This window comes from Podarcis raffonei, chromosome 5 (genome assembly GCF_027172205.1).
Source record: "Podarcis raffonei isolate rPodRaf1 chromosome 5, rPodRaf1.pri, whole genome shotgun sequence".
NCBI classification, from domain to species: Eukaryota; Metazoa; Chordata; class Lepidosauria; order Squamata; family Lacertidae; genus Podarcis; species Podarcis raffonei.
In genome coordinates, this window is record NC_070606.1 from 101,575,772 (window position 1) to 101,645,079 (window position 69,308).

The window sequence follows — 69,308 nt, forward strand, 5'->3', positions numbered from 1 at the left end:
TGGACTACTGTGTCCAATTCTGGGCACCACAGTTGAAGAAGATGTTCACCAGCTGGAGGCGGCCAAGGTGATCCTGGGTCTGGAAGCAGCAGGTGCTTGTGAATGTCAGTCTCCAGAAGACACAGGCGGGGAGGGAGCCCTCTGGGATTCCGCTTGGGAGTTTCCCATCATGGTTGACCACAGTGAGAACAGGAGACTGGACGAGATCCAGAGATCTCTTCTCAAGTTCTTATGTTCTCAAAGGAATGCAAGGCTTGGGAGTGACCTTCTCAGGCAGGCGGATGACTCTGGGGGGGGTAGGACTGGGGGGAAACCCGAGGCTGCTTCGAAGGACCAGATCCTTCCTCCAAGGCTCAAAATTTGCCAGGAGCCCCTATAAGCAGCCACAGGGGTCACAAAAACCCAAAAGAGAGGCAGCTCTACTCTAATCCTCAGGCCTTTACTCAGAAGTAAGTCCCATGGAATCCAGAGGGAAAGCTTCCTGTTTGTTTCCCTGTTTGCCTTAGCACCCTTTTTCTCCCCCAGAGACGCCATCACATCCAAACTGGGAACGGCCACAATCCCGTCATCTTCTCTGGCCCTGCTCCCGAGTAGACAAGAGAGACGCGCCGCGAGGTGGTTTGGCTCCAACCTGCCTGGGCATAAATTCCATTATTTGGATGTCAGATGAACAATTTGTTCCTGTAATGAGGTGCTTTAACCTGACTTCATATTCATTGTTCCGTCCCCCTTTGATTTTACTGTAAGTGGCTGAACGTGCTTCTGATGCCTTGCCAAGGGCCCCATAAATTCTGACACGCCAAAGGCAGAAGAATGTTCTCTGCGGCTCAAGCAGCGCACTGGAAGGCTGACAGCTGCCATTGCTTCGGCAAATGGTTGTGCTCTTTAATGTGCTTCCAGATTTCGGGGCAGGAACGCACTCGGCTGGATCGATAAGGGAGAGAGCGAGAGGCGCTTGCTTCCTTTGCCCAAGAAATATTTCCTGGAAGGAGGGATGGGGGTGGGGGGGGGCAGAGCTGCATATTTGGGGAGAAAGTGCAAAGAACTATTCTGGGGAGTCCCTGGGCTTCTTGTGCATGATGCATGTTTTCCACAATGTCACTGAGGACATTAAATTGCCGCCTCCCAACCCACACCCCACTTCAGAACTGGGTTTGGGGACCCAAACTGCTTGGATTGCACTGTGGGGTGGGGGGAGGGACTCTGCTCCTGGACTTGGCTTTGCTGCTTTTACACACCCACACACTTGTATAACACCTTTTTCTCCAAAAAGCTTAACATGGTGTACATGTTGGTTATTTCGCAGAAGGCATGCTGGGAGACCACACATTCAAGAAACGCAAAAGTGACTTTTGCTTGGTTTAATAACAAATAACAGAAACAAAAATTCCTTTTACACTAAATTACATTATATCAATAAGAGTGACCCATCCACCAAGGTCATGAGAGAGCTACATGCTGCTCTTTATATACTTTATATACAGTCATAAGGTAAAGAGACCCCTGACCATTAGGTCCAGTTGTGGACGACTCTGGGGTTGCGGCGCTCATCTCGCTTTATTGGCTGAGGGAGCCGGCGTACAGTTTCCAGGTCATGTGGCCAGCATGACTAAGCCGCTTCTGGCGAACCAGAGCAGCGCACGGAAACGCCGTTTACTTTCCCGCTGGAGCGGTACCTATTTATCTACTTGCACTTTGACGTGCTTTCGAACTGGTAGGTGGGCAGGAGCATGGAAGGCTGTTGGGGAGTGGAAAGAAAAGTCCCATTGCAGGAGTAGAAATTCATTCTCCTGCACAGACACTACTCAGTTTCACCCATACTTTGCACTTCTATCATGATACAGTCATTTCTGGAGGTTTTCAAATGTTTCTCACCAGGAATAATGGGAATAAATACAAAACTGGTCCCTCCTTTGCAAACTGGCAGCCTGGGAGCAGTTTGCACACCTGGCCTGAGCTTTGTATTGTCCTGGCTTTGCCCTTTTTAAAAACAGCAACAATAGCGCTACCTTCTTTTTCAGTCAGCCTGGGACAAAAGGGCCTGGGCAGAAATTGTCCCAGGTAAGAAGAGAAGGCGTGGAAGAAGGTCTCCTTTCAAGAATGGCCTCCATTGTTCCTGAAACTTTCTGGCCCTCTGGGCTTTGCCAGGGAAAGCTGGAGAGGGGAGGAGGCCCTTGAGCAGGTGAGGACTGAGAAAAGGGGATGGACCGACCCCTAGGAAGAAAGAGGGCAGCATTTGGGACTTACTAGTTTAGAGGAACCAACAAAGGTCCGTATAGTTCAAGCTCTGGTTTTCCCAGTAATGATGTACCATAAAGAAGGCCGATCGACGAAGAATGGATGCTTTTGAATTCTGGTGCTGGAGGAGACTCTTGAGAGTCCCATGGACTGCAAGAAGATCCAACCTCTCCATTCTTAAGGAAATCAGCCCTGAGTGCTCACTGGAAGGACAGATCCTGAAGCTGAGGCTCCAAGACTTTGGCCACCTCATGAGAAGAGAAGACTCCCTGGAAAAGACCCTGATGCTGGGAAAGATGGAGGGCACAAGGAGAAGGGGACGATGGAGGACGAGATGGTGGGATAGTGTTCTAAAGCTACAAACATGAGTCTGACCAAACTGCGGGAGGCAGTGGAAGACAGGAGGGCCTGGCGTGCTTTGGACCATGGGGTCACGAAGAGTCAGACACGACTAAACAACTAAACAACAACAACAAGTTTAGAGGAAAGGCAAAGATGAGGCGATGTGAGAGGAGTCTGCCTGGCGTGGGGAAAGTGGACGAAGGAACATTTTTCTCCCGCTTGCATAACACTGAAACTGGGGGAACATTGAAGGAAGCTGATTGTTGGAAGATTCAAGACTTTCTCAGGCAGTGCCGGGTTAAATTGTCAGGGATGGCCACCAGTTTGGAGGGCTTTGGAAGAGGATGGGACAAATTCATGGAGGAGAAAGAGAGGGATATCAGTGGGTCCTAGCCTAGCAAGGAAGGCAGCAGTGCTCCTGGGGACCAGCTGCCTGAAGCCATGGGAGGGGAGACTCCCTCTTGAGTTCAAATCCTGCTTGCTGGTTTCCCCTTGGGACATCTGGCTGGCCGCTTGGGAACCATCTGCTGGATTAGATGGGCCATGGGCCTGATCCTGCAGGTGCTCTTCTGGTGTTCCTGTGAAAGGGAGAAGTTTTTGGAAGGAAGAGACAGCCCCAACCAGAGAAGAACGGCAAATCAAGTTGATGGGACTATGCCGAAATGGCAAAATTAACTTGGAAGCTCAGGAATCAAGAAGGCATTTTTTTTAAAAAAAAGAATAGGAAATGTTTATAATGTATATGCAAAATCATCGTAAATAGGTCAAAACATTAGCAGGATTTTAAACACACTTGTAAGGTAATGGAAGGTATAGATAACTTAGGAAGATGAAAAATTGGAGAAGCACTGATATGCGGCTGAAAATAGAATTAAAAGGACCCCTGGAAGGGATGGGGGATGTCAGGAGATTTAGAGTCATCTCAATATTTGGATTTTGTACTGTTTTATGTTGTATAATTGAAAAACAACAAAAAGCATTATTTATAAAAGGGAGAAGTCTTTATCCCTCTCTCCTAACACTAGACCCTGTGGACATCCATTGGAGTTGAGTGTTGGAAGATTCCCTTTTCCCTCGCCTCTTTCACGAAACTAAAATGTCCCAACCTTTCTTCATGGGGGGGTCGCTCCACCTCCTTTTGGGGGTCAGGCCTTGACTCCCCTTCTCCCTCCCTGGGACCCAGCAGGGTTTGCTCTTCCTCTTGCTCTCTGCCCCCCCAGGCCACGGGCCACGCTCCTCCAGCAGCCTTTCTTGGCAGGCCTTGATGGAGCGCTGCGATAAATCCTTATGAAAATAAACATCGTCTGCTAGCCGGGCCGGTGCTGAGCCGGGCGCTCAGTCCGTCGTTCCCACAGTGATTAAGATCTGGGCGGGATCCGGAGCTGGGAGAGTGACAGCAGCCGGCCGTGGCAGCCGCAGCCTGCCTGGCTCCATGCCCATCTCCGCCCGGCCCTCAAGGCCAGAGGGAAGCCGGCCAAGGAGGAGAGATTCAGCCCGGCAGCTGGACCAGCGCCCAGGAGTCAGTGGAGGGCTGTTGGGCCTCTGCCTGCTGCACAAGGGCCAGGAGACGAAGGCAGGGCAGGGGCAGCCGGATGGTCATGGCTGGAGGGGGAGAAAGAGTCATAGAATCCCAGAACTGTAGGGCCAGAAGAGACACTCAAAGGTCATCCAGCCCACCCCCTGCAACACAGGAATCGCAACTAGAGCAGCCCTGACAGGTGACCATCCAAGTTCTTTTTAAAGATTTCCAATGAATCATCACATAATGCAAAGTATGGTCTGAAGCTCAACATCAAAAAAACGACGATCATGGCCACTGGTCCCATCACCTCCTGGCAAATAGAAGGGGAAGAAATGGAGGCAGTGAGAGATTTTACTTTCTTGGGCTCCATGATCACTGCAGATGGTGACAGCAGCCACGAAATTAAAAGACGCCTGCTTCTTGGGAGAAAGGCGATGGCAAACCTAGACAGCATCTTAAAAAGCAGAGACATCACCTTGCCAACAAAGGTCCGTATAGTTCAAGCTCTGGTTTTCCCAGTAGTGATGTATGGAAGTGAGAGCTGGACCATAAAGAAGGCTGATCGTCAAAGAATTGATGCTTTTGAATTCTGGTGCTGGAGGAGACTCTGGAGAGTCCCATGGACTGCAAGAAGATCAAACCTATCCATTCTGAAGGAAATCAGCCCTGAGTGCTCACTGGAAGGACAGATCCTGAAGCTGAGGCTCCAATACTTTGGCCACCTCAGGAGAAGAGAAGACTCCCTGGAAAAGACCCTGATGTTGGGAAAGATGGAGGGCGCAAGGAGAAGGGGACAACAGAGGACGAGATGGTTGGATAGTGTTCTGCAAGCTACCAGCATGAGTTTGACCAAACTGCAGGAGGCAGTGGAGGACAGAAATGCCTGGCGTGCTCTGGTCCATGGGGTCACGAAGAGTCGGACACGACTAAACGACTAAACAACAACAACAATTCTAGACTGCATTAACAGAAGTCGAGTGGCCAGATCAAGGGAAGTCCCACTCTCTTCTGCCTTGGTCAGACCACACCTGGAATACTTTTCTGGGTGCCACAATTTAAGAAGGATGTTGACGAGCTGGAAGGTGGGCAAAGGAGGGCAACCAAGATGGAAACTAAGCCTTATGAGGAATGGTTGAAGGAGCTGGGGAAGTTGAGCCTGGAAAAGAGGAGACTGAGAGGAGATAGGAGAGCCATCTCCAAATATCTCAAGGGCTGTCACACGGAAGAGGGAACAATTTTGTTTCCTCCTGCTCTGGAGGGGAGGACCCGATCCAATGGCTTCAAGTTACAAGAAAGGAGATTCTGATTAAACATCAGGAATAACTTTCTGTTTGGCAGTGGAATGGACTCCCTTGGAAGGTGGTGGACTCTCCTTCCTAGGAGGTTTTTAAACAGAGGTTAGAGGGCCATCTGTCAGGGATCTTGAGCTGTGATTCTGGCATTGTAGGAGGTTGAACTAAATGACTCTCGAGGGTCCCTTCCAACTCTACCATTCTGTGATGTCCATGTGGCTTCTATAAAGCCTTCACACCCAGGTCTTGCACAAGACTGACATTTAGCTCTGCTGACGTCCTGATAAAGAGGTCTTGTGCAAGATCTCTGTCACAAAAGCATTTAAAAACAATAATAATCCTGGCGTATGTACTGCGGTTACAGTCTCCAAGGTAATTAATCCCCAACCTGTATGGAGATCTGGAAAGAGTGACTCCTTGGAGCGGAGCTGTTGAAATTCCAGAGAGCCTCCCACACGGCTGCCCTTGGTGCTAAGAGGAAGAGCTGCTCCTCTTTGGCAATGAAACCGGCTGGGCTGGGCTGAGGAGGGAACGGCAGCAGGAGAGTGACATCGGAGGTCACCCACGGAAGCGTCACCACAAGCACAACAAACCGCTCACCCCCCAAATAGAACAAGAATGCGCTTAGCAGCTTCCATGCCAGCAACGGTGGAATATATTATGAATCAAAATCCTAGAACTGTAGAGTTAGAAGAGACTCCAAGTGTCAACAAGGGCAACCCACTGAGATGCGGGAATCGCAGCAAAAGTATCCTTGACAGACGGCCACCCAAATCGTGGGTGATTTCTGCGTAGCAGTTTTTCTGCTCTAAGAAGGAATCCTGATTTAATGTAGAACAAAAGAGAGCAAATGCTGGCATTGTGGTGGAGATGTCATCATGTGGATGCTGTATGGATGAGAAGCACCAACCAAGAACATAATAAGAGAGCCAGTGTGGTGTAGTGGTTAGAGCATCAAACTAGGATCTGGGAGATCCGGGTTCAAATCCCTACTCACCTATGGAAGAGCTTGGGGGACAGTCACTCTGTATATAACTTACTCTGCATTCTTGGGCACCTGAGGCCAGGAAAAGCCAGAATGCTTTGGTGTTCCTCCCAATGGAAAATGTAGTCTCTGAGGCCAACCCAAAAACTACTAAAGAGCTATTTCCACCACCCGAATAATCCTGAATTTACATTACAAAAGTTATGCCCGGTTCAGATCAGCTGAGCCCTTGTTTATCAGGGCTAAACTGGAGGTTGTGTATTCGGAGACAATGCAGTGAATCGCTGTCTATTCAAGAGTCACATCAGGAGGGAAGAATCCCAGACCCTCCAGGGGGCAGAGCTGAGCCACATCAAAACACAAGGGGCATCTTTTCAATGGCAAAGGGGGCTAAAGCAGAGGATTCAGTCAGGACCAGTTCTGAGGGCAGCAAGGGCACACATTTGAGAACACAGGAAGAGCCTGCTGGGTCAAGCCAATGGCCCATCTAGTCAGGGCAACATCCTCTTCTCTCAGGGGCCCAACAGTTGTTTTCTTCCAGGAGTTCAAATTATTCTATTTTTGTGATGTACAGAGTCTAAAAACCACCAAAGAACCTTTCATGCGTCCTTCCCAGCAGCTGGTGCACACACACCCCTTGGTGTTTTGGGTGCAGATGCCTGTGCTTGGACACAGTTTGACCAGGCCTTTGCTGAGAAGCTCCTGGAGCCTCAGGTCTCCAGCCTTCCAGAGACCACGGCTGGCGGGATGAGTTTGTCCTTTGGCACCTCCTTGCACAGCTTGCACTAAGTTGCTTTGTCAAACAGAACAAGGTGGTTCAGCTTGCCTCTTACTTTCCCTTTGGACCACTTCATCCTCTAGTCTTTGCCACTGGACTTGTTGACGGGGTCCTGGTCCTCTTGGCTGACTTGGCTGCATCCTCCTCCTCCTCATCATCATCATCCTCCTCCTTTGGTGACATGGTACAGTCGGAGCAGCTACCGCAGCTGCTTCTCCCTCAGCGATTTCCAGCCTGAGAGCCAGTGGCCCAGCAGTTGCCTGTGTGGAACCAGCAAGCAGGATTCGAACACAAGAGCAACACTTTCCCCTCCTGTGGTTTCCAGCAACTGGGATTCAGAAGCGTTGCTACCTCTGACCTTGAAGGCAGGGCAGAGCAGCCATCATGGCTGGTGGCCGCTGACATCCCTCTCCTCCTCCATGAATTTGTCTCCTCCTTGGTGGCCATCTCTTCCTCCTGCAGAAGGGAGTTCCACAGTTTAACTGCATGAAGAAGGATGCTATTGCGGTGACACTGAAGCAGCCAGGTGAAATCTGAGAGGCAAACCACAGGATGCAGGAAGCCAATAGGTCTTAATAGCTCCCTCTTTGTGGGACTCTGAACTGCCCTGCATTTACCTTCCTCCTCCTCCTCCTCCTCCTCCTCCAAAATGAACTTTTGTTTAAGACCAGTCCAACTGAGACACCAGTTCAGTTCTGGGCTTCTGAACGGAGAGTCCCTGGACCTGGAGGCCAGGCTTCTGAGCATCTTGGGGCTCATCATAGTTACTACAGAGTGGCTGGGGAAACCCAGCTAGATGGGCAGGGTATAAATAACAAAAATATTATTATTCCCCAGAAGCAATGGAAAGGCACTCTGCGCCAGGGGTCAGCAACCTTTTTCATCCGTGGGCCGGTCCACCATCCCTCAGACCATGTGGTGGGCCGGACTATATTGGGGGGGTGGGGGGGACTGAACAATTCCTATGCCCCACAAATAGCCCAGAGATGCATTTTAAATAAAAGGACACATTCTACGCATGTAAAAACACACTGATTCCTGAACTGTCTGCGGGCCGCATTGAGAAGGTGATTGGGCCGCATCTGGCCCCCGGGCCTTAGGTTGCCTACCCCTGCTCTGCACCTTCACCCAAACACTCTGTTTCCCCTGTGGTGCCCTGAAGAATTGCAGCCCTGCTTCTCCTTGGACCGAATGGTGCCTGTTTTGTGTTCCTGGTCTCAGCAAAGCCTTCCCTCTCTTTGTGCAAAGCTGCTGGATCCAGCCAGGCAGCCCCAGCAGATAAATATCCAGCAGATCAGGCTCTGTTTCAGCCACAGAGTGGGGCCAGGGAGGAGATAGGCTGTTCCTGAGCAGGGATATCAAATCCACATTGCTTCCAGGGAGTCATTGCAAGGGATATCTCTGTTTACAGCTGCCAGATCTGCAAAGAGGCCCAGCCGCTGCCACCTGCTTATCTCTCGGCCCAACTCCATGGCTGACTTTGTACCTTATCACTTCCACGGGGAAGGGGGGGGAGAAGGGGGGTCTTTGCTCTGGGTCTGCATCCTGCTGATGGAAGCGGCTGATAGAGGGCTCCTCCCTGGAAGCAGGGGTCCATCCATGCTTCCCTAGGGAACATCCACAAGGGCCTCCATCTCTGCTCCGAAAAGTCCCACGGCCACGTTGGGTAGAGAGGGCTTGGCAAAGGGAATAATAGATTTGGCAGCTGGCATCTTGTGGGGGTTTGGGGGAATGTGGGGGTTCCCTTGAAAGAGAGGGAGAGAGAAGGAGGATGGGCAAATGGCTTGGTCCTCTCTGCTCATCGCTACTCCTTGTAAGAGGAGCATCTCCTGGATCAGGCCCATGGCACACCTAGCTCAGCCTCTTGTTCTCCCTGTGACCAACCAGGTGTCCCCAAGGGAAACCGGCAAGCAATATTTGAGCACCAGAGCCCCCTCCCAGAAAATTGCTGTCTCTGACCACGCAGGTGGACCATAGCCATTGTGGCTAGTAGCCATCAATAGCCTTTTAAAGCCCTCTGAGTTGGTGGTCATACCTATTTCCTGTGGGAGTGAGTTCCAAAGGTTAACTAGGTGCATTAGGCACAGTTAGTAGTGCACGTTTGCCCAAGCTGCTAGGCCAGAAGGCCTTTACGAGATTTAAGAAAGGTCCGAGGTGTGGCTGCCACAGGGCCATGCTTTGTGCCACTGGAGTCTGCCCATGAACGGGAGCCAGGATGCGACCCTGCTGCTCCCTCACCTTCATCTGGGCCCTGATAAGGGAGGAAGCCCCACTTACCTGGTCCATGGGGAATGTTAATGGACTGGGAAGTGGGGGAGGCAGACTCCATAAACACAGGGAGATCGGAAAGAGGTGGAGTCAGGCAAAGCCCACCAGCCTCTTATCTCAGTGGAAGAAGCCGCAGGCCCCAGAGCATCAGAAGAGCACCTGCCGGATCAGGCCCATGGCCCATCTCCTCCAGAATCCTGTTCTCACAGGAGCCAACCAGATGCCCAGGTTGGGGAACCCGGGAGCAAATCCCTTTTCTCCACCATTCTCCCCTTTTGGTTTTGCAATGAGAGCCAAGGCTCTTCCCGAAATCCGTCACACACCTGTGTCGAAATGCGCACACTCAGCCCCCAGGCAGTCCTGCTTGGCGGCCCCTGAGCTCTGGCTCTTCGGCTGCCCCCCCCCCCCATCTTCCTTAAGCACACCCACAACAGCCAGTTTGGAAAGCTGCAGGTCATGTGAGTGGCAATTTCTATACTGGGAATAGCCGTGACTCCTGCATAGAAATCTACTGTTCAATGATTCCCAAATGCTCAGAGCTGACTGCAGAACTGCCTGAAGGTATTTGGCTGACTCCCTTTCCTTCTTTCTCCTAAATAGTCCCCCCCCCCCAATCCGCCAAAGGCAGCTCCTTTCCTGGACAGTTAAAGGAGGATTCCAGTCAACGTTGCCATGGGATGATTAATAGTCATGACTCATTTCAGTCCAGAGTGCTCCGAAATCGTCTCGCTCATGGCTGTATTCCTGCTCCCTTGCTGTTGGGAGTCCTCCTGCCCAGATTTGGGAGACCAGCCCACGCCTGGACCCTTGTTCACCATTCATGGAGCACCTGGGGCCACCAGGCAGGAGGCCCTGCCCTTGCAAGGGGTTGGACTGGATGAGCCTTCCAGCTCTAGGATTCTATGAATGAGAGCGGGGGGGAAGGGGGTGGAGGAGGCGTCCCTGGGAATTTAGAAAGAGCCCATGAAGGCCAGGCTCTGGGCATTCATAGGTGAGGACACTGGGAGGCGGGAGCAGGGGGAGTCTCCCTCGTGATGTGCTTTTCACATTGATTGATTACGTGTACACGGTACACCCCACTTTTCCTCCAGGGAGCTTAAGGTGGCCTGCGTGCTTCTCCTACCAATTTTATTCCCAAAACATCCCTGAGAGGTAGGTTAAGCTGAGAGGCGGTGACCAAGGTCGCCCAGTGGGCTCCACAGCCAAGTGAGGGATTTGAACCCGGGTCTCCCAGGTCCTATTCCAGAACTCTAACCACTAAATCACACTGGCTATTTTATTTTATTTTATTTTATTTTATTTTATTTTATTTTATTTTATTTTATTGGCACACTGGCTCTTATTACTGGAATCTGGACTGTAAGCCCTTTGGGGTGTCCGGGGCCAGCCCACCCCAAGGGACTTCTTTGCTTGCAGCTGAGCTCTCTGAACAAAGATTGGGGTCTCTGCCTTAAGTCGAATACTTTGGGGATTTTTAAAGTGGCAATTATTATTTTATATTTTATATAACATATTATATTTCCTTGAAGTGTGTCAGGGTGGTTTTCCTTTGGATTTTCTGCCTCTGCTGCTAAAGCACTTTGAACATAAAAACATTATTATTATTATTATTATTATTATTATTATTATTATTATTATTAATATTATTATTATTATCTGAATTTATATATTGCCCTATACCTGGGGGTCTCAGGGAGGTTCCCATAATAAAATCAAGCTATATTATTATTATTATTACAGTATTATTATTGCTATTTTTCTACAAAAAGAGGTGCCTGGACTCACCATGAACCCCCCTCTTGATCACTTATAACCGTATTCCAGCGAGTTCCAGCTAAAGAAAGGCCTGATTGTTATTATTATTTATTAAATTTATATACTGGCCTTCATCTAAAGATGTCAGGGCAGTTCACAAGATAAAGACATAAGTAGATTCCTTCTTGATGAGGCCAAAGGCCCATCTAGTCCAGCCTCCAACCCCCAAACAGAATCTGAGCACAAGAGCAACTCTCCCTCCCTGTGACTTCAGAAGCCTTGCTGCCTCATGAAGGAGGGCAGAGCCCAGACATCCTGGCTGGGAGCCATCAATAGCTCTCTCCTCCTCTACGAATGCACCTAATCCTCTTTTAAAACCATCCCAGTTGGTGGCCATCCCTGCCTCCTGTGGCAGGGAGTTCCAGAGTTTAACTCTGTGCCTTATGTTTAGTTATTTCCACATTCCTTCCCACAATTCCCAATATTTCTACACCAATCCAAAATTCCAAAATTCATTAACTAACAGACAATCCCACCACATATGACTGTATGTTCCCATCACTCCACATTTCCTCCAGCAATTCTTACTTCCAGATTTTGTAATATGATATAACCTTACCGGTGTATAATACCATTTTGTATCAGCTTCAACCCCTGTTCCTGGATTATCCGAGAGGTTCTTATTACCCTGAGTAGTACCGAGTTAAAAACAAAAGAGGAATGCAAATGGGTAAAATTGATGGTAATTGCAGCGAGACAGGTTATAGCGAGTAATTGGAAAAATGCAGAAGCTACAGGTGAACCAATGAAGGAAAAAACTGAATAATATTATAATTTTAGAATACCTAACTGTGAAGATACATAGAATGAAAGGGCTTAAGGTCAGCGAGAAAGAGAAGGATTGGTTTGAGAAGATACTGAATTATTTGGGTAGGTTTGAACAATTTGGGGCAATTAAAATGTTAAAAGTTAAATAAACCTTGTGGAGGGAGGAGTGTTAAGGTATAAAGAAGTGTACATATGGTTGATTTGAATATGTTATTGAGGAATATTATTGAATATGTATATTACTGAATATGTATATTACTGAATATTGTATATCCAATGTATCAGCCGCCTGCAGGGTTTCACTGTGTTTTGGTGGTTGGTAAAAAATAAAATAGGGATGCAGGTGGTGCTGTGGGTTAAACCACAGAGCCTATGACTTGCCGATCAGAAGGTCGGTGGTTCGAATCCCCTCGACGGGGTGAGCTCCCGTTGCTCAGTCCCTGGTCCTGCCAACCTAGCAGTTCGAAAGCACGTCAGAGTGCAAGTAGATAAATAGGTACCGCTCTGGCGGGAAGGTAATCGGCGTTTCCGTGCGCTGCTCTGGTTCACCAGAAGCGGCTTAGTCCTGCTGGCCACATGACCCGGAAGCTGTACGCCGGCTCCCTCGGCCAATAAAGCGAGATGAGCGCCGCAACCCCAGAGTCGGCCACGACTGGACCTAACGGTCAGGGGTCCCTTTACCTTTACCTAAAAAATAAAATATTTAAATAATAATAATAAAAAACCTCTGTGCCTTGTGAAGAAGACCTTCCTTTTCTCTGTCCTCCACCTTCCAGCATTCATCTTCACTGGGCGTCTACCAGCCTCCCCACTGGCGGAAGCATCTGCAGGCCTGACTTCCAGAGCGCCCTTGGGAGCGGCCGGCACCCATCCTGTCCAGGCTGCTCAGGGTGCTGGGCGCCAGCAGCCGCTCAGCTGGGAAGCCGAGTTTTGGAGCTGTGCTCCTTCCCTGAATGGGACCTGCCAGCTGCTTGCTGACCTCCCCGCTGGCTTCAGGCAAGCGTGCCGGGCAGCTCCTGGGACAAGTTCCTTGGCCGCCTTGAGACAGCAGGTGCCTCGAACCCGAGACGGGCCGTCGGGGGCTCAGGGCGGCCGTGGTCATCTCAGCAATTTGCTCGGTAAGCAGGGATCAGCGGCAAGACGATACCCTGGGCAGCGTCAAGGCAGACGGGATTAGCAGCTGAGGGCAAGGCATGCCCCAGGCAGGGTGTCGGTTTCTAGGGGGCCAGCCCCATGGGACGGGGACTCGAGCCTTTGGAGACCCCGGCATCTTGCACAGTCAGGGCCTCTGCTCCACGGAGGGTGCATGGAATCCTAGAAGTGTAGAGGTGGAAGGGAACCCGAGGGTCATCTAGCCCAACCCCTGCAATGCAGGAATCTCAGCATGTGTGAACCATTCCGGGGTGGGGGGGTGAGGAATGGGGGACAAATCTTCTCCCAAGTGCTGCTGGGTGGGTAATGAATTTGAGTGAAAATGAAAGGATTGTGTTTTTATAAGCCCCTTAGAAGTTTTCTGACAATCAAGCAGAGAAAGAAAGAAAGAAAGAAAGAAAGAAAGAAAGAAAGAAAGAAAGAAAGAAAGAAAGAAAGAAAGAAGGAAGGAAGGAAGGAAGGAAGGAAGGAAGGAAGGAAGGAAGGAAGGAAGGAAGGAAGGAAGGAAGGAAGATGCTGGGAGAATTAAATCTGGGGAAATGAAATTAATTTGACTTGATCTAGACATGAATTTTGGGTGGGGCGTAATGAATTAGGGGCACAGAAGGGGAATTGAATTGCTTTTGAGCAGGAGCTGCTGGGGATTTAGTCGGGGTCAAACAAATGGAAGAGGAACCAATATGATTTCTTTTTAAAAAAAGAATCACCTGTGGATAATTGGAGAGGGAAAGAGCTGCTTGGCCTTCCGTGACATTTGAAACCTACATTTGGATCTATGCATATACTTTAGCAAATGCAAATTGTATGCAAATGCATGCCTCAGTCCCCCCCCCCACGGACATTTGTCACTGTGACTGTTCAAAAAACAAAGCCTCTTGGGCCCTGATGGCTGCAGCAGAAGAGGCGGCTCCTCCGATCGTAGGGGAGTTTGCAGCCGCTTTATTCTGCAAAGGACCTGACGAGATGCGCCAAGGCACACCTAAGCACCGGGCAAAGGGCCTTTCCATGCCAGGGTCCTTCTCCCTGGCATCTTCACTTCCTTCCCACATCCAGAAAGCAGGGAGGAGGAGCTTTCACGGACGCCCCCCCTGCCCCCTGGATTCTGCAGCAATGCAGCTGCCCCACTCCAGTGACCTGGTGCAAAAGGGAAACCAGTCCAGGGTTGGGGCTCTGTGAGCAGAACACCCACACTGCAGGCGGACAGTGGCATAGCGTGGGGTGGGCCTCAGGGGTGGCTGCCCCAGGCACAAGATTCTCAGGGGCACAAAAATGTCAGGACCCAGGGCTGCCTCCATACAGCTGCACGTTTCCGTCGCCAGGCACCGTTGAAAACGACTTCTCCATGCGAACCAGGAAGCGACCTCTCCAGACAATGGAAAGACTCATCTTTTCTTATCTCTGTGGCTGCAATCTCCTGGGTGACCCAGACGCCATTAGACAGTTGAATGCTCATGCGCACTCATGTCTGTTTCCCCCCACCCCACCCACCTCCGCACGGCCCCGGGCGCTGGCAACCCATGCTACGCCACTGCATGCAGAAGGCTCCAGGCTGAATCTGGAGAGTTAGAAGGGACCCTGAGGGTCATCTAGACCAACCCCCTGCAATGCAGGACTCTTTTGCCCAACCCAGGTCTCTAACCCACAACCTTGAGATTGTGCCTCTTGTTCTGCTGACTGGGCCATCCCAGTGTCCCTGGCAGTGTCTCCAGATAAGACTGGGAATCTCTCCTTCCTGAAACCCCAAGTCTAGGCCAGTGGATTCCAAAGGGAGTGGCGCTTCTTCGGGGGGGGGGATTCCTTGGGGGTCAGGACAAGGCAAGGGGGCAGCAGGGGGTTGCTGGAGGTGCAAATGACTAGCAGACTTTGAAAAGCTGCATTGCTGGATCAATTCCATTTTGTGGAATTAATTAAACTAAGTCGTCTTCTTCCTGCCCTGCAGGGGTGTCAGGCTAGAGGACCCAATTCCACAATTCTGGGATTCTATGGATTTTTAATAAATGCGCAATTATTGTCACCGTTCTGAATCGGTGGGTCTTGCAAACCACTGTTCTGAATAATGCTTTTTGTAGGTGGGGGAGTTTATGGAACCCAAGGGTGCCCCCACAAAACCCTAGGCGGCCCAGGGCCCCGACTCAGAATAAGGCAAAAACCTCCTCTGCTCCTCCCCAGGCTTCCTGCCTCTTGCCTCCCATTTTGGCTGGAGGCTCTCGGAGGATGGAAGGAAGAGTCCCTCCTTCTGCCCCCTGGGGAGCTTTCATGGGTGTGGGGGGGGGGGAGAGGCAAGAGGGGAGCTCCTCTTCCCCCGCCCAGGAATGAATGTGCTGCCTCTGTAAGTGGGGCAGAAACCCGATAGGCGGGAAGGGAAGGCTTATAGCTTTCTCCCTGCCCCGAGTGGTGAGGAGGCCCTGCCAAGGCTGCTTGGTAAATACCAAAGGAGACTCCAGGGACAGAACGTGGGCCACGTGGGCACCCGCTCCTGCCGCTGCCGCATGGGGGACCTGGTGCAAGGCAGGCAGCTGCTCCAGGGTTCAAAATGCCATGCTTCTCCTCGCCACCCTCAAAAGCACTCGGGGCACGTTGGGCCGGAAAGGGAGCGTGCCGGGGGCAAGGGGGTGGCTGTCTGCCTCGGCCGCTGCCCACCAAGCCGTCTCCTGAGCGCAGCTGCAGGCCGCCACATCTCCCCAAATATAGGAAGGAAGTGTGTCTGAGAGCCAGCGCCACTGGGATGCACTTCGGCTGACACTAGCTTTGTGCCCAAAAAGTGCTGTTGAAGAACATGGGAAGAGGCCGCTGGATCAGGCCACAGGGGGCTCATCTAGTCCAGCCGCCTCTTCTCCCAGTGGCCGACCAGATGCCCCAGTGGGAAACCAGCAAACAAGATCTGAGCATGGAAGCAATTCTCTCTCCCTAGGGTTTCCAGCAACTGAGATTCAGAAGCATTGATGCCAAAGCCATCTTGGATGATGATGATGATGATAATAATAATAATAATAATAATAATAATAATAATAATAATAATTTTTTAAAATGCTCCAGGCCGCCATGTGCCAAACTCCACCCGGGATTGGGGCCTTCCTTAGCCAGAGCCCGGCATCAAGCATCCAAGGCCTTTTTGTCTCCTGGGAGTCTCCATCCCTGGCCTGGCTGAAGGCAGCGCGTGACCCCAGAGTTCCCCGGAGGTTCATCCATCGATTCATGGGTCACCAGCGCAGGTCACAAATAAACAGGCAATTCATTAATAATGTGGGGCTGGCAGGCAGCGGAGGGGGGCGAGTCGCTTGGGGGGCTGCTAGATTCCATTTGCCTCTCCATGGGGCTGAAGTTCCCTCTCCTGACAGGCCTCCTAGAGGGGACCTGGAAGGAAAGAGAGGGAGAAAAGGGTGGGAAGGGATGGAGGAGGCCATGGGGAGGCCAGGACTGGTCTGTCAGCCCCTCACCCACTCACCCACCCAAGCTCTGCTCCTGGGATTTTAGGCCCTTCATGAAGAGGAAGAGAAGGATGGAGGAGGAGGAGGAGGAGAGGAGGAGGAGGAGGAGGAAGAGAAGGATGGAGGAGGAGGAGGAGAAGAGGAGGAGGAGCAGGAGGAGGAGAGAATCCTGTTCCCCATCCTAGGAAAAGCCCCATGTTCCCTTTGGCAGCGACCATGAATTGGAATCCTTTTGACAATAGCCGAGACTGACAGTTGCTGAGGCCAAACGTTCTGCCATCTAACTCCCCTCCTCCCCAGTGCTTTTGCCAAGCAATCGGAGGCTGCGTGTCAGGGAGTCTTGATAACAAACAAGCGTGGTTAATTGGAAAGGAGATTTATTGTAAAAAACAAACAAACAAAGAGTTCAACTGGAGCGGCAAGCGCAGCCGTCCGTCCATAAATCAAAGATGTCCCTACCAAGGAGGCTTCTTCCAGTGGAGCCAAAAGCAGCCCAGTCCTCTCTTGTGACACGTTCTGTCTTGAAGACCCCCTATACTCCTAGACCTTTGACTAAGCGGGTCAGCTCCCTCCCCTTCCTCATTTCCGGACAATGAACTTCCGTGGTTGTTCCCGCACTCTGGGCTATGACTGATTTCAGTCTCTGTAGTTGGAACTTCACTGGTTGGCTGACAAACTGCTGGCTGGCTGCCATCAGAGCTGTTATCAGTTGGCATTCCTAAGGGTTGGGGAGCCGACTCTCAGCTATGCTCATCCAGTCTTGCGTTTAACCCTCTCTTACTGCCTGCTTTTTCCAGCTGCCTGTAAATCTACCCTGGGAGCTGGTGCATTCAGGACACTCCGCCTACATCTAGTCTGCCTTCGCTCCTCCCATTTCATTCCTTTTCTGGTTCTTGGAGACCCAGTGGAAGGGAGCTTGCCGCAGCAGGAGAGGTGCGATGGCCTGGGATTCGGACTCAGATGCTGAACCTGAGGGATCCCAGCCTGCACAGGATTCCCTGCCTCCAGAACCAGCTGAGCTGGGCCTAGGGCATGAGCCTGAAGGGTCCTCACCTGTGCTGGGTTCTCAGGTGCAGGCTTCAGCTGAGCCTGCTCTGGCTCCTGAGGTGATGGAGGACCCATTGCCGGCTGGTGCTCCACTCTCAGCCCCGTCAGAGGAAGGTGAGGTTGCCTCTGGGTCCGGTAACCCTCCAGCCTCTCCTGAGCTGCAGAGGCTCAGGGCACTCAGTTCCCGCAGGAACTCAGTTCCCGCAGGAGGAATGCTCGCCTCCAGGCCAGGAGAGGCGAGTCACCTGAGGATCGTGGCCACCGTATGCCTCGTGGCAGATAAAAGCCGGCCAGCCCAGTCCCAGGTTGCGGAAGCAACATTGTTGGTTGCTAGTTCCTGCCTGAGCTCCTGACCTGCCCTGGCTTCCTGCTTGCAAGCCTGTTCCTGACTTCACCCGACTCCCTGCCCTGCACCCAGCTTCAGCTACTACCAACTGCCTCTACGTTGCATCTTTGACCTTGTACCTCGCCTCTCAGGTAACCCACAGGACCAGCACAAGGGGGAAGACACCATTGACTCTTCACTGCTTCCCTCCTCTCTGCCTCCCTCCTCCCCTGCTTCAGCCTCTGAGTCTGCACTGCTCTCTGCCACAGCCTCTCCCTGCTCACTAAGCCCTGTTCCCTCTTCAGCTTCCAACACCTCTCCTCTTCCCAATCCTTTCCCTCTTCTCCCTCTGACTACTGATCATTGTCCCACCATCACTTCCCAGGCTGTGAGCCTTCTTCCCTTGATGGTTCCCCAGCTGGTTCCCCCCTTCCTCTGCGTCCAACCAGCTCATGACAGGAGAGTCAGAGCCGCTCCCAGACTGGGCACAAGCAAGAGGTCAGGCAAGTAGGAGCTGGCCGAGGGCAGCCTGAGCTTGGGGGGGGTGCCCCATCTGCCCCGACAGATCAGCCTCCCCTGGGCCTGGCCTGACTCACCCCCTTTTGCTCAGCACCAGAAACAGGCCTCCCCTTTTGGGTTGCAGGCTCCACATTCCTTGGGGAGGGAGCCTTTGTCTTCCGTCCTTGGCACAAAGGAAAAGGTAGGGGAGGGATTCTCTAAGGGGGCTTGTGAACAGTAGAGGGATCCCTTGGGAGGGGGGCAGCTGTGGGATGTAACCCACTGGAAGCAGTCAAATACAACATTCCTTGTTTTGCTAGAGTGGACATGCAAGGGAATGTTCGGTCCAGCCAGTCGAAACTTCCTGTTCCTGTGACTAGTGGATGGGCATGACCTTTCCAGACCTGGTCAAAGGACAAGGCATGCTGCCACTCTCCCTCTTTCCCATCTTCCTTTCGTCCTGCGAAATTCCCAAACTGCTAGCCTGCAGTCACTAGGTAAATCTCCCTTATGGGGTAAACCCGTTTTTATACGTTTGCAACTTTCAGCCTTAAGACTGCCTTCAGGGACCACACTCTGCTCTGCCTGGTTGTGAGTAAACTTTCTTTTTATTGCTTATGAATAAGACTGTGGTGTCTTTATTCTTTTAGGAGGGATTCAAGCGGTCTTACCAGAAAAATATTACAACACATTTCAATCTGTACAAGCCAGATGGAATTGCATATTGTCTTAAAAAACTCACAGCTAGTTTTCTGCTGCGTAAAGGGGAATGCCTCAACATCAAAAAAGTGAAGTTCATGGCCACTGGTCCCATCACCTCCTGGCAAATAGAAGGGGAAGAAATGGAGGCAGTGACAGATTTTACCTTCTTGGGCTCCATGATCACTGCAGATGGTGACAGCAGTCACGAAATTAAAAGACGCCTGCTTCTTGGGAGAAAAGCAATGACAAACCTAGACAGCATCTTAAAAAGAAGAGACATCACTTTGCCAACAAAGGTCTGTCTAGTAAAAGCTCTGGTTTTCCCAGTAGTGATGTGTGGAAGCGAGAGTTGGACCATCAAGAAGGCTGATCGATGGAGAATGGATGCTTCTGAATTATGGTGCTGGAGGAGACTCTTGAGAGGCCCAAGGACTGCGAGAAGATCCAACCTCTCCATTCTGAAGGAAATCAGCCCTGAGTGCTCACTGGAAGGACAGATCCTGAAGCTGAGGCTCCAATGACCTCATGAGAAGAGAAGACTGCCTGGAAAAGACCCTGATGTTGGGAAAGATGGAGGGCACAAGGAGAAGGGGACGACAGAGGATGAAATGGTGGGACAGTGTTCTCAAAGCTACGAACATGAGTTTGACCAAACTGCTCTGGTCCACGGGGTCATGAAGAGTTGGACACGACTAAACGACTAAACAACAACAAAAGGGGAATTCACTCTGCTAAGTGAAGGAACTTGCTAGCGCAAGTTAGGAAGGATACTAATAAACAATATATCCTCTCCTGCCACCCTGAACATTCCAACAGTCTAGAATTCTCAGATGTCACCAGAAGAGTAAGCCGTTTTTTCAGTTAGGTCCGTTATCAACTGCAGAGGATGAGTAGCTTTGGGAGCCTCTTGGGGAGATGGAAGTGTTCAAAGGACTGAATCCACGAAGGAGAGCTACTTGCTCTGAGACGGGGGAACCTTCAGGCAAAGGCCAGCGGTGAAGAGATGGTGCTAGATGCCAGGTTTTTTGGCTCCCCACTTTCCTTTAGGGTGTAACATTGGAGGTCCTGCGGGAAGAAAGAGCATCTCCGAGTCAGGGGCCAGTCTGGGCCAAAGCGGCCCTCCATTGCCCCCACCACAGAGTCCCTGGCACTCCTTTATCATCTCCAATGCCGTCAGGACACTTACATTAAGCAGGAGGAGGAGGAGGTGCGAAGCATTGGGGGTCTCTGTCAAAGCAGATGGTGGAAGTGCCATTTCAGTTCCTGTGGCAGATGCCCATGTTCAAGGCAAGGAGGGAAAGAGAGAAGAGATTTTGAGTCCTGAGTGCAATTGTGGAAATGTGTGAGGAAGAAGAAAGAGCCATGTCAAGAGAAGTTTAAATTAATGACAAATCTTCCTGTCCACCTCCTTTCCTTCCTCCAGGAGTACCTCAAACGTCCTGGGGACTATTGCACTGCAGAGGTCATGAAGCTGAAGAGATGGAGGTGAGAGGCTTAGACGCTGCCTCCTCTGAGTCCCCCTTGCCCCCTCCTGCCTGCTCTTCCCACCCTGAGCTTCTCTCCACCACAACCACGTCCATTCAAAAGACACAACTCACCAAGGAGAAAAGTCAGGGTGATGGCCCCAACCCCAAACTCCATCCCTGACCCTCCCACCCACCCACCCACCCACCTCCCTGTGGGGGTCCCTCACACAACCAGAATGGCCTCTGCAGCCAGATGCTCGGAGGTCTGAATGGCCCTGAAGCCTCTCAGCGCAACTTCCTGGCAACTCTCAATGACCTGGGACAAGAGAAGTCAAGAGAAGTCAAGACTAAGTTCATGCCTCCCTGTCCTCCTTATTCTTTTCTTCTAGGATGGCCTGGAAGTTGTGTGGACGATTGCGCTGCCCATGTCCAAAGTGGAGACCCCCCAGCAGGCGCTGGAAGTGCCGCTTCAGTTCCTGTGGAAAAAGAAGAGAGAAGAGAGGTTGAGTCCTGACTGGAATTCTGTAAGAGCCTTGCAAAGACAAGTCCAAAGGACACACCTCTCTGTGCTGATCCTCTTCCAAATGCCAGGCAGGGAGCAGGTCCTGCAGGACTCCCAGCAAGAAGACCTGAGAGGTGAGTCTTGGGTACAGACCATAAAGCAAACAAGGGACAAGGGAGTTCGCTGTCCCCAAGGTGTGGGGCTCACCTTCTTTTGGATTTGGCCAGAAGCAGGCCAGCTCCGGCTGAACAACTGTCTTCTGCAGAGGAAAAAAAATCCAGGTCAGATGATACAACAAAAGCCACTCTGGATGGGTGCCTCTATGGCCAACTGGGATATCCAAATAGAGCCAGCAGGTTCCTTCAGCAATATTTTAGGAATAGTGTCCATATACCTGGAATTTTGCCGTTCTTCCTCCCTTTCATATTTTCCCAACAGCCGCAGAGCTGCCTTCTCAGGGCCTCCAGGGTCTCCTTGCATGTCTGCTCTCCTCCTTGTTCTTTATATTTGTACAGCCCTCCTTTAGTCCGAGAGATTTCTTCTCCTTCCAATGAGGGAATCTTCTCAGGATCATCCTGTGGATCTTGGCATCTCCACCCTTCCTCTTTAGCCAAAGAAATGCCTTCTCCTTCTAACAAGGGAGTTTCATCAGTCAAAGATGGCTGCTCTCCAACCTCTCGGATCCTCACTCACCAGAATGGCTTGGGCCATCTACTGCTTGGAGGACTCCAGTTCTTTTTCCTCTTTTCACCAGTCGGTTCTCATTCCTCTGACCGGGCTCTAGATTTCCAGGAGCTGCAGATTCAGAAGTCTTCGCAAGTGGACAAGAATTTGGTGATCCTATACATCCCCCCTCCTCTGGACCCTTGGCCCCATCAGTCCCGCCCCCCAAAAAGATGAAAAGAACCCAGAGACAGGTATGAAAACCAACCGAATGAGACCAAGCGGAGAAAAACCACCTTCCTCCTTACCCAGTGGCCTCTCTCTGGTGTCCAGCGGAGCCCGAGGTCTGCACTGAATACGTGTCTTCGATGATGATGTCATCTGGATGGAAGAGAATGAAAATGAGAGTCAGTCCAGGCGCTGCTCTCCCAGGCCAGGTGGGGAAGGTCTGCCAGGCAGGGAGCAGGTCCTGCAGGACTCCCAGCAAGAGGCAGGGAACTTCAAGCACACAAGGGACAAGGGAGTTCGCTGTCTCCAAGGTGTGGGGCTCACCTTCTTTGGGTTTCCTCCAGAAGCAGGCCAGGTCTGGCTGAATTACTGTCATCTGCAAAGAAAAATCGGGGTCAGATGATACTACAAAATCCACCCTGAATGCGTGCAAGAGAATGGAAGGACAGGCCTCCCTCTGCCTTGGGCCCAATCCCTTGTCCCAGAGGACCTCCCTGGGCCCTGCAGCCTCCTGGGCAGAGGAGCCTCTGACCTCATCCTGGCCCCCAGGGACACACAGCGCAACATCTGCAATAAAGGTTGCTGGGGGATGTGCTCTTTCAGGGATGGAAGCAACCAGAGAAATGAAGAGAAGAAGGTGAGGGACTTACTCTGAGTTGGGGGAATTTCCGTGCCATGGCCAGAAGCAGAGAAATGCTGCTGGCCGTTAGTGTTTGAGCCTCCCCAGTTTCGCCAAGGGCGTATCCTCGGCGGTCCTGCGGGCGGAAAGAGCGTCTCAGTTGGGGCCAGTTGGGACCAAAGCAGCAGGGCAGGCTCAAGGGCCCGAGCCCCGAACAAGTTGGGGGGAGCACACAAGAGCCATCGGGACACTTACACTGAGCAACTGGAGAAGGGTGCCAGGATTGGGGGCTTCCATCAGGAGACTCCCCAGCAGGAGCCGGAAGCGCCCCTTCAGTTCCTGCGGGAAAAGAGAGAAAAGAAGTTGAGTGCTGGGTTAGATTCTGCATGTGTTTGAGGAAGAAGAAGGGAAGTCCAGACCAAGGACATACCTCTCTGTCCTCCTCCTTTTGGGGGCCCCCAAGAACAGCCTCCAGGGTCCCGTGAAGGATGGCGCTGAGCATCTCACCGTTGTACTTTGGCCTCATGATGCTGCAGAGATGAAGGGGATAGGGTTAGACATTGCCCCCTCCCCGTCTCCCTTGTCCCCTTCTCCCTCCTGCCTGCTCTTCCCCACACGGAGCTCCCCCTGGAGTTCTGCCCCCCACCCACCCCCCGAAACCCCGTCCATCCCAAGACCCCCACTCACCTCAGCTGGAGGAGGGCCTCCAAGTCCAGGTCAAGGGTCAAGCGGCAATCCCCAAGTGCTCCAAGGGCCCCAAGATGTCCTGGAAGAGAACAGAGGAGGAAAGTCAGCTCTTTCTGGGGGCCTCCAGAGGATGGCTCTGACCCCCAAGACCAGGCTCGGCTTTCCTGGGGAATAGCAGCCCCATGCCCTAAGCCGGCAGAGTCCTCCTCTCCGGGGGATGAACAACCCCTTTCCCCAAAACCCCTCCCTCCCCATGGGGGTCCCTCACACCACCCATCACTCACCAGAATGGCTTGGGCCAGCTACTGCTTGGAGTACTTCAGAGTTCAGAGCCCCCTGAGCTCAACTGCCTGGCAGCTCTGGCTGACCCCCAGGAGGTAGCGCTGTTCATCCCCCAGCAGCTGAAATGCAAAAGTCAGGCTGTCAGTTCCTCGTGAGGAGAGGGCTTCTCTGCATCCGAGAGTGCAGAGTGGGGGGCAAAGAGCCCGGGCAGCAGGGGGCAGGTCTGAAGGGTCCAGTGCCTGCTCTTGTTTTCTCCAATACTCACCCCCTGGGGAAGGGATGTGGAACCGCAGCAGAACTGCAAAGAGAAGAACACGGGAAAGGTGAGTTCATCCCTGAGCCCCTGGCAAGACTTTTCCAAGAATTTTCTCCTGGATTCCAAGTCCTACTAGACGGGTGGGACACCCCAGGCCTTGGGGGCCAATCCTGGCCTCCTTCCCCCAGAATGTGGCTCCCCAGGGAAGGTGCCCCTCCCGCTGACAACTGCCCCCCCAGGCATGCCCCCCAGCCCAGCCCCCTGCTTCCTCCATTGGACCCCACAAAATGGGTTGGCCGCTGGGGGAGGTTGGGTTTCCAGGCGCTGGCCCAGATGGACCTTGGGTCGGATCCAGCCATCTCGCTCTTTGCATGTTTTGACTAGCTGCCCCCCATGCCCATCCCTGCCCTCCTCTGTCCCAAAAAGGAGGGCCACTTGCTCACCTGGCACCATGGGCTGCTCCGGGCCTTGCTGGGGGGCCACCCTGTTGCAGCGTCTGAACAGGCGCCTTAAGCACCCGATCCCCTTGTCACCGTGGCAACCCCCCCCACACACACCTGGACCTGGGCCCACCTGGCCCCTCCAGAGAGGGGAGGTTCCTCTCTCAGAATTCGGAAGCCCCTGCTGTTCCGCCTGCAGCTGGACTGCATCTTCCTTTCACCTCCTTCCTGCAGCCCCATTCCCAAAGGGAGACCAGCCCCACATCCTTCCAGGCAGGCGGCTAGGGGTCTCCATAGCGCAGGATTGGACCATCTGCTTTGCATGCAGGTCTTCTGTCCTGGGCAGCATCTTGGGGGGGCCTAGCAATGTGTGTGTCCCCCATCCGAACCCCTGGAGAGCTGCTGCCGGTCAGTGCAGGCGATGCTGAGGTCAATGGGTCACCGGACTGACTCTGTCCATGGCAGCTTCCTAGGAATATTCCTCTTCAGTTATGTAGCTGAAGAGGAGCAAGCTCACTTCTGCACCAGACCGACCATCGATTCCTTTTGTTAAGAGACAATCTGGAAAAGTCCCTGTTTAATATACAACAGTGCAAGGGCAGAAATCCTGAATGGAAGAGGAAGCAGAATTCTTCCCTCCCGCCAGCTGCAAGAAAACCATAGGCCAAGGGACCCCTCCCCCAGGAACCCTTCCAGCTCTACCATTCTATGGTGTCAACTGCGGCAGACCCTCTGGATTTCAAAGGGGGCCCTTGGAGCACCTGAAGGCAGCGGCCCCTTCTTCTGAGTTCCTGCACAAGCCTTGGCTCACCCAATCAGGCTGCAGCCCCTCCCCTGTTGTCCCCCAGACACAGCAAGGGGTATTCAGAGGTACACACACACACACACACACCCCGAATATGGAAGCTCTCCATTCATTTTGGTTTTTAATTTACAGTGTAGTATATTTATATAAAAGGTGCTATAAGAATTCTAAGGTCTCAAATCTATAAAATATATGGTCATAAATGTACAAGGCAAAAACATACATGAGTACATATAAACCACGTGTCTGAAATAGCACAGGAGAACAATCCTGAAGCCCTTCTGATTCTCGCAATGGCCTCAAATATTCCTCTGCAGTAAGGGAGGCAAATGGCAGCCTCCCCATTGTCTTTGTGCTTACAGATCCTGTCTGAAGGGTGTATTTGTGTATGAATGGGGTGAGCTTGTGATCTGGATTCAGGAACTAAAGTATTGACCATCACAAAAGAATGGCCAGGCTGCCAAGGTAATGCAGTCAGTGACCATTGTCAGGTATCCTGGCAGGCAGGATTTCTGCTGGAGCCCGACCGCCTCCTTCTGTGACAATGTTTTTGGGGGTGGTCTTGGGCCACAGGGTGGGCAATTTCAAAAATCTATATAAGAGCTTGCACACCATTGTTCTAGCTTCCTCCTCCCTCCTGCGTGTGGTGAGTGGGGACCCTGTTGCAACAGTTCAATAAAGATCAGGCTTATGAGCTGCTTTGCTTCTCAATATTCTCTGCTTGGCCTCTGTTATCTTCTCCTACCAATAGGGAACCCACTTAAGGACTCTAGATGGGCTCTTGGGGACCCCGTAAGGGAAAAGGAGCAGCTTTTTTCTTATAACAAAGATAAAGGTAAAAAGTAAAGGACCCCTGGATGTTTAAGTCCAGTCAAAGGCGACTGTGGGGTTGTGGCGCTCATCTCGCTTTCAGGCCGAGGGAGCCAGCGTTTGTCCACAAACAGCTTTCCGGGTCATGTGGCCAGCAGGACTAAACCGCTTCTGGAGCAACAGGACACCGTGATGGAAGCCAGAGCACACAGAAACACTGTTTCCCTTCCTGCCGGAGCAGTACCTATTTATCTACTTGCACTGGTGTGCTTTTGAACTTCTAGGTGGGCAGGAGCTGGGACGGAGCAACGGGAGCTCACCTCGTTGCGGGGATTTGAACTGCCGACCTTCTGAGCAGCAAGCCCAAGAGGCTCAGTGGTTTAGACCACAGCACCACCCACGTTACCTTACCTTATATCGATATACCACCTTGATCTTCCAATGATCTCAGGGTGGCTTGCATGGTTTTCCTCCTCCCCATTTCCTCCTCACAACGACCTTGCGAGGCAGGTGAGGTTGACTCCAAGGGCACCCAGTGGGAATTCGAACCCAGAGGGCATCAGAGGAAGGAGGGAAGGAAAGAGGCACGGGGGCCAGTGTTGCCCATGGCACCTCTGGGCATCATTCAAGGCACCCCAGGGGGCCACAGCACCCTGGTCGAAAACCACTGGCTTAGATCATTCTTGAACTGCAGAGTTGGAAGGGACCTCGGGGTCACCTGGCCCAACCTCCTGCTGCTGCGCCTCCAACCTTGATTCTATAACCTGTATCCTTTGCAGGGGGTTGGACTAGATGGCCCCTGGGGTCCCCCCTGTGTAAAGGGGAATGCGCTCTGCTAAGTAAAGGATCTTGCTAGCGCAAGTTAGGAAGGATAGTAATAAACAATATATCCTCTCCTGCCGCCCTGAACATTCCCACGGCAGCGTCAACGTCACAGCCCCCACCGGCACCCAAGACGGGGGGGGGGTCTCAGCAGCCCTTTTGCCAGGAAGAGGAGCAAGAACGGGAGGAGGAAGAGCGTCCCTGTGGAAAGCCCCCCCAAAAAACATTCTCCTTTTGATCTTCCTTTTTTGCAATATATATCAATGCAAAACAGTGGTTGATATACAGCTGATTTTTTTGGTTATGACAGTCCCCACCCCTCACCTAGAGAAACACCACCTGTCAATTTAAATTATTATTATTTATCATTATTATTATTATTCCCCTTTAAAGCCCTTTAAAGCTTCCTTCTGTCCACTCTCTGTGAATTACCTGCCCGGAGCGGGTCCTCCCCGTCGAGTCTCGCCTTGCCCGGCGCGTGGCGGCCGCCCTTTCCCACACTCTGCCGGCTGCGCTGCCAAGCCCCGCGGCTCGGCCTGTCAGCGTCACCGGGCTCGGCGGGCGGTAATTCCCGAAGAAAGCCGGCGGCGCTTGAAGAGCTGGCAAGCCCCCATTTGCATGTCTGTTTTCTGCAGCCCTTGGAGAGGATTAAGTTCCCCCCTCCCCTGCCTTCTCCGCTTCCCCGGAAAACGTTCTTGGCATAACTCCATGAAAGAGGCTCCAGCCCCACATGGGCGAGGAGGCGGGGGGGAGTGCATCCCCCAGGCCCAGTCTTGGCTCTGGGGAGCCGGGAGGACCCCCCACCTTCATCGGCCCTGGGAAAGCCCCGGGGAAAACAATTCACAGAACTGTAGAGTTGGCAGGGACCCCAAGAGTCATCTAGTCCAAGCCCCCGACAGCGTAAGAATCACAGCTAAAAAGTCCCTGGCACATGGCCACCCAACCTCCAAGGAAGGAGAGTCCACCACCTCCCATTTGCGCCCCTCTGAGGGTCGGACCTGCTCCAAGGACCCCTAATTCCAAGGTGCCCCTTCCTGCTCTCTGATTGGCACATGTTCATTTGGGATTTAGCCACACTTACCTTTCCAGAGGGACACAGGTGGCGCTGTGGGTTGAACCACAGAGCCTAGGACTTTCTGATCAGAAGGCCAGCGGTTCGAATCCCCGCAACGGGGTGAGCTCCCATTGCTCGGTCTCTGCTCCTGCCAATCTAGCAGTTCGAAAGCACGTCAAAGTGCAAGAAGATAAATAGGTACCGCTCTGGCAGGAAGGTAAACGGCATTTCCGTGTGCTGCTCTGGTTCACCAGAAGCGGCTTAGTCCTGCTGGCCACATGACCCGGAAGCTGTACGCCGGCTCCCTCAGCCAGTAAAGCAAGATGAGCGCCGCAACCCCTGAGTTGGCCACAACTGGACTTAATGGTCAGGGGTCCCTTTACCTTTTACCTTTCCAGAGCTGCTCCGGTGAAACCTGCTCTTTAAAGCTCATTTGGAGCAAACGTCCATCTGCCGAAAGCACAAATGGACATTTGCTCTGATTCAGCTGCAGAGAGCAGGTTTTCCTGGGGAAAGCTGGTGGGAGGGAGCACAAAACACACACACACACAGACCGCCATGAAGCGTTAAGAGTGGGCCTGTGCCTCAAAAGACGGGGACAAAAGTTGGTGCGTTGCGAAAGAGGGTGATAAACTTTTCTCAATCCACTTCCTCACACCAGGCACAATTTTATGAATTATTCTCACAGTGGCCAAACAGAAGTCTCCTTGGGATGCCCCCAAGCAGTAAATCATGAGCACAGCAGCCCCCACCACACTTCCCCCTGGTGGTTCCCAGCAATTGGCATTCAGAGGTGGGCACAGCCGTTATGCCTAGTAGCCATCCGTAGTGGTTTCTCTAATATTGAGGCTCTCCAAGTCGGTGGCCATCACAGCGTCCTGCAGCCGCGAGTTCCACAGGCTAACCATGGTGCCTTATGTCACTGACAAACCAGGTCAGCCAGAGAGCACCTATTATTATTATTATTATTATTATTATTATTATTATTATCATCATCATCATCATCATCATCATCATCATCATCATCATTGGTGCCATTTAATCCTGCCTGCCATCATTCTGGAGACTTGCACCCTGCTGGAGCGCTTGGCAACTCAGCCGGGGGGCATGGAGCAGGGCACCCTCTTCAAATGCCTGGCACAGCAGAGCCTGCCAGACTGGCCCCGTTCCGGAGTGTCAGAAACTGGAACACAATAATGAGCCCATGTGGTTCAGGGAAGGTCGAGATGAAAAGACCCGCTGACAGGCCTTGCAAACCGACACCCTGAGAACAGCTCCAGGCCTGAGGTCATTCTCGGCAGCAACAGGTAAGGGGGTGGCGAGGGGGGGAGACGCCTCCTTGGGCCTCCTTTCATCCTTCACACTTGGCACTTTGAGAGCCAGGAGTTGGTCGCAGGAGAGGGGGCTCCCCCAATGGCAAGCGGGGGGGGGGGCGTTGGGAGCAGTGCCTGCAGCAAGGCGCAGCCGCCTTGGCCCCAGGAAAGGGACTTTCCTCTCCTGGATGCAGCCGCGTAAACCTCCAGGGCAGCAAAAGGAGCCCCCTGGATGAGAACAAAGGGGCCCGGCTCCCTGTTCTCGCTGGGGCCACACAGCTGGGGTCATTCTGTGAAACCTGCAGGCAGGATTCGAGCGCAAAAAACAGCACTCTCCCCTCCTGCAGTTTCCAGCAACGGATATTATTCAGTTGCACTGCTCAGTTGGTGAGAGTGTGGTGCTGATACCCCCAAGGTTGCAGGTTCGGTCCCTGTATGGGACAGCTGCATATTCCTGCATTGCAGGGGGTCAGACTGGATGACCCTCAGGGTCCCTTCCACCTCCGCAGTTCTATGATTCTGACCATGGAGGCAGAGCCCTCAGAAGCCCCCTCCTCAATGAACTTGCCTCCTCCTCCTCTTTTAAAGCCATCCTTTTTGGCCAGCCACTGTGAGAACAGGGTGCTAAACCAGGTGGGCCTTGGGCCGGATCCTGCAGCCTCTTCTCCCACCTTTGGGCTCTTGCACTCAATGCAAAGGCGGGTCCAGAAGATCCCCCAGCTTTCTCCATGCAACACTTGGGAGCTCCCAGTGGGACTGGAGCGCATTGAAAACGGAAGTGGCCCCATCTCTCTCTCACACACACACACAGTGGTCAGGAATGCAGAAAGGAGGCTGGTGCTGCTGGAGAGGTGGGGGGGGGAGAGAAAATGACCCTGGGAATTGGTTTTTCCTCCAGGAAGGAAGGGCTAATCCTGTTTGGCTCAGAGGCCACCATGTCTGTCAGGAGGCTAAGTGCTGCCCTCCTGGCTGAGCCCCAGACGCCCCTTCTTAAGTCTCCTGGGAAAGATGGATGATGATGGAGGAGGGAGAAGGAGGAAGAGGAGAGAGACGCCTGCAAGGGAAGAAGCCCTTTCTCTCCCCTCCCTGCATTAAAAGAAGCAGCGGTGTGCTTGGGAGGGACCCCTGGGGTCATCCAGTCCAACCCCCTGCAATGCAGGAATCTCGGCTAAAGCATCCCTTGCACACTGGCAGCCCATAAAGCAGTCTCTGCCTGAAGCCCACCCTCCCCATCCTGGGACCCCCTCCACGAGGCAGGCAGGATGCTTCACTCCCCCCAGGGCTGTGTCTGTGATGGACTGGGAGGGGAGGTTCCCAGAGAGATTTCTGAAGTGTGTGGGGAGGGTTTTTACAGTGTCAGGGCCACATTCTCTTCTGGGTGACCTTTTTGGGGTCCTGTGCCAGTGGTGGGCGGAGCCAGAGGCAGAACTGGGCAGAGGAAGGGAAGCAGCCTCCTCCTTTTACGCCAAACTCCTTCCCTCTCCTCCGCCACCCGCAGGAAGCAAGAGGCTCTGGGGGCTTCAAGGGCGCCTCCCAGCCAGGCAGCCTCACACACAAGGAGTAGGGGGTGGTGCTGGGTGGCAAGAGCAGGTGTAGCTGCAGAGGCTCCCAAGGGCCAGGCAGAGGGCATGGAGGGCCGCATTCAGCTCCTGCGCCTGAGGTTCTCAACTCCTCCTGGCCTAAGGCAGGAGGCCTCCCCGGAACTGATTCCCTCCAGGTGTTTGGACATCTGCAGCACCACAAATCCAACTCAATGGTGTAACATTGGAAAATGTTGATCACTTCTCCTACCTGGGCAGTTATCTTTCCACAAGGGCCAACACTGATGCCAAAATCCAGCATCGCCTGAGCTCTGTGAGTGTGGTTTTCTCCTGATTGAAGTGCAGAGTGTTTGAGGAACATTCGCAGACAAAGCTATTGTACTACCAACCTTACTGTCTGCTTGTGAAACATGGACAACTTCTAAACGCCATCTCCAGCTCCCCGAAAGATTCCATCAATGGTGTCTCCAAAAATTTTTACACATCACTTTGGGAAGACAGGCAAACTAATATCAGTGTAGTGGAAGAAGCAAAGATCACCAGTGTTGAAGCAAAGATTCTTCAACATCAGCTTCGTTGGACTGGTCATGTTGTGCGGATGCCTGATTATCGTCATCCAAAGCAACTCCTCTATTCCAAACTTAAAAATGGAAAGCGTAATGCTGGTGGTCAACAAAAGAGGTTTAAAGACTGTCTCAAGGCAAATCTAAAAAAAATGTAGCATAAACACGAGCAATTGTGAAACACTGGCCTGCGAGCGCTCCAGTTGGAGAACAGCCTTGACCAAAGGTGTCACGGGCTTTGAAGACACTCGAACTCAGGACACAAGGGAGAAACGTGCTAAGAGGAAGGCACACTTAGCAAATCCACACCACGATCAACTCCCACCCGGAAACCAATGTCCCCACTGTGGAAGGACGTGTGGATCCAGAACTGGCCTCCACAGTCACTTACGGACTCATTGTTAAAACCGTGTTCATGGAAGACAATCTGACTCGGCTACAAGGGATCAGCGAAGAAGAAGAAGGACATCCTAAACAGCTGAAGGGCACATTGTTGGGGAAGACTGGTCAAAAGCCTCTCCCTTATAAGCACTCAAAGTTAAACACAGCCGACGGTGCCGGGCTCCCCTTCCTTGGTGGTTTTTAAGGAGCTCAGATGGCTGTCTGTCAGGGATACTTTGCCTGTGAGTCCTGCACTGCAGGGGGGGTTGTCTGGAGGACCTTGTAGGGTCCCTTCCATGTCTATAATTATTTGATTCTGTGATTTTAAGAGCTACCTTTTGACATTGCCTAGTAACTATAGCCGTACAATTAACCAAAGCCACACCTGCCTTTCTCTTAAAAAAATAAAAATCAAAGGATTGTGCTTTGGGTACGCACTCTTAATACATCAGAACATTTAATTGGCAAGGCACCGTGCTCACAAGCAAAGATGCTTGACCCTGTGCTGCATGAGGAGCTGAGAAAGCCTCAGGGCTGGGAAGACCTTTGTCCCAATTCTCTACTCTGGGGCTGGAACTGAGCCCCACAAGAGACTTGCTTGCCTGGCCTCTGTGAGCTGCGCCCGGGAGGAGCAGGCAGAGGCCGCAGGTGAGGTTCCTTTTCCTCTGTAGCCCCCCTTCCCCACCCCCAGCTCCCCTCTCGCAACTTCAGCCCCCTCAGCCTCCTTCCCTGGAGTTTTATTCCCGCACAAATATTTGCGCTTTTCAAGTTCCTCCCCGGGACTCTTGATGCTCTTGTACAAACCCAGACAGACCACATCAAACGCTCTCCGTGCTCCGTCTTGTGTTAATCATTAATGCGGAGAACAGGAGCAGGTCAGGGAGCCCTTCCCCGGCGGCAGCGGTGGCCCCGACCCTGGTCTGTTTGCCCGGGACAGATCAGGAGCTCTGCCCCAGAGAGTCTCCATTTGGGGGTGGGGAATGTGCAATGGCTGTAGGAAGCTGGGGTGAAAGCCCAGGGCTGGCTGCAAAGGCCATGGGGACCAGGGAAGCTGCCTTGGGGCGAGTCAAGTCCTCGGCCCATCTAGGGCATAGTGCATGCTCTGACTGGCAGCAGTGGCTCTCCAAGGTCTCAGGCCGGGAGGCGTCTGCCAGTCCTACCCAGAGATGTCCCTGAGTTACGGCCTTTCCTCTTCAAGCTGGCCCCCAATTGACCAATGAGCAACTCAGAGCAGGGGGCTGACAGGTTCTTTCCTCCATCAAACGGTGCAATAAACCTCTCAACCCTCTTTGTCAGAAGTTGGCAACCTGAGGCCCAGGGGCCACAAGCGGCCCGCGGGGGTGTTTAACCGGCCCATGGTAAAGGTAAAGGTAAAGGGACCCCTGACCATTAGGTCCAGTCGTGGCTGACTCTGGGGTTGCGGCGCTCATCTCGCTTTACTGGCCGAGGGAGCTTCCGGGTCATGTGGCCAGCAGGACTAAGCCGCTTCTGGCGAACCACAGCAGCACACAGAAACACCATTTACCTTCCCGCCAGAGTGGTACCTATTTATCTACTTGCACTTTGACATGCTTTCGAACTGCTATGTTGGCAGGAGCAGGGACCGAGCAACGGGAGCTCACCCCGTTGCAGGGATTCGAACCTCCGACCTTCTGATCGGCAAATCCTAGGCTCTGTGGTTTAACCCACAGTGCCACCTGCATCCCATGAGCTGCCCCCCAACCGAGCCGCCTGCTTGGCGAGCCCCCATGCGTTGCGCTAAACCAGCACAGCCTGGCGTGGGGACTCGCTTCTGCAGCACCGAAAATTGTGTCTGCGCAAAAGCAGGCACTGGAAATCGCGGGTGGGCACACAATCCAGCCCACGGAGGGCTCTCCGCTGGAGTGAACAGGCCCAGGTGAGGTCAACCTTGCCAAGCCCTGCTCCTTGCCTTCCAGATACAGCTTTCTGCTCTTCCATAGGGATGAGCCCAGACCTCCTTCTCCCTGTGTTACTGGAGGATGAAGGGGGAAAATCTCATGAAAATGGCATTTGGGGGCAGAAGAAAACACAATGGTTACATTCTGATTGTGTTTGTGTGTGTAATATTATGAATATTGATGGATTTAGGATCATTACAGATAAGTACAAGTAAATGGACATTGTGGACATTTAAATCAATTGAGAGCGTGTGTATTGCTTTGATGGATCAAACCAAGGCCCATGCAATCCAATATTCTGTTTTCACCTAAAAAGGGGCGTTAAACTGGTCATAGCTTGAGAAGGGGAAGGATCTTGGCTCAGTCGCTGAGCACGTTTTGCATGCAGACAGTGTCAGGTTCAATCCCTGGGTAGAGCTGGGAATGCCTGCAGCCTGACACCTTGGACAGGTGCTGCCAGTTGGTGAGGACATTACTCAGCTAGATGCAGCAAAGGGTTTGACTCGGTAAAGGACAAATATTGATGGATTTAGGATCATTACAGGTCATGGGTGACAAATATTAAGAAATATGGAAAGTAACTCCAAGCCTCAAAATTCAAAGTTTTGCATTCAGTTTTCAAAAACGTGGCCAGGTGTTGAATCATACAGAATTGCATTCTTCTCCTTCTCCTGCTCTCCTTCATGGTTTCTCTGGTGCTTTTCAGAACACAGGAAGAGCCTCTGCTGGATGAGGCCCATGGCCCATCTGGCCCAGCACCCTGTTCTTACAGCAGCTGGCCAGATGCCTTAAAAGGGAGTCTGCAAGCAGGATTCGAACACAAGAGCAACTCTCTCCTCCTGGGTTTCCAACAACTTGCATTCAGAAGCATCGCTGCCTCCAACCTGGCTAGTGGCCGTCAGTGGTGGACTCTCTTCCTTCATCGGAGGTTTTACAATGGAGGCTGGATGGCGGTCTGTCGTCTGATAGCTGTGCTTTCAACTCAACAGTTCTCTGCTTCTGTGCTGCTGTGGCTTCCGATTGCGTTGAGTTGACTCAATATTTGTATCTCACTTTCCCAGCAACAAATGCCCAGCTCAAAGCAGCTCGGAATAACACTGGAGTCGCTATAATATCAAACACAACAGCTTAGAAAGCAAACAGAGACAGCAAGTTCACCAAAACAATTAATACTGGTCCAAAAAGTCATGGTAACTCGTAGCATTACTTCCCTGCTGCTGCTGCTGCTGCTGCCTCCTTCCCTTGGGGAAGCAATCCCTGAAGATGATCTAGGGTTCATTTCGCCACTGAAATCTGGCCCCCAAAGCAGCCCCTGTTTTGCCCACTGAAGCCGGAGAGGCTCTTTCCCGGCAGGGCGGCTTGTGCCAGGCGCGCGGAGGTGGTGCCAAGGAGGTGCCCGTGACTTTGGCTCCCGGAGCACCTGAAGCCTGACTTATTAACTTTATGAAAAGAGGCTGAGGCTTTGATGGCCCCGGAATTGCCTGGGACTGCAGGGACTGCCTTGTTCCCACGTACTTTCCTCTCCAAAGGGCTTTGTCTTGGCACTGGCGCTGTTGTGGGGCTTGGCTTTAACAGCCTCCCATAAAGATAGTGGCGAGAGAGAGAGAGAGAGAGAGAGAGAGAGAGAGAGAGAGAGAGCGTGCCAGCCAGGTTGTTGCGGGACAGCAGAGGAGGAGCAGCTGGCCTGGGCAAAGGGGCTCCTGCAGCTCAAGGCAAACAGGGCTTTTTTGAGGAGGGGGGTGGTTCTTTTTAAAATATATATAATTTTTATTTAATTTTCTGTTTTACAATTTAGAACACTCATTTAAACATCTTTAAAATATCAACGGCTTCTTCTCTTTCCATGGTTCATTTTGCATATCATATTTTACAAAGACTAAACCATTCAGTATTCCATTGTTGCATCCATCAAAACTTATTTACACTGTTGGATTTATCTTAATGCTGCCAATGTTTTCATCTGTACATAATTATTTCCCATATATTCAATAAGTGTTTTCCAAACGTCTCTAAATGTATGTTCTTCTTGTTCTCTTATTCTATATTTTAAGTCTGCAAGCTGCGCGTATTCCATCAACTTAAGTTGCCATTCTTCTGTGGTTGGGACCTCACTTGTTCTCCATTTTGGGGCTAACAAAACATGGGCCGCAGTAGTGACACACATAAATAACCTTTTTTGACAGCTGGGAATTTCAGTAGAATGATACCCAACAGAAAGGACTCTGGGTTTGGGGGGGGAAGTACTTTTAAACACTTTTTTCAATTCATGATGGATCATTTCCCAAAACTCTTTTACCCTTTTACAAGTCCACCAGCACCTCTTTAATCTCCTACCTTTGGACAGGAGATACAGAAGTATAGTCAGCCACACCAACAGGTTAAAGAACAGTTTTTATCCGTGGGCTGTTGGGCTGCTGGAGGGGAAAAAACAGCGGTGCAACTGACTTCTGACAAGCACACAGAGCGCGAACAAGACTGAGTGTATGGGGGGGGAGGAGTTCATTTAATTTCACTGCACACAGCTGGTGTAGTGACAATAAAGGTTTATTATTATTATTATTATTATTATGTAGAACATTCAGGAGGGGGCTGGCTCTAGAGAGCTGGGCAGCTGGCACCCGTAAAAAGAACCTACTGGATTAGGCCAAAGGGGGGGTCCATCTAGTCCACCATCCTGTTCTCACAGTGGCTGGACAGCTGCATGTGGGAAACCCACAAGCAGGATCCGAGCACAAGAGCGTCTCTCCCCTTCTGCAGTTCCCAGCAACGCTTCTGACTATGGAGGGCAGAACAGAGCCATCTTGCAAGGAACCATGGATAGCCCTCTCCTCCCCCCCCCCCCCCAGGGCTTGCTGTTGCTTTAGCGCTGTGGCTCCCAAGCACTTTCTGAGCTCCCGTTGCTCGGTCCCTGCTCCTGCCAACCTAGCAGTTTAAAAGCACACCAGTGCAAGTAGATAAATTGGTACCGCTCTGGTGGGAAGGTAAACGGCGTTTCCATGCGCTGCTCTGGTTTCCACCACAGTGTCTCGTCATGCCGGAATCGGTTTAGTCCTGCTGGCCACATGACCTGGAAAACTATCTGCGGAAAAACGCCGGCTCCCTTGGCCTGAAAGCGAGATGAGCGAAGCAACCCCATAGTCGCCTTTGACTGGACTTAACCGTCCAGAGGTCCATTACCTTTTGGTTCCTTCAACTCATTCCCAGTACCCCCTACTGTATAAAAAGCATTATTCAGAATAACAGTTTGCATGACCCAACGAAATAGCACAATAAGATTCCAAACAGCAGCAGCGAATTGCACATTTATTCAGGACGAAATCAAAACTGTTTAGTTTACTTAATTCAGTAACACGGATGAGCTTGATCTGGTGATAGCAGCTTTTCAAACTCTGACAGTCCTTTACGCCTCTGGCATCCCCCTGCCACCCCCTCGGCCCTTAGCAGCCTCCAGGGAATCCTACTGCCCACTTGCGGTAGCACTGATTGAGTTTCTCATCCTTTTTATCTCACTGGCCAGGGCAGGGGGCAGGCACCCAGGTGGGACCCCACCATCATCCCAAGGCTTGACTCCAGGAAGCAGACCTGGGTCTGCCCAGCTCAGCAATGCTTAGGCCTTTCTGGAGGCTGGTTCTGGCACACAAACACTCTCTGCACATGCTCAGGGGCTATTCTACATCGCAGACCTGATTGCTGTGAATCCAAAGATGGTAAAGAGGAGGAAGTGGGAGCAGGAGGACCCACAAGATTCACTGGAGGGTTCCCCCCCCAAAAGAGATGGATGACCAATTGTCAAGGTTTATTTAGCAGTGATTCCTACATTTCAGGGGGTTGGACTAGATGACCCTCGGGACCCCTTCCAACTCTTGGCTTCTGTAGTTCTCTGATCCTGCCTGATGATGAAAAGGACTTAGCCAAGAAACCCTTTCCCAAGGATACAAGGGAAGAAAAACAAAACCCTCCTGGCCTCTTGACTCCCTCAGGCTTAAAGGAAGAAGACAGAGGCTCTCTCTCGGCAGCCGTGCAAAAGCATGTTCACTCTTGAATGGAGAATGATTTTAAGTAAGTGGGAGGTGGGGGGGGCTGAGCTGGAGGAAGGAGGAGGAGGAGGGTGCAGCAGGAAGAATTGAGCCTGGGACTGGATCTCTTCTTAGAAGTGTGGGATGTGACTGGCCAGCCGGTCTCTGCCCTGAAAACTTTTTCTAAAAAAACTATTTTTATTGGTTTTTTCACAATTTTATACATTTTAACTTAACCATTTCAAACATTAAAATACAAGGTTCTTTTGAACCTTCAGACCCCATTCCCTCCCTCCATGGGTTCCATATTTAAGATTAAATTTACTGTTGTATATCCACAATTACCATAATTAGTTCCACATTACAAGTGTCATCACATCCCTGCCAATGATTGTAACTGTTTACAGTGGTCTTTTAAATAAATTACAAATTTACTCCAGTCTTTAGAAAATACTTGATCTTCCTGGTTTCGGATCTTCCCCGTCAATTTCGCCATCTCTTCATACTCCATCAGTTTCGTCTGCTATTCTTCTTTTGTTGGTACTTCTCCTTCCTTCCATCTCTGGGCTAGCAGCATTCACTAGCAGCTGCCAGGGGTTGCTCAGCCGTGTGAAAGAGCACTCTGCACACACTCAGGGTGCTGTTTTCTGTGTGTTGCAAGGCTGAGCCAGCCTCCAAAACAGCTCCTGGGGGTGGTCCGTTTCTTTCGGAAGGCTGGCCAGACAGGAGACCTTAAGAACAGAAGGAGAAGCCCTGAAGCAGCAGCCAAGAATCCCCTGCACACAGTGGCCCAAAACTGACGTTTAGTGAATCGAATGGGTCATTCTACAATGCTCCATGTGAAATCAGAACAGGATTTTTAATAATAATAATAATAATAATAATAATAATAATAATAATAATAATAATACAGAATGGACACCCCTGATAGGGACCTATTCGCCCAGCGAATGTCTTCTGTAGTTTCTGAAAAATGCAGGTATTTTCCTGCAGGTGTGTGTATTTTCCTGCATTTTTTCTTCTTCCACACCACTTACCGTTTTAATAATAATAATAATAATAATAATAATAATAATAATAATAATAATTTATTATTTATACCCCAGCCACTCTGGGCGGCTTCCAAAAAAAATATTTGCCCTGCTCCCAACCCCACATACAATATCTGAAGCTCGGGGTAGTTCTTCTGATGGAGGAGGAGGAGGCTGCAGCTGCAGCAACGCTGATGCCATGACCAATCTATCAGTTGCTGTTGTTTTCGAGTGGCGGGTGGCCTGCGATTCCTGCCGGCTCAGAGGTCTTCCCTGTGAAACCCAGATGGATGTCCCACTGGGCTGGGCTTCTCCAGCACCAGATCCACCCTTAAACCCCTTGCAACCACCCAGGCAGCCTTCTATCTGCTTCTCAATCTTGGAGCAGTTACCTTACGCCCTCCATAAACAAATAAAGCAATCACGGTCCTTGTGACAGATTTGTGCCTCTCTGCCCTGGAGACTTGGCAGGGTCATCTGGCTCCCCAGAAGAGAACTTGGCAAGCTCTGCAAGCTGCCTGGGGAGGCTTCTCCGAGAAAGGGGGGCTTCCAGGCTGGGATCAGCTCATGACCCTGGCAGCCCTGGCATGGTGTAACCCACAGGAGCAAGAGATCAGGGACCCCCACTCCCTCTTCCCTTTCCCCAGGCACCTACTTAAGGTGGGAAGCTGACTGGGCAGACCCTGAGACCCTTTGTGAGGTAGCAGACAACTGGGGTTTCTGGAGGCAGGTTCTGGAGTATGTGGTTCATGAGAAGCTGATGATGGTGATGAATTGTTGCACCTATATATCCTGCCTTTTCTTCAAGGAGTTCATATATGGCATATGGGTCTCCTCCTCCCCGTTCTGTCCACACAGCAACCCTTGGCTGAGAGGCCTGTTGTTTTTGTCCATGTATAGTTCAAGCCATGGTTTTCCCAGTAGTGATGTGTGGAAGTGAGAGCTGGACCATCAAGAAGGCTGATTGCCGAAGAATGGATGCTTTTGAATTCTGGTGCTGGAGGAGACTCTTGAGAGTCCCATGGACTGCAAGGAGATCAAACCTCTCCATTCTGAAGGAAATCAGCCCTGAGTGCTCACTGGAAGGACAGATCCTGAAGCTGAGGCTCCAAGACTTTGGCCACCTCATGAGAAGAGAAGACTCCCTGGAAAAGACCCTGATGTTGGGAAAGATGGAGGGCCCAAGGAGAAGGGGACAACAGAGGACGAGATGGTTGGACAGTGTTCTCTAAGCTACCAGCATGAGTTTGACCAAACTGCGGGAGGCAGTGGAAGACAGGAGTGCCTGGCGTGCTCTGGTCCAGGGGGTCACAAAGAGTCGGACACGACTAAACGACTAAACAACAACAGGCTGAGAGGCAGCGACTGGTCCACTTCATTGCTGAGTGGGGATTCAAACCCTGGTCTCTCCCAAGTCGTAGTCCTGCACTCTAACCGTGACGCCACATGGCAGCAACAAGGGTCAGCCTGGGAATAAGTTTGCAAAAAGAGGAAAGCAAAGCTCTTTGCCCCCCACTTCCACATCATGCAAGGCCCTTGCCAGGCCCCTCCCCAGGAGGGGATTCCCTGCAAATACTCAAAATCCAGGAAGTGGGGAGGGGTCTTCATGTTTTCCCAGTGATAACATATGGGTATTTTAAAGGGATAACCTTTAAAACCCTCAGGAGGTTGTGGCCTCTCCTTCCTTGGAGGTTTTTAAGCAGAGGTTGGGTGGCCATCTGTCATGGATGCTTGAGCTGAGATTCCTGCATTGCCGGGGGTTGGACTGGATGACCCCTGGGGTCCCTGACAATCAGGCACACCGAGCTGGGCCCCACATGGGCAAGGGCTGTCTTATCTGCATGATGTCACGCCCCTGGTGCCCCCTCCCCATCGGGCCACGCCTGTCCGGGCCCCCTGGTGATTGCTGCGAGGGGGGGCAAAGAGAGCAGAAATCACCCTCCAAGCCGCCCTACTGGCCCTCGCCCAGGGGTGGCGGGGAATGGCAGCCCCCTCAATATTGGGTGGGGACTCTTTCCCCTGCCTCAAAATATTGAGGAGGCTGAATCCCCTTGCGCCCCATATAACCTGTCTACAATTCTGTGATTCTATGATCAGGCCATTTTTGTTACCCCTTTGTGGGTGGGGAAGGTCTCTGCCAGGGGTCAGCAAACTTTTTCAGCCGTGGGCCGGTCCACTGTCCCTCAGACCTTGTGGGGGGCCGGACTAGATTTTGAAGAAAGTATATGAACGAATTCCTGTGCCCCACAAATAACCCAGAGATGCATTTTAAATAAAAGCACACATTCTACTCCTGTAAAAACACGCTGATTCCCAGACCGTCCATGGGCCAGATTGAGAAGGCAATTGGGCCGGATCCAGCCCCTGGGGAGCATCCCATTCAATAACCAGCTGGGGAAAAGACTGGGAGAGCCATTGAACGAAGCCAAAAGGAGCAGCCCCCCCCCCCGCCAGGTTCCCACTTTGGCTGCCTGTCTGTGTGCGAGTTGCGTCTCAGGAGGTGTGGGGAAGGGAACGCTCTGGCTCTGGGAGCTCTGCAAACATGTCTCTTCTTTCCTGGACTTTATTTTTCTCACGGTCTATGAAAAGGCGAGATCAGGTGATATGTGTGGGACTGGCCCCAGCCAGGTGCAGATCAGGTGGGGAAGGAGGAGGAGGAGGAGGAAGCGGGTGGTGGACTTGTGCAGCAAAGGAGAGAGAGAGAGAGAGAGAGAGAGAGAGAGAGAGAGAGAGAGAGAGAGAGAGAGAGAGAGAGAGAGAGAGAGAGAGAGCTTTTGATGAGAGCAGCCCAGTCCTTGGCAGGCGAGTGAGTCAGCCTAAAGCCGGCAGAGCAGACTGTGGGAATCCAAGTGTGAGAAAGTCAGTCAAGCGAGGGGGGGGGGGGGGAAGAGAGAAGGGAAAGAAGGAGGGGTGAGACACCTCCTAGGCCTCCGGCAAAATACTCCACTGCCCCCACTGCCTCCCTCCGCAAGATGCCAGGGCTGGAGCCAGGTAGCAGGCGAAGCAGAGAGAGCCTGGCAAGGCCCAGCCAGGAGCCTTTTCCTCCTCCAACGACTGAGGCAGGCTTGGCCCCTGCAGCTTTGAAGGGCCACCCTGGCAGCTGTAAAGCAGAGGAGCAGCGAGGAGCCGCCCCGATGGCGAGGGGGGAACACTTGCCCCACCCCCAGCCCCTAACAGCCCAGGGAGGTGATCCAGAGCGCCGCAGGCAGGCTCTGGGTGGCAGCTGGCCAGAGAGGACATGCCGTGCCTGTTCCCAAGGATGAGGCACAGAGGAGCCTGCCAAATCCTGGGCCAGTCCATCTCCCTCAGTGCAGCCAACACTGGCTGGCGGCAGCGGCACTCCAGCTTCCAGCCCTGCCTGGAGTCGCTGCCAGGGAATAGCTGCCAGGATTCCTGCATTGCGGGGGGTTGGGCTAGATGACCGCTTGGAGTCCCTTCCTCCTCTCTGATTATATGATTGAACCTGCAGCCGTCGGCTCCTGAATTAGGGCCCTTTCCCAAACAGCTTCTGGGCAGAGAGTTCAAAGGCCTGGTCCCTAAACATCAGGGGAAGCCCTTCCCAGGTATGAACCCCGGGCCTTGTTCAGCAGCTGCTCAAACCTTTAGAATATCCGGACCCTTCCGTTGAATTTGAGGGTTGTGGTGGCGTTTTAACGATATTGCTAAACCCCTCAAGATCCTGCAGCTTTTCTCCTTGACTGCGTGGGTGCCAGCCCCCCACCCCCGGAGTTGGCTTCTGTGTCAGGGAATGAATATGAAAGAAAGCAATTTATGTCTCTGAATGGAGCCATCATTACTGAGCAGTGAGAGTGGCCTCTTGCAGCCAAAGATGCCTAGCTTAAAAGCAAACGACCCTCTGTGTGTGTGTGTGTGTGTGAAAAAAGGCTGCAGAGATGCTCCTTGCATCAATGCTGCTGTGCTGTGCAGTAATGAGGCAACCCAGGGGCTGCCACTGTCTCTCCCCCCCCCCCAAATTCTCATGACTGTCAAGCCAATTTCATGGGAAGGAAGTGAAAGGATTACCTCCCCCCCTCCCAACTTGTAGGTGAGATTCCAAAGCTCCCTTCGGCTTCTACCATCAGGCGACCAATCCTGTCCAGGAAGACCGCCCCCCCCCCAAATGTGGGAGGAGGAAGCAGGGAATCAGTCTCCGGAGACACCCCACCCCCACCCCAATTTCAGGGTGCCTGGGAAACCCTTCCAGAAATGGAGCCAAATTATTGTTATCATGATTATATAATCAGAGTATTTGTGCCCGCTTTCCCCCCTGACAACGACTCAAGGTGGCTTACGGATAAAAATAAGAACAAGGAAAAACACAAGGGCAAAAGCACCACCAGAGAAAGGGCACAGCACCCTCAAGAGTGCCCTGGGGATGCCAACGCTGCCCCCTTTGCCCAGCCCTTCATTGTGGCTCTTATTTTAGCTGTCTTGGAGCAAAGGAATTGCATGTCATCTCTGGCCAGCCCTTAAGTTCTAAATTCCCCCAAATCCTGGGAGATGCAGGGGTGTGTGTTTCTGTGTGTGTGTGCCTGCCTTGTGGGTCTTTCATCCCCTGCAAGAGAAAGCCCTTCTCTTCAAGCCAAAGGGCAACCCTTTTGCTGGGGGCTCCTGCTGGAGCTCTGAAACCTGCTCTCCAAATAAATCCCCCCTCTCAAAGCCTCCCTCTTGGGCAGCCACAGACAGACCCCCGTGAAGAGGAGCCTGCTGCCACGGCTGCCCCCAGCCCAACCTCTTCCCCAACCCCAGAGGCTGAGCTTTCATTTTAAAAAAGGCCTCTAGTCCTCCCAGAGAACTTTGGAACTCCCTGCCTAGTGAAGCTAGATGGGCTGCCTCCTTGCTGGCAGGTGGGAACTGACTGCGTTTTGAGGAAAGAGCTGGCGCTGTGGTATTTGTATTGTTGCGATTATCTGTCTTCCTAATAGATCCTTTTAATACATTGCTTTAATTCTATTTGTGTTTAATAACTTTCTAATGATTATTTCCCCATGATTTTAAATTTTCTGTTTGATGTGTAAAGCGGCTCTGAGTTCCAGTCTGGGGGAAAGGCAGGCTATAACAACAACAAAACAACATGAAGCAAAACCTGCAGGCAGCCTCTAGGTGGTTTCTGTGAGAAGGAGCCTATCAAGCACTTCCCAGCCGATGAGTGAAGGGAGGGCTGTGATTGTTGGCTGAGCTGCTTGGACACCAGACTGGAGGACTCTGATGGCAGTGCCGCAAAACATGCCCCAAAATACTGGGAGGTGGCCTAGTTATCTCCCGCTTGGACTACTGCAATGCGCTCAACGTGGGGCTACCTTTGAAGGTGACCCGGAAACTGCAATTAATCCAGAATGCGGCAGCTAGACTGGGGACTGGGAGCGGCCGCCAGGACCACATAACACCGGTCCTGAAAGACCTACATTGGCTCCCAGTACGTTTCCGAGCACAATTCAAAGTGTTGGTGCTGACCTTGAAAGCCCTAAATGGCCTCGGTCCAGTATATCTGAAGGAGCGTCTCCTCCCCCATCCTTCTGCCCGGACACTGAGATCCAGCACTGAAGACCTTCTGGAGGTTTCCTCAGTGCGAGAAGTGAGGTTACAGGGAACCAGACAGAGGGCCTTCTTGGTAGTGGCACCCTCCCTTCAGATGTGAAGGAAATAATCAGCTATCCTATCTTTAAAAGACATCTGAAGGCAGCCCTGTTCAGGGAAGTTTTTAATATTTAATGCTGTATTGTTTTTAACACTCGATTGGGAGCCGCCCAGAGTGTCTGGGGAAACTCAGCCAGATGGGCAGGGTATAAATAATAAATTATTATTATTATTATATTATTATGATGAGCTCAAAAGAATTCTTCAGATCACATTTCCAAAAAAACCTGAAGCCTTTCTATTAGTGATCATTGGTGATGAGATCCCTATGAAGGTACACAACTTACTTCTTTATGCAACAGCGGCAGCCAGAATAGCATAAATTGGAAAGAAAGAGAAACCTCAACCAAAGAGAAACAAGGGCTGCACAAATTGTCAGAATTCACAGAACTTGCAAATATGACAGCCAAAGTAAGGAATCAGAATGGGGTAAAAGGCAAAGGGCGAATAGGATAGTTTTGGGGAAGATTTTAAAAAATATTACACTAAAATCGATTTACAAGCAGGGGTATTCCTATGAACAGCAGTTAAATACAGGAAATATTATTTATTAGCCCAGGGTGGGCTAATAAACTGATATGCAGCAATGCTGAGAATGCCATGGAAGGTCAGGTTGGGAAGTCTGCACAGAAATCATGCATGATGGTAAAGTACAATGTGTCAATCGAAAAATGGAAACTGCATGAACAATTTTTTAAAAGGGCTCTCTGGGGTCCTGAAGAGCTGCTGTTTCCCCTCTCCCTTTTAATGTACTTTCCCCGTGACTGTTTCATTTTCTAGGCAGAAATTCCACAGGTTAAACCTTTTCTCCCTATGGCAATGCCATTTTGGGGGAAGTTTCGCCCTGGTGGTTCTCTCCCTCCTTCTGTCTTGTGCCACCCCTCCCCCACCCCACCCGTGGCAACCATTTTTTGACTGTCCCCCCCCCCCAGTCTCTCACAATTCAAAGTGCCCCCCCTTCGGAAAAGGGTGGGGGCCCCTGCTGCAACCTCTTTTGATATTGAACTTTAAATGGCTGTAAACTTCCCTGGCAGGTAAGAAATCAACAGCAGCAAGAAGAATTCAGGACTTTTGGCTCTTGTTTTCCAAAACTTGCAAATCGAATGAAAGGTTGAAGAGCTGGTGAAGTTCATACATAGGGAGAAAAAAGCCATTAGCCAAGAAGAAAAGGAGCTCCTCCCTGCATGGAAATGGAGAAAGTTTGTCGCGGTTACAGTCTTCTTCCAAATTTTTCAGTACACAGATCCGCTCACTCTTCTACATACTGATGCCCTGCTTTGCACTGCAAGCCTCTTACACTGCCAAGGTAACTTTGAGGCAATACTTAATACAGTTACAGAAAGGTAGCCGTGTTGGTCTGCCATAGTCAAAACAAAAAAATGTTTTCCTTCCAGTAGCACCTTAAAGACCAACTAAGTTAGTTCTTGGTATGAGCTTTCGTGCGCATGCACACTTCTTCAGATACACTTAATAGTTATACTTAATAGTACTTAATAGTACTTAATAGCACTTAATAGTAATAGTTAATAGTTACTGAGGTCCCGTCTAAGTGCGCAGATTCCCTGACACGTTTTCACAGAGGCGGCTTGTTAACAGTGGCAAGAATTAAAAATAAAAATCATCGTATATCCATTTCTAAGCAAGATACATTTCCACCCCCGGAGGATGGAGAGTGACCTCGAGGAGAACCGCTGGGCTCTGCCCCCGGGTCCGCCCTCGCCTCCCCGCACCCGCAGCTCCTCTGGGTCGCCAGGAGGGTCCCTGGGAGGCGTCGTCCCCCCAAAAAGAGAGTTGCAGCCACCCGCAAAAGAAGGAAACCCTCGCTCCCCAGACTTGGCCTCCAGAGCCCCGTCCCCATCTGCAGGCTGCTCTGTACAGCCGCCCAGTTCAGTTCCCTCTAACATTAAAGCCAAGACAATAATGCCCCCCCCTAATTTGGGGTTTTTTTTGGAGGGGCGAGGAACTTGGAAGCAATTAAGTTCGCCCCTCCCCTGAAAAGGGGTCCGCGAATCTCCAGATTCCCCCCCACACAACCCCGCAAGGTGCAGGGGGCGCTGAGCCAGGCAGGCACCTCGAACATTTTGGGAGAGGGGAACACCCAGATGTGCCCCCTTCCCCGTTTGCCGAACCAGAACGAGCGTCCTCGCCTCGGCCAGGGGCCGGGCAGCATTCTTCAGGGGTGGGGATGCGGAGGAGTCCCCCCCCCCGCCTGCTCTGAGGCCGCATTCCTGCCCCCGCTCCCCTTAGGCTGGGTTTTCCCAGGCTCTGGGGCGTCGGCGGCAGCTGCTGCTGCGGGCCGCGCGCCCGGCTTCCCTCCCCGACGGCTCCGTCCAAGCCGCGCGCCAAGGAGCGCACAAGTCCCCGGGGGGGGCAGGAGGGGGAGAGGGCGGCGGCCGCAATAAAACCTCCTGGCACGTGCTGGGCTCGGAGCTGCCGCTGGCGAAGGCCCCGCTGCCCTTTACTCGCGAGGAGCGGCCGTCCTGCTCAGTCGACCCCGCTCCCTACACTTCTCTCCTCGCCGTCGGGATCCCGGCCCCGAAGAGGCGGCTGCGCTCCGGCTCGACAGCATCTTCGAGAGGTGCAGGGACGGACAGGTGCGCCTCATCCTCAAGCCCCCAACCCCGCATCTTGCATTGGGGACAAGGTCGAGGAAATCCTCGCCCCGTCTTCGCGTGAGCAGGACACCAGCTAAGGGGGTCCCCACCCGCCAGCGACCCTTTCCGACCCCGTCGGTGGGCGGCCGGGGATCCTTAGCGGATCCCCATTTAACTGCTGCACAGGGTGCTCTCGGGGGGGAAAGCTCGGAGAGCGAGCCCCCGAGGCCTGGCTGCGAGGCGGAGCCCCGAACCCGTCGGGTGTCCGTGCGCGCGGCGCGGCAAGGGTTAAAGCCAAGCGAGCGGCTGGTGATTGACAGGGCGGCCCCTGGTGCCCGGGGTGGCGGGGAGGGGGGGGTGTCCGGGCGCGCGCCATTGGCCGCCGGGCGTTGCGCCGGGCGGCCAATGGGTGCGCGCCGTCCACGAGCGGGGCCGCGTGCCTCCGGCTCCCATTGGCTGAAAGTCACTGTGGGAAAGAAAGTTTGGGAAGTTTCACACGAGCCGTTCGCGTGCAGCGCAGCCTATAAATAGGCGCCGCCGGGCGGGGAGGCGGCCGGGATTGCGCCGCGCAGGGAGGCAGCAGCAGCAGCAGCAGACGACGGAGAGCGCGCGCCAGGCAGCCGCCGCCTGTGACCCGCCCCGTCCCTCCGGGCTGCTCCACCGCGCGCGCCCGCCCGTCCGCCTGCCTGGCCGTGCGCGTCCCGGTTGCCAGGGCGGCTTGGGAAGCAGACGCCGCAGCTCCGGCTCCTTTGGACTCGCCACCGCCCGGAGAGCCGCTCGCCTGGCACCCTCGACGGCGCCTTCTTCCCACGACTCGAGGGGTTCGCGGCGGCGTTGGCGGCTTTCCCCGCCGGGCTTCTCTGGGGGCCAGGATGCCCGCCGACCTGATGGAGAAGAGTTCCTCGTCGCCCGTGGCCGCCACCCCGGCCAGCATCCACGCCACGCCCGACAAGCCCCGCACGGCCTCGGACCACCGGAAGGTAACAGCCGGCGGGGCGTCGGGGGGCCGCTCTTCTCCGCTCCCCTCCCCGTCCCCCCCCTTCCTTCCTGCGGGTCTGACGGGCGCTTGTCTCTTGCAGTCGTCCAAGCCCATCATGGAGAAGCGGCGGCGCGCGCGGATCAACGAGAGCCTCGGGCAGCTCAAGACACTCATCTTGGACGCGCTCAAGAAGGACGTAAGTGGCCGGAGAAAGGAACCTCCCGGGCGGCGGGGGGGGGGCATCGGCCTTCGCGGGAAAGGGGCCCCCATCTCCGGCTCCCGAAGGCCGGGCGACCCCCAGGCAGGCTGTGCATTCGAGGAGGCAGAACGCCGCCCTGCCCGGGAAGGCTGCGGGACGTCACTCTCACATCCACCCTGTGGGGTGTGCCCTCGCCCCACATCAAAAAGCCAGGAACCCCATGGCCTTCCAGGGTCCAAAGTCTTCCCATGTGGTTATTATTATTATTATTAAAATATCAAATAATTAAATGTTCTTTGTAAATTTATTAAGTACTATATCTTAACACCCCGACGATAAATCCCACCCTCACAATTAGTGGGGATATTGCCTGGGGGCGACCTGCCAGCCCCCTTTTTCTGGGAAAATGCCGACCAGCGCCTGCTGCCCTTCTGGGACCTGGGGGTGAGGGTCTTCCTTCGCTTTCCAGCCGAGATTCATCCCTCCTTTGAGATCCTCCTGTGCCCAGACTCTCTCCCTCGCCCGCCCCCCCCCCAGCGTGTCGCCCCCTGGTGCTCACTCTCCCCCCCCCCTTGCCTTGCAGAGCTCCCGGCACTCCAAGCTGGAGAAAGCGGACATATTAGAAATGACAGTCAAGCATTTGAGAAACCTGCAGCGAGCGCAGATGACGGGTGAGTGGCTGGCCGGGCTGGGCGCGCGCCAGAGAGAGAGAGAGAGAGAGAGAGAGAGAGAGAGAGAGAGAGAGAGAGAGAGAGAGAGAGAGAGAGAGCGCGTGTCCCCCTCCCTCCCTCCCTGCCCCCCTCCCTGCCCCTCCCTCTCCAGAGGTGATTTCTTCCAGGCTTCCGCCTGCGGTTTTGAATGCCATTCAAGCTGTGTTTTACTGACTTGGCGAAGGCGGCCTTTCCCACGGTCTGGGTCTTATTTATAGCCACAACTCCAAGTTGTTACTGTTCCGGAAAAGAGGTGGGGGGGGGGAGAGAGAAGAGAGAGGGTGGCAGCTTGCAGGCAGAGGAAATGGGGACGGGATAATGAGAAGCAAACGGGACACATCCTGCTGCTCCTGCTGTAGGAGGCGAGAGCCTCCCCCCCTTCTCCTTGTTAAGGCTTCCCTTTGTTTAAAGCTGTGTGCAACCTTGGCAGGCAGCCTCTGAATGGAGGGCGCTTCTGCGCTGCAGAGATCTATGCCCTTGAATCCTAGAATCGAAGGGACCCCAAGCATCATCTAGACCAACCCCCTGCAGAGTGTGTGTGTGTGTGTGTGTGTCCTGTTCAACCCCCTAACACTTTTTCTTGGCTGCCTCTCCCTCCTTCCCAAGGCTGAATGCTCTGGTCTCTGCGCCTCTCTGTCTTTCTGACATTGCCTCTTTCCTTCCCTTCTTCTTCCAGCCGCGCTGAATACAGACCCCACTGTCCTGGGTAAATACCGGGCCGGATTCAACGAGTGCATGAACGAGGTGACCCGCTTCCTCTCCACCTGCGAGGGGGTGAACGCCGAGGTGCGAACCCGACTGCTGGGACACCTGGCCAGCTGCATGAGCCAGATCAACGCCATGAACTATCCTGCCCCTCAGCCGTCCTCTGCTGCCCTGCCGCTGCCACCCCACCCCGCGGCCCCTGGGGGCCAGCACGGCCCCTCTTTCGGGCAGCCCCTGGTGCAGATCCCAGCGGGCGCGGTGCCCCCTGCCGCCAGCGTCGTGCCGTGCAAGCTGGGCAGCCCGGCCGGGGAAAGCACCAAGGTGTACGGAGGCTTCCAGCTGGTGCCAGCCTCCGACGGGCAGTTCGCCTTCCTCATCCCCAGCACGGCCTTTGGGCCCCCGCACAGCAACGCCGTCATCCCCCTCTACGCTGACGGGGGCATGGGCTCCGCGTTGCCCCCCGCTGCCTCGGTCTCTCCTGCGTCTGGCGCCCCATCGCTTTCGGCAGATTCGGTGTGGAGGCCTTGGTGAAAGCAGGCGAGGGGCTGGCGGCCCACCCACCCTTCGGCCTCTGGACTTTGGGTCAGGACTTGGAGTGCCCCCACCCCTGTGGCCAGGGCTCTGGGTTCTCTTCCTCCGAGGGAGCCAGCGACCTTCTGGTTCTCTGGCTGTAAATAGCTGTCTACTGTTCATATTGGATTGTGCCTTCATTTGTACCATAGCAAATGCTCTCCTCTCCCTTTTCTTTTCCGTGGCTTTTCACGTGGCCTGTGCAAGTGTGCACACGCTTGTGAAAGAGTCCACATTTCTGAGTCCACCTCTCCCCCCCCCCTTTCTGGCTTTGTCTCTGCCCAACTCCTTTTATTTTCAGTGACACCAAAGACCTGTTTGTTCTTAACAACGAGGAAAGCCTTTCCTTCCTTTTGGAAGTTATTTGATAAAAATAAAAGAGACATTTAGCATTGTGTGTGCTGCAATAGCCTGGTGTGGGTGCAGCTCTCTCCTTTGTGCAGCAGGCGGTGTGGTTGGGGGGGGGATGAGGGTGCAGGACCCTGAGCTGGGGCTCTCCTGGCGCCCATGAGTTCACTCTGTTTGCCTGGCTGCTCATAAAGAGCCAAATCACATGGCCTACAAACCTGATAAGTTCCTTGCCAATTCCCTTTTATCTTCAAAAGTGACCCCTGAATTTAATCCACACAGTAGCAGAGGGGAGGGAGGTCATGATAAGGCCGCCTATCAATGCTATGTGCAAAAAAGACCTTTTCCTCCTATTCTGAAGTGTCTCACATATGTACACACACATTTCCCAATTTTCCCCCATGCAGCACAAAAATGGCAGTATAGCCTTTGCTCCCTGCTTGGCCCTAGAAGGACTGTGCATCTCTGGTTCCAAGGGTCTCGGACAGCAGATTTGTGAGTCTGCCTGGGATCCTGGGAAGCGCTTGTTGCTATAGAGTGGACAATGGATCCTAAGCCTGCTCTCCATCTAAAGCAACTATCGTACCCCCTTGTATAAGGTGGGGAGGAGCGCAGCAATGCCCCTGGACTAGCCATGGGGAAGTGATGGACTACAGCCTGCAGATAAACACTTACTAGGGCCTGGAGTTTGTGAAGACCCAGCCTTTTGCAGGTAGAACATGGGGCTGTTTTAAGGAGAAAAGGCCAGGAAAGTGGGTATATTGATTCTTTCCTAAGTAGCTTTGGAAGTTCCTGGCTGGAAAGGGGAGCCAACCCTGTCTGGTTGGCAGACACTGGCAAAATGTTGGCTAGACCATTGGTGGGTCATAGAATTGTAGAGTTGGGACCCCGAGGGTCACCTGGTCCATCCCTTGCAATGCAGAAATCAAGGTCCACAGCTGGCTGAACATCTGCACCCCAACCCTGGCCTGCCCCTCTGATGATTCTGCATCATGTGGAGGGCCATGGAGCCTCTGTCTTGGCCCTGTGCTGCTGCTGTTCAAATCTGCAGGTGGTACAAAGTTGGGAGGTTTGGCTGACACGCCGGGAGATCAACCCCAGATGAAAAGAAACAACTATCTTCTCAAGGTTGGAACATAGAACTGAAAGCAGCAAGCTGGATTTCAACAGAGCCAGGTAAAAACCTGCAGCTGGCTGCAAAAGATCATAGGACTAGGGAGGCCTACTTCAATGTAAGGTAATCCTAAGTTAGGTCCAGTCGTGGCCGACTCTGGGGTTGTGGCGCTCATCTCACTTTACTGGCCAAGGGGGCCGGTGTACAGCTTCTGGGTCATGTGGCCAGCAGGACTAAGCCGCTTCTGGCGAACCAGAGCAGCGCACGGAAATGCCGTTTACCTTCCCGCCAGAGCGGTACCTATTTATCTACTTGCACTTTGACGTGCTTACGAACTGCTAGGTTGGCAGGAGCAGGGACTGAGCAATGGGAGCTCACTCCATCACGGGGATTCGAACCGCCAACCTTCTGATCAGCAAGTCCTAGGCTCTGTGGTTTAACCCACAGTGCCACCCACTTCCCACAGGTACTCCTAGGCTGTATCAAAATCAAGAGAAGCCCAGCATTCCCTTCTCCCTTCTGTTCTGGTCAGGCCACCTCAAGAGTATGGTGGCTCTTTCCCGGCAGGGCATTCCAGCAGGGCATTGCGCAAGTGAAGAGTGCCCAGGTCTGGGATCCAGCATAAAGTTCTTTCTCCAAGGAATAATGGAAACTTGTTTAGGCTGGAGAAGAGAAGCTGAACAGGAGCCATGACTCTGTTCTCCCAAAACCCGAGGGACTCCTAGAGGCAGACTCTCGGAGAAGGGAAGGGGTGAGGCTAGTGGACACTGAGAGGGGCAGACTCTCAATGAGAGGAAACAGCAGATTCTGGCTGAACATCTGAAGGTCCTTCAGAGCTGGGCCTGTCTGACCAGGGACAGAGGCTGCCTGCCTGCCTGCGGAGGTGGTGACCTCCCCTTCCCCATGGGTCAGAGACTTGAGGGACTGCTGTCGGGGATGCTGAGACAGGAGTCCATCAAATCATAAAAATGTAGAGTTGGAAGGGATCCGGGGGTCATCTAGTCCAACCCCCTGCCATGCAGGAATCACTCATCCCTGACATTCAACCTCTGCTTAAAAGCCTCCAAGACAACAACGGATTTTTGAATAAACAGAGATGGAGGTCGCTGGACTGATGACTTAAGGGAGGTGGGGGAGGCAGTGTGGAAACAGGTGGAGCAGTGGGGGGAGCCCATCTGCAGGGAATCAGTTCAGACCTCTGCCCCCTCCCGAGGGGCGAGAAGCAGAGGCAGAAAGGGAAACTGGAGGGTGTGGCCCGCGACAGGCTAGCTGCGAGGGAATGCGGCCCCCAGCAGGGAAAAGGGTTCTCCTGACTGAGGATCTCATTGCAGCTGTCAGGCCCCCTCGCAATGCTCCCTTTTTGGGGGGGCGGGGAAGCAACACACGCTTTCCCCCCAGAACAGCTTAAGCGGGGGTGCATCCCTGCGGGGCGGGAAAGCAAAAGAGGATTTGCCCGGACCAAGAGCAACATTTTCCAGCAGGGGCCGTACCTCTGCCCCCACCCCATTCATCTTCGACACCCCCCCCCCTGGGTCAATGCTTCCTGAGCGAAGGCCGGGCTGCTGTGTGCTTCGCCCCACGGCCCTTGGCCCGCCCCACATCCATGCAGCTCCGGACCTCCCAGGGAAGCCGGGGCAGCCGCCCCTACCCTAAGTCATTTTGCACGCTCCTTTCCTCCGCCCCCGGGCCTGGCCGGGCGGCGATGATTTAACACCCGCCACATCTGGTTGTGATCAGGCCTGGCGTTTCCTTTGCCCCCCCTAATGGATAAAACATGTGGAGAGGGGCGCTTGCCTTCGGAGCAGCAGCAGCCCTCCCCCCGCCCCTTAGTCATGCCCCATTTGCAGGCGAGATGGGGGAGAGCCGGATAAAGGGCAGGCTTGCCTTTCAGTGCCCCCCCGCCCCGCCCCCTTAATAACTCAGCCCGTGCTGAGAATTCCTCGCAAATCCCCCCCAACAAAGGCGGCCGAATTCCCGCTGGAGAGACCAGGTGCCTGCCTGCCTTGCGCTCAGGTGTTGAGGAAAGGAACGCGGCGGGGGGAGAGGGGGGCTCCAGCCCCTGTCAGCACAGGCCCACGGGCCTCCCTCCTTGGAAAGGCCCCAGGCGCCCAGGCAAAGGAGCCCCTCCTGTCAAGGGTGCATTTTGGGACAGTTTGGGGCCCCTGTTGCTGGCATCCGTCTGCCGCGAGAAACAATGGAGTCTGCCTCCGAGGGTGAAGCCAAACCGCTGCCTTAGCAGCACCCAGGGGGCCACGCAGGCCCTGGGCCGTGTGCAGGAAGGCCCTGGGCTGCCCAGTTGCGCCCCTGCTCTCTAAAATAAATCGCTTTATTCGAGGTGGCGCGTTATGAAAAGGGGGCCAGCCTGAGCTTGGAGGTCGCCCCCTGCCGTGTCCCATCATAGCAGGCTGGATGGAAGCAGCTGGCTCGGGGCAACCCAGGATTTGAACCCAGGTCTCTCCCAGGCCCTAGTCAGACACGCTAACCACTACGGCACGCTCTGCTCTTGAGTCCTGGCCGCCTCCTGCTGCCCACGTTTCCCGCTCACCTGGCTGAGAATCCGGGCGCCCGGAGCCCCGGCTGCCTCTAGGCTTCACTCCGCCTGGGACTCTGCACCCCCTTGGCCCGCCCAGCTCCCCCACCTGCCCGTTCCCTCCGGCCGCCTTCAGCTTTTGGTTCTGGGCTGTGTGCGCTGGCAGCCGAGGAGCCAGGGAGCCTCTCTGTGCGTCGCTGCGCCCGGCCGGCTGCTAAGTGCTCCGCGTCGAACTCCGTCCCGGGCGAGGTCGTGAGAAAGGAGCGACGGGCAGGCGGCCAGGGAGCGAGCGCCTCCCGCCACGCGAAGTTACGCCGGGTCGAGCCCCTGCCCAGAGCCCCAAAATCCTACTATGGTCGAGTTTGAAGAGACTCCCCAGGGTCATCTAGCCCAAACCTCCCCCTGCAACGCAGGAATCTCAGCTAAAGCATTCAGGGCAGGTGGCCACCCAAGCTCTGCTTGAAAGCTCTCCAACAAATCACTGATGTGTAGAGTTGGAAGGGATTCCCAAGGGTCATCTAGGCTAACCCCCTGCAATGTCGGACTCGCAGCTCAAGAATCCTGGCCAGAGCCTCTGTTGAATACCTCAGGTGATGGAGAGTCCCTCCACCCCACTGTGTAAGAGCTCTCAGAAAGTTATTCCTGATGATTCAGAAGCATGCAGGATTGGCCTGCCTTCTGCTCCTCTTTGAGAGAAGTACAGGGGTTCCTCGGTTAAGAACTTAATTCATTCCGGAGGTCCGTTCTTAATCTGAAACTGTTCTTAACCTGAAGCTAATGGGGCCTCCTGCTGCCGCCACGCCGCCGGAGAACAGTATCTGTTCTCATCCTGAAGGAAAGTTCTTAACCCGAGGTACTATTTCTGGGTTAGCAGAGTCTGTAACCTGAAGCGTCTGTAACCTGAAGTGCCTGTAATCCGAGGTGCCACTGTACTTCCTTCCACCTCTGCTTTCCTTAGAGCTTCCACCTTGCAAGACTGGCCCAATGCATTCTCCTTCCCTTTTTTTTTAATTTATATTTATTGAGATTTTAACAATAAACTCATCACTAACAATAACAATAACAATAGCAACAAAAACCACTACACACTACACAAATACAAAGAAAAAATACGAAACAAGAAAGAAAAATGAACAATCAAACACGTACAAGAAAAAGAAAAACAGCACATAAAAATAAACTTTCCAAAATGTCCTTTCATTAACTTGTTCCTTTGACTTCCTCTCGCCTCCCTTTTTGCATTCTATTTTAATTTGTTATTTTAGCAAATCCTTCTGATTTAACATTACCTGCTTTTTCATAATAATATATTACACACACTCTTAAAAACAACTTTTGCAAAAGTCAAATTGTTTAATACCAGTCTCTTTCTAAACTTCTTTAATTTTGCTGTATTTCTGTAAATAGTCTTTAAATTTCTTCCATTCTTCTTCCACCTTCTCTTCTCCCTGGTCTCGAATTCTGCTGGTCATTTCTGCCATTTAATGCATTCTCCTTCCCAAGTCTAAGGACAAAGGGGTTCTTCCTGGCTTTTAGGGTGCTGCTGGCCTCGCCTGTCTTTTTCACAGAGAAGGGATCCCCTGCCTTGGCCCTGAGCTCCCCGGAGCTGGCTTTGGGGTTTGCCAGCTGGTTCTTTGTACCCAGCTGCACCTTGTGGCCGCAAAACCACCCTGTGCTCAAAGGCTCTGACAGCCATTTTCTAGGCGAAGAGATAATTTTCTGCACCCTTCAATTTTTAAACTTAGATTTTGTGTATTGCCCCCTGCAATCTAAATCCGGCATCTTTTGCATAAATCACCAAGTGTGAGGCAGTGGCTTTAATGACGTGCCTCCTGTTTTTGTTCTTCTGGAAGCTCTCAATTTGAGACCAGAATGTTATTTGGGGATGGATGGGTGAATCAGATGAGGAAGATGGAGATTAATTATTTTTGCAAGTAAGCTCAAGCCAGGACCGTTTGCTGGAGAATTTGTTCCCCATCAGTGCTTCCAAATTCCCTTTGCCTGCCCAGCTTGGAGACGCCCCGGGGGGCCAGAGGAATTCCCTCTCTGCTCTGCAACTCCCCACCTATTTAGACAGCCTTTTATCAGGCAGGCAATCTGCCAGAGTCCCCCACAGGGACTTATCTGCAGGATGTTTACAGAAGGAGGTTCAGGTTGGCTGGGAGAGGAAGAGGAGGAGGGGGGGGATCTGGTTTCTACAAAGCAACTTGGAGGAGGGCAGTCAGGTTACCTGGCCTTTATCTCTTCACCACCAGATCCTTTCCCAGCTCAGCAAAACTGCCAGACCCCCGAAATCTTACCCCTGGAAACAAATGCACATCCATGCTGCAAACGTAGCCCCACACGCCATCCCAGAGTTTTTGGTAGCCAGAGAAGAGATAGAAAGCCACTACAATGATTTCTTTTGTAGTCCGATGGAGTTCAGAATTCCAGAAGCAAGCTAGAAAGCTACACAGAAGGCTTTGGGGGGGGGCAGGTTGACCCCCAGGTCTGGTTGACCAGCCAAGTGGATGAGGGCTAGTGGTAGTGGAGAACCGTTTTTGAAAACTGAAGGGAGTTCAACTGGGTCTCGAAATCTGTAGCCTTTTTGGAGGAACACCAAGGGAACAGGATCACCACCCACTCACCATCCCCAAACAATGTCTGGAAACGTTTGGACAAGGTGTATTTCGGGTTGGGGGGATTCCAGATCAAGAGAAGAGTCAGCTGAGGGTCTCTCCACCCTCCCCAACCCTTAGAAGGACAAAACCATCCCGATTGCAGATGGGGCAGGTTTTGGAAAGCAGGTTGGCTCGCTCAAGGCTCAGTTCATGTCTGTCTGCAGCTGGAAGGTTGGATCTTGTGCCCTCTCACCATCATTTCAAGGCTCCCATGCTCAGCCTCCAGCAGGGACTTTGAGGCTGCCCTCCAAGGAAGAGGTCTGGGCTTTGGAAGGCCCAGCACAGAGGCTGGGCTGGCAGCCAGAAACGCCTTCTGAGCCACGCAGCTCCTGCTCCATTCATCACAGCAGAGTGCCTGGGGGACTCAGCGCATTCCGGGGAGGCAGGCAGGGGAACAAGCCCTTCCTGCAGGGGGGCATTGTGTGGCTCCGTTTGGGAGCGAAGCCTCAAATATGCGATGGAAGCAGCCCAGTTCTGGGGGACTCAGAACAGGCACGGGAGATGCACCAAGAGAAGGCTCTGGCTGGCCCTCCAGGAAGTGTGCCAGGGTTTGTGTGTCTTTGCCTATGGAACTCCCTCCCACAAGAGGCAGGGATGACCACCAACCTAGATGTTAGAGTGGGCAAATTTATGGAGGAGGAGAGGGCTATGGATGGTTGCTAGCCAGGCTGGCTCTGCTCTTCCTGCACAGCTGGAGGCAGTGAAATCTTACGACAGCAGCAATGCTTCTGAATCCTGGTTTCTGGAAGTCACAGGAGGGGAGAGTTGCTCTTGTGTTCAAATCCCGCTTGCCAGCTTCCCTTTGGGCTTCTGGCCAGCCACTGGGAGAAGAGGGTGCTGGACTGGATGGGCCCCTTTGGCCTGATCCAGCAGACTCTCCTTATGTTCTTTTGAGGCAGGATAGAGAGAAAAATCTGACCGAGTTCCTGCTGTTTGCATACCAGGATGGCAACCATCTGAGATGCCTGCAGGACTCTGAATGGGCACCTTTTCAGCAGCAGCACCACCCGGTGGGAGAAGACCTGTAACTGCACAAGGGACCTGCTGTTGGAGCTTTTCTCCACCTGCTGATGCATCTGAATGCAAACAGGGTCAGGGTCCCCTAGAGTAGTTTGCTCTGCAAGCGGGGGGCCCTTTCCTGTGGCAAGGGCACCCTGCCTTCTGCTTCAGGCAAAAACATGTCTTGATTCAGCCCCTCAGCTGGAAGACTGAGCAGTCTGCCCTTGGAATAGTCCCAAGAGGCAAGCAGCTTTCATACCCATTGCACAGATGGATAATGGAGGCTAAGACAGGATGGCTTTCCTGGGGCCAAGTAAAGGGTCCGTGTTGTAGTCTGCAACAGGGACCCCACCCTTCCAGGGCAGGCCAGTCTCTGCAACAGTCTCCTCCCACATTAGGGTTGCCCTGCAGTTTCCACAAACTGGAGTGGGTGTGGATGTTGCTTGGAGCCAAGGCTAAGAACACAGTCAGAGCTGATACCAGTCAGTGCCAACAACACTGGGCTGCGTGGACTACTGGCCTCACTCGTGACAAGCCAGCTTCTCTCTCTTCCTGGGCACCATCTCCACCTCAGCCCCCTGGCACCATGTGCTCAGAGCCTGGCAAAAGTTACCCTGAGCTCTCCAGCCTGGGAGCCAGTAGGGCAGGCAGAGGAGCTCTGTTTGCTGCTTCTCTGGAGGGGGTCTTCAGGGGGAGGGGGAGGCAGGGTCAGAGCTCCCCCCAAGGGTGCTGTGGAGACAGGAGGACAGGCAGTGTAGACACCCCCCTTTGGGACTGGGGAACACAAGAGGGAAGCCCCAATCCACATCTTTTTGTTGGCATCCACCTTTCCTGCTGTGACTTCAGGAATGCTGCTTTTGGATGCATTTCTTCCCCAAACCAGCTTTGATCCAAATGGAGAAAAAGAGAGACCCTGTTGGAATGTGTGGACAGTCAGAAAAAATACACCACCAGCAGCAGCAACAACTACTTTTCGCTCTGGGAAGTCTGTGAACATGGGAGAAGGGACATCCCAGAACCTTCTGAATTCCCAGCATGCCTCTGAATGTGTCATATTCCACTCCCCCCTGCCCAGTCCCTTCACAGACGCTGCCTCTTCCAGGTTTCCTCTGGCTCAGTCTCCTTCTGACCCAGGACTTGGTGGGCCTCTTCTTCCTTCCTCCTCTTTCCCCCTCCTTTATTTTGCATTTTGACATGTGCTCCTCCCATCCCTGAGCTTTTTCCACCAACTAACCAATTTGTATTGTCTGTTTCAGATTGTAAGCTCTTTGGGATCAGGGACCTGCATCACAAACCCAAGCCCAGGCTCCCTGTTGCTGCCTCCTCAGTTTGACAGGCACCTCCCTCCGCTCTCTCCTCTTCCAAATGTACAAAGAGAGGTTCCTCCGTCTAGCAGGAAACCCAGAAAAGCACCCTCCAATTCACGCCTTTTGTCTGACTTAATGGGTCAATTGAGAGGGATCATGGCAGATCTCTTGCGTGTTGTGCCATGCAGGGTTTCATCCCCACTCTCATTGGCTGAACCCTGCCTTGTCCCTTACCCCACCCCCACCTGGAATATGGAGGGGGGTTCGGCCCCCTCTTTATCAGCCCAGATAAATGCTGTCCTCATCAACTGATGGGAGCCAAATACTTTAGGCTTTGTGATAACCTCTGGTCAGCTGCTGCTGCTGCTGCTGCTGCTGCTGTTGTTGTTTTAAAAAAGCATCCTTCCTGTATCTCCCTTTCACATCACTTCCTTGAAGCTGTAAGAAGTGGTGTACTGAACACACAGTCTGCCCAACCCACTTGCAAAAGTGTCCAGCCATGTCATATTTTGGAGGTTATTACACAGGGGTTCTTTAGCTGCGATTCCTGGGGGTTGGGCTGCATGGCCCTTAGCGGTCTCTTCCAGCCCTACATTTCTATGATTCCAAGATCTCTGGATTAATCTAACCAATGGATTAATGGAGCAGCCTGTGCAATCGGTGATGCCTTCTGCAGCCGTGCATATAATCCTGAGGCTGGGTGGGGCAAGACAAGAGGCCCCCCGGGTCGAGGGCAGGCTCAAGACCCTACACTGGCCCTGAAAGCCACAACTGGGATACCTCTCAGAGTCAAGGAGCATCAAAGGTGCTTTAAGGCTTCTGTTTATTCTAAAGGTCCCGAAACGATTGCCTAATTTTCAGGTCTTGGATTTCCCATCAGCTAACAAACTCAAAGGTCCTTTGTTGGCTGATAATGGCCTCATTTGCTCTTCCCTCCATCAGTGTATTTTGTTTGCCTTCCAAGACCTCGGAATAACATCCCAAGTGGGGAGGGCTTTGCTGCTCTTGCACTCGGGTCTTGTTGCTGGTGGACTTCTGCCCATTGGGACCTCCAGTTGGCCACTCTGGAGAACAGGAAGCCGGAGTCAATGGGCCACTGGCCAGGGAACCTCTTCTTATGGAACCTCCCTGTCCAGAGCCACTCCATCAAGATTCCTAGGTTCTGAGTGGCATTTCATCCCTGGGAGAAGGTTGGACTGGATGGGCAGTTCTAGGATCTTCCTCTTTTCTCCCACCTTCCATGATGGTCAATATGGCACCTTTGAAAGAGGAATTGGTCCCCCAGCTCCTCTGAGCAACAGCTTCTGGTGCCTCCAGTACCCCTTGGTGCCCCAGAAGGGCCCCACAAACCAACTGGCCTTGCTGACGGGGGCCTTGCACAGCCCTCCGTCTCCCCAGTGGGCTATCAGACCAGGCCTTTCTGGACCCCTCATTGCTCCTCCCGCTCAGGTGAAGTGGGGAGTTTGTGTGTGGGCCCCTGTGTTTGTGGCTGCCCTGCTGGGTCCCTGGTGGGCAGAGCGGGGGGGGGCTGAGCCCCTAACAGCAGACGGCCAGAAAAGGGTGGGCTGGGCTGTGGGGGGTGGTCCTCTCTCCTCCCCATCTCTGCTCATAAATTGGAAGCAATAAATATCTCCTTATCTGGGAGTCCTCCCTCCCTCCCTCCCTGCTGGCTGCCAGACTGCTCTTATCTCGGGGAGCTTTCCCAGTTGGCAGGTCATATTTTAAGCTGATAAAGAGAGGCAGGCAGAGATTAAATGGGCTCTTTTGGCGGTGCTGCTGAGAGATGGTTTCTCAGGCCATATTTCTCAACTCACCACCTTCCCCCTCCTCCTCCTCCTGCCTCTTCTGGAGACCCAGGGAGAAGCTGGCTGCTTCCTCCTCACCTGGCGCCTCCATTGCACAGCACAAAGTTAAACTATGGAACTCTCTTCCACTGGAGGAGGCCCTGATGGCCTCCAACTTGGATGGCTTTGAAACAGGGATTAGACAGATTGATGGAGGAGGCAGAGCTGAGCCTCCATGGCTAGCAGCCCCCCCAGCCCCCTCCTCCTCCACAGATTTGTCTAATACTCTCCTAAAGCCTTCTAGGTTGGTGGCCATGACTGCCTCTAGTGGGAGGGAGTTCCACAGTTCAATTATTTACTGCATGAAGGAGGACTTTCTTTTCTCTCTCCTGAATCTTCAGTCCTATTCTCTTACAGTGCCAGAGAAGCACTCTGCACATTCTTAGAGGTAGGCTTGTATTTTGAAACCAACAGTCCCTTCCCCTTGGAGGGAAGGTACTCTGCATATGCTCTGAGGTTCCTTGCCCTTTGTAAACCAAAACCAGGGAAGCTGGAGGGCATGCCAACAAACACACATTTTCAAGTGGGTTTGCTGCTGTCCTGCTGAATGTTTCTTTTGGAGAATGTGAGGAGGAAGAGGCTTCCGGCTACATGTGGATCAGACCAAGGAAGACAGAGCCCAGCCCAGTCTGCGCTTCCCCACCCTGGCCAGCCAGCTGGTTCCCCTGGGAGAGAAGCCCACAGGCAAGGCAGGAGCATAAGGCCCTTAACAAGGTGGGACCAGTTTCCCTGTGAGATTGCCCTCTCATGGCTTCAATGGCAGAAATGGCACCACATCATATGCTCTGTTCCGCATTTGTAAGCATTCGATCCCTTAGTGTGGCAGCACCTACCCTTTGGAACTCCCTGCCTCTTGATGCCTTCTTCACTGTATTCTTTTCAGTGCCTACTAAAATCATTCTTGTTTAGAAAAGCCTCCCCAGATGTTTAGAAAGTTGGTGTGAGTTTTAATCTGTTTTCATATTCGGTTTTTAAAAAAACTTTTCGAAATGAGTGTTCTTAAGTTTTTGATAATTTTATTGTTTTATCCTTTTTTCAAACCATTTTCAGGTTGTTGTTTTACAGTCAAGGCGATGGAGGTTTAGGGTCAGAGTTTTCCTTCTCCTAGGTGGGCTCCCTTCCCAGCCCGACCTGCCCCTCACGTCTCTCTACAGAATGGGCAGAAACCGCCTTCTTGACTACTGGACACCCCCCCCCTTGGACTCAGCCCCCCCGCCAGCCAGAGCCTGTTTTCACACGCAGGGGAAGCCCTTAACTCACGAGGGTTGGAGACCCATCAGCTCCCCGGGGGACATCTTCTAGGAGCCCCAGGGGAGAGCTGAATGCTAGATCAAAGGTGGGGCACGTACCCCGGAAACAGCACAATGTCTCCCCCACCAGAGGTACTACCCCACCAACACCCCCCACACCCCCCACTCCATTCTCTTTGTGGAGTTTGCCCACAGCCCCCCTGACTGCTGTGTCCCTTGCCTCCAGGGCCGGAGGGGAGGGGGTGCCCCGAAATCCTCTCCAAAGAGCGCAGCCTGTGAGAGAGGAGAGGGCGTGGAGCCCCCGCATCACTTATTCATGGCGGATGAAACACGGCCCCCGGCGGCCCTTTTGAAGGTGCCCGGCCTCCGCATTGTCCGCGCTCCTTTCTCTTTGTGGCTGGGCCAGGCCAGCGCTGGGCCCTCATTGTGGCAGAGCAGCGGGTCGCCCTGGCAGGCAAAACCCCTTTCCTCGCCCAGCCCCACGCTCCCTTTGTGCCGACCAACGGAGAGGCGCTTTGCTGGCCGCTCGGAAAGGTCACCCCCCTGCCGGGGTGCCGTACCTGCGCCTTTGTGGCCGAGGCCTCGCCAAAGCGACATTTATTTCCAGATTACCACCGCCTGCTTTTTCTGCAGCGAGAGCCCTTTAACCGTTGAGGCTCCAGTATGCAAAGGAGGGAAAGGCCTTCGTGAGCTGGGAGAACGGAGGCTCTGCTCCGGCAGCTGAGCCAGACCCAGCTCCACTGCTTCCACAGGGAACGTCCGAGGAGAGCCCTTCAGAAAGCCATGGGATGGCAGACTCCCAATGGTCCCCCAAAGGCCATCCAGTCCAACCCCCTGCAATGCAGGAATCTCAGCTGAAGCATCCCATGAAAAGCAGAGGCAGCCTTTGGAATCCTGCAAATGGCGGCTTCAGATCAGCTTCCCCAGAAGGACCTCAGGAATCCCCAGTGCCTAATATACTGAGTCAGACCATCCAGTTCAGTATTGTCCGCACAGGCTGGCAGCAGTTCAGACAGGGAGTCTCTCCCAGCCCCACCTGCAGGGATTGAACCTGGAGAGCAGATGTTCTTCCCCTGTAAAGAACAAAGCAATGTCCCCTCCACTTCCCAAATGGATGGCTACTAGCCATGGTGAGGTTCCGGCTGGACTAGATGACTCTCGGGGGAGACCATCTTAGCCCAGCATCCTGTTCTCTTCATGGCCAACTGGATGCCTCTCTTGGGAAATCCAAGATCCCAGCACAAGAGCAACTTTTCCTTCCAGCATTCCCCCCCCCCCCCAGGAAATGGTGTTCAGAAGCATCGCTGCCTCCGACTGAGGAGGGCAGAGCACAGCCCTGATCCTGGCCAGTGGCCATCGATGGTCTTCTCTTGTCCTTTTCCAAAGCCATCTGCTTTGGTGGCCTCCAGTGGGAGAGAGTTCCACAGCTTAACTTTTCATGGCGAGTTCTATCGTTCAGCCAGGCGCTGCGAGTTCTGCACTTGAATTGAATTTTATTATTACGGTCACAGAGCAGTTCTGGGTCACTTACAATATCAGGAAAATTATAAAACACAACAGGGATACATTGAATTGCAATTGGGTATAACAGAGACAATTCAGATATAGCGGCAGTTAAAAATATATATTAAATCTTGATCACTAAAATATAACCCAAAATTACCATTTAAAACCTTAATCATTTTGGTAGCACAGCTTGTTCCCTAAACTTTATGACAGACGCACAGAATTTGGCCACCCTGAGGGTGATCTCTAGATCCTTGTCCTCTACCAGGAGTTTTAGACCTTGAAGTTCGGACCCATTTGGAGATTTTGGTATAACAGGAGTGATAAATACTGAGCGTATATCCCGTAGAAACAGCAGCATAACAAGACATGAGAGACAGTTTCTGCACTTCAACCATCCACCGTGTGAAGAAATCCTTTCTCTTCCTTTCTCTCCCTCTTCTCCCTCCTCCCCGACCCAAAGAGCCCTGCTGCCTCCAGGGGGCTTAACCATAGGCGAGGCCCAAAGCGTGGCTGCTGGGACATGCCTCGCGGATGAACAGAAGGTGCCTGCAAAGATGGAGGTCGGAGGGGCTGGGCCAGCTCTGGCAGGAAGCTGCCTGGGGCTGTCTCCCAGCGTGAGGAGGCACGGAGGTTGCGGCACTTTTCATCCTTCCACGCAGGAGAGCAGCCACTCCCCGCTGCTAGGAATTTGTCTTCCCTTTCCCTGTCCACGTGGGTGAGCAGCGGGGCCTGGCAGCCCAGAGGACGATGGGATAACTTGATTAAGGCCGAGCGCCAATGAGCGGAGCCCACCTCAAAGGCAGCCGTGCTCCTGGCCCTTAACCTCTCCTCGGGAGTTTGCAAATCATCCATTAAGGCAGGAGCCCCCCTGGATGCAGACAAATCGGCCGCCGGCTCGCTCACATGCACATCCATCACACCCAGCAGGGCTTTGTGGCCTCGCTTTTAACGCGTGGAAGTTCCCAGGGCTGGGAAATGTCTGCTCTGCAGGGAGGTCGGGCCAGAGTCACCCACATGAAGAAGGCCTGCTCTGGGTTGCAGCCTTTCGCAGTCTCTTTCCATTGCTGCCTCGTTTGTGCTACAAATGTTAAAAGGGTTTAGGAGAAAGATTTCTGCTCCTACGGAAGGAATGTCAGGTTAGCTTGGCCATGCGAATGGGTCCACAACTCCCTCCCGCCCTATTAGAATTATTATTCTCCAACTTCTTTATGGTTCCGTTTTCATTACTGACCATTCAGAAATAGCCTTGTTCTCATCTGGATCCAGAAAAGGTGACTGACCTGGAGCAAAGGGCAGGCGCAGGGGGCCACCCCAAGGAAGACCCTCTCTCCCCTTTCCAAGATGAAAATGCTGTGGGGGGGAGAGATGGCGTACAGGACTTGGGAGGGGGCAGCACTGGCTGGGGGGGGGGCAAGGAAGGAGGTTCCAGGGCCTGCATAACTGTGGGCTGGTGCATTTATTGTTTTAATGAATTGCTACTTCATTGCATTTTGTATTCCACATTCGATTGGACAAAGAGAGGCAGTACGTAAGTATTTCAAACCAATAAACATTTTTAGGGGGGCATATGGATCACAGTTTTGCTTTGGAAATATGAGAGCAACCCTGTGGGATCAGGCCCACCTAGTCCAGCATCCTGCTCTCCTGGAGGACCACTGGATGCCTCTAGGGAATCGCACAACAGGACCCACAGTCCCACTGGGATGGCTCTGCTCTGCCCTTCCCAGTTGGAGCCCACGTTGCTTCTGAACACCAGAGACTGGAAACCATGGAGGGAGGGGCTTGGATCCTGCATGGACGTTTCCACAGGGATCTGGTTGGTCACTGTGAGAAGAGGATGCTGGACTAGATGGCCCTGGGCCTGATCCAGCAGGGATCCTCTTACGTTCTGAATCTCTCTGAGCACCATCAGCCTTGGGAACAGCCTCACACGAAGGAGCAGTGACTTGGGAGAACTTGCCCAGAACAACCTGAGGCTCAGATCTCATCCAGACTTCCTTCTGAGCTGTGTTTCTAGGCACACGTCCAGCCTTTAATGCTGCTCCATTTCTGAGAACCTTTCCCCCCCCCCTTTGCCACTTGCCCACAAAATTTCCCCATGAAAACCTGCTCTTTCCCACTGAATCAGAGCAAAGAGCGTTTGGACACGGGACTTCGAAGCTCAGACCTGCGTCTAGAAAGTGCGGGGCAAAAGGGAAGTGTGGATCCGTCCTCCGTTCCGCCTTGTCCAAGACCCTCTTGCCACAGCTGTGCGACTGTTCTCTGGGTGCGAGAGGCTGAGGCGGGTCCTGTGAGCTCAGGGGAGCAGGGAGGTAATGAAAGCAGCACCCAGCTGTGACTCTCAGCTGGGCACGGCTGCACGGCTGCCCCGGTCAGAAGCCTCTCCTCTGAGAACTCCCCCACCCCTTGCCAAAATCAGGTTCCAGTCACAAAACACCAGTCTGGGGCTGGAATGATTTACGGAGTTCAGCCAGGAGTGGAGTCAATTAAGGTCACATTTCTGTGTTGCTAAACAACAGGCCCCATTCTGAGTTCAGAGCGGGCGGCTGAAAAGACGCCAAAGCACCCCCACCCGCCCCCGGAACGGGCCTTTTGAGGCGGCTCAAAGAGGACAAAACAAAAGGCGGGTTCTGCGGTGTCTCTCTTCTCCCACCATTGTCCCCTCCCTGGAAAGCAAAGGGGATTCTAATGTTGCTGGGGAGGCTTTTTAATTGTCGCCTGCAAACAATGTGGCCTCACTGAGGTTGCTGTCATTCCAAGGGTCTCCAAAACACTGCAGGAGAAGAATGCCCCTCGGGAAGCACCCAGAGCGGGGGCAGGACCCCACGGCCCTCAGGGTGTCCTCCCAAGGGACGAAATCCCCACCCACCAGTGGAAGAAGTCCCCTGCAATGCCAGCTTCGCAGGTCCGGCCCTACCATGTGGCAGACTAAGGCAGCTGCCTCAGGTGGCAAATTCTGAGGGATGGGCAGTGTCTGCAACCCCAGGAGAGCTTGCTGCCCTGGCATGGCTGGCGTACCAATGAGGCGACCTGAGGTGACCCGCCTTGGGCAGCATGCTCCCCCCACCCCACCAGGGCATGGGGCCATATCTGTGGGTGGGAAGAAACATCCATAGCACATCTTGCCTCAGGTGCCAAAAGACCAGAGCTTGGCCCTGCAACTTTAACATCAGATCACCAGAAGGGCCGACTGGATCAGGCCAATGACCCCGCGAGTCCAGCATCCTGTTCTCACAGTGGCCAAGCAGATGGCCCGGTTGGTCAGACCCCTCCTGGAATACCGTGTCCCGTTCTGGGCTCCACAATTTAAGAAGGATATTGACAAGCTGGAAGGTGTGTGGAGGAGGGCGGCCAAGAAGATCAAGGGTCTGGAAATCAAGCTGAAAGAGCTGGTTATGTTTAGCCTGGAATAGAGGAGACGGAGAGGAGATAGGAGAGCCATCTTCAAATTCCTCAAGGGCTGCCCCATGGAAGAGGGAGCAAGTTTGTTTTCTCCTGCTCCAGAGGGGACGACCCAAACCAATGGCTTCACCTTACAAGAGAGGAGATTCCAGCTGAATATCAGGAAGAACTTTCTGACAGTGGAAAGGTCTCCTGCAGGAAAAGAGAAGAAGAGTTTGGATTTGATATCCCGCTTTATCACTATCCGAAGGAGTCTCAAAGCGGCTCACATTCTCCTTTCCCTTCCTCCCCCACAACAAACACTCTGTGTGGTGAGTGGGGCTGAGAGACTTCAGAGAAGTGTGACTGGCCCAAGGTCACCCAGCAGCTGCATGCGGAGGAGCGGAGACACGAACCCGGTTCCCCAGATTATGAGTCCACTGCTCTTCACCACTACACCACACTGATGGACTCTCCTTCCTTGGAGGTTTTTAAGCAGAGGTTGGATGGTTTGTAAGAGACCCCAGTCAGATGGAAACGTAGAACCCATTTCAATAGTCTTCACCAAAGGGTCTCCCTTTGCCTCTACCAGGGGGCTCAAAGTAGGCCCCCTCAAAATTGGGAGTCCATGCCAAGTGGCCCACCTTGCTGCCCTCTGTTCTGGCTTGTGGCCATCTGTCAGGGATTCTCCAGCTGTGATTCCTGCATTGCAGGGGGCTGGACTGGATGACCCTTGGTGTTTTCCCCAGCGCTGCAGTTCTCTGATTCTGTGAGTCTTCTTTTGGAGGGAGGGTGCCATCCTGTTGTGAAGCTTAGAGACCGCACCAGCAGTGGAGGCAAAGGCTTAGTTTCATAGAACTGATTTCTCAGAGGGGACCCCAAGGGCCATCTAGTCCAACCCCCTGCTTTGCAGGAATCCCAGGTAAAGCATCCTTGACAGACGGCCGTCCAATCTCTGCTTAAAACCTCCCAGGAAGGAGAGGGGTCAGCAGCAGCAGCAGCAGCAAGTTCCCAGCTGTTCCTCCTGGGGCTCAGATGGAAATCTAATTGGGCGGGATGTGCAAGTCAGGCAGGCAGGCAGCTCCTTCCCTCCGAGGAGGTGAGAGGAGTCAGGCGGAGCTCCGCATCTGGAAGCGATTACAAGGCAAAGGCAAGCTCTCTCCCAGGACTTCGCTTTGATGCTTCCCCCGCCGCTGCGTCTTCTGCTCAGCACATGGCAGCCCAAAGCTCTTCTGGGCCTGGCAGGAGAAGCAAGGCATTCCCCACCTCCCTCTGCACTGGCCGCCCTGCAGGCTCACCCCTGGGGGGGTCTCAGGGAGCCTGTGGAGACCCCGCCAACGTTTTCTAAAAGCTGTGGCTTTGCAGATCTGAGCCAAAGTCTGTCCACACGCAATACCTCCTGACCCATTAAACTGCGGAACTCTCTGCTGCAGGAGCAACCTAGAATCATAGAATCATAGAATCATAGAGTTGGAAGAGACCACAAGGGCCATCGGGTCCAACCCCCTGCCAAGCAGGAAACACCATCAGAGCACTCCTGACATATGGTTGTCAAGCCTCTGCTTAAAGACCTCCAAAGAAGGAGACTCCACCACACTCCTTGGCAGCAAATTCCACTGTCAAACAGCTCTTACTGTCAGGAAGTTCTTCCTAATGTTTAGGTGGAATCTTCTTTCTTGTAGTTTGGATCCATTGCTCCGTGTCCGCTTCTCTGGAGCAGCAGAAAACAACCTTTCTCCCTCCTCTATGTGACATCCTTTTATATATTTGAACATGGCTATCATATCACCCCTTAACCTCCTCTTCTCCAGGCTAAACATGCCCAGCTCCCTTAGCCGTTCCTCATAAGGCATCGTTTCCAGGCCTTTGACCATTTTGGTTGCCCTCCTCTGGACACGTTCCAGTTTGTCAGTGTCCTTCTTGAACTGTGGTGCCCAGAACTGGACACAGTACTCCAGGTGAGGTCTGACCAGGGCAGAATACAGTGGCACTATTACTTCCCTTGATCTAGATGCTATACTCCTATTGATGCAGCCCAGAATTGCATTGGCATTTTTAGCTGCCGCGTCACACTGTTGGCTCATGTCAAGTTTGTGGTCAACCAAGACTCCTAGATCCTTTTCACATGTACTGCTCTCAAGCCAGGTGTCACCCATCTTGTATTTGTGCCTCTCATTTTTTTTGCCCAAGTGCAATACTTTACATTTTTCCCTGTTAAAATTCATCTTGTTTGTTTTGGCCCAGTTCTCTAATCTGTCAAGGTCGTTTTGAAACCTGGATGGCTTTAAAAGAAAACCGGACAAATTCACGGAGGAGGAGAGGCCCATCGATGGCTCCTGGACAGAATGGCTCTGCTCTGCCTCCACAGTCAGAGCCAGCAATGCTACTGAGTTCCAGGAGAGGAGAGGGTTGCT

At 53.0% G+C, this 69,308-nt stretch overlaps 2 protein-coding genes and 1 pseudogene across 3 annotated transcripts; 1 reads left to right on the forward strand and 2 right to left on the reverse strand.

Moving 5' to 3' along the window:
• Positions 1 to 6,113: 6,113 nt before the first annotated feature.
• LOC128413486 (40S ribosomal protein S25-like) lies at positions 6,114 to 7,340 on the reverse strand (annotated as a pseudogene).
• A 13,755-nt stretch (positions 7,341 to 21,095) lies between these two features.
• LOC128413487 (uncharacterized) lies at positions 21,096 to 23,167 on the reverse strand. The gene is made up of 7 exons (XM_053387487.1): positions 23,069 to 23,167; positions 22,894 to 22,977; positions 22,670 to 22,774; positions 22,344 to 22,395; positions 22,100 to 22,172; positions 21,187 to 21,387; positions 21,096 to 21,102 (listed from the first exon to the last, which is right to left on the reverse strand). The coding sequence occupies exons 1-7, from the start codon at positions 23,162 to 23,164 to the stop codon at positions 21,096 to 21,098; spliced, it is 618 nt and encodes a 205-aa protein (XP_053243462.1). The 5' UTR covers positions 23,165 to 23,167.
• Positions 23,168 to 47,265: 24,098 nt separating this feature from the next.
• Positions 47,266 to 50,347, forward strand: HES1 (hes family bHLH transcription factor 1). 2 transcript variants are annotated; one of them, XM_053390898.1, is made up of 4 exons: positions 47,280 to 47,769; positions 47,869 to 47,964; positions 48,551 to 48,638; positions 49,354 to 50,347. In XM_053390898.1, the coding sequence occupies exons 1-4, from the start codon at positions 47,662 to 47,664 to the stop codon at positions 49,911 to 49,913; spliced, it is 852 nt and encodes a 283-aa protein (XP_053246873.1). In that variant the 5' UTR covers positions 47,280 to 47,661; the 3' UTR covers positions 49,914 to 50,347. The 2 variants fall into 2 exon arrangements, with proteins under 2 accessions (XP_053246872.1, XP_053246873.1); XM_053390897.1 differs by having other exon boundaries at positions 47,266 to 47,964.
• Positions 50,348 to 69,308: the final 18,961 nt, after the last annotated feature.

What these genes read in the sequence shown, in the direction of transcription:
- HES1 (XM_053390897.1), top strand. Translation starts at nt 47,662, where the DNA reads ATGCCCGCCGACCTGATGGAGAAGAGTTCCTCGTCGCCCGTGGCCGCC. An exon ending in TGGACGCGCTCAAGAAGGAC is followed by an intron (nt 47,965 to 48,550) that starts GTAAGTGGCCGG and finishes CTTGCCTTGCAG; the next exon opens with AGCTCCCGGCACTCCAAGCT. An exon ending in GCAGCGAGCGCAGATGACGG is followed by an intron (nt 48,639 to 49,353) that starts GTGAGTGGCTGG and finishes TTCTTCTTCCAG; the next exon opens with CCGCGCTGAATACAGACCCC.
- LOC128413487 (XM_053387487.1), bottom strand. Translation starts at nt 23,164, where the DNA reads ATGAGGCCAAAGTACAACGGTGAGATGCTCAGCGCCATCCTTCACGGG. An exon ending in CCCTTCTCCAGTTGCTCAGT is followed by an intron (nt 22,775 to 22,893) that starts GTAAGTGTCCCG and finishes TTCCGCCCGCAG; the next exon opens with GACCGCCGAGGATACGCCCT. An exon ending in CTGGAGGAAACCCAAAGAAG is followed by an intron (nt 22,173 to 22,343) that starts GTGAGCCCCACA and finishes TCTTCCATCCAG; the next exon opens with ATGACATCATCATCGAAGAC.